At 38.0% G+C, this 72,089-nt stretch overlaps 1 protein-coding gene across 1 annotated transcript; it reads right to left on the reverse strand.

The window, feature by feature from the left end:
* Positions 1 to 5,184: 5,184 nt before the first annotated feature.
* Positions 5,185 to 27,991, reverse strand: LOC102552387 (uncharacterized). The gene is made up of 7 exons (XM_087600539.1): positions 27,927 to 27,991; positions 25,175 to 25,281; positions 25,002 to 25,070; positions 24,539 to 24,646; positions 23,109 to 23,196; positions 15,268 to 15,363; positions 5,185 to 7,390 (listed from the first exon to the last, which is right to left on the reverse strand). The coding sequence occupies exons 4-7, from the start codon at positions 24,640 to 24,642 to the stop codon at positions 7,280 to 7,282; spliced, it is 399 nt and encodes a 132-aa protein (XP_087456665.1). The 5' UTR covers positions 24,643 to 24,646; positions 25,002 to 25,070; positions 25,175 to 25,281; positions 27,927 to 27,991; the 3' UTR covers positions 5,185 to 7,279.
* Positions 27,992 to 72,089: the final 44,098 nt, after the last annotated feature.

Raw genomic sequence — 72,089 nt, forward strand, 5'->3', positions numbered from 1 at the left:
ACTGGCCATTTATTGTATGCTCTGTTCACATATACCGTGCTAAATTCTCATCCAATTATACCCCCAAGGAAATAAAAAAATCAAAATACTCATATTAAGACTATTTAGCTTCACAGATAGAAACCGAGAGTTTTCTTTGCTTGGTTCCCCAAAAGGGCACATTTCACAGACATAGTCAAAATATTTTCCCCACATTCTCAAGCCCCTGCTTTGCTAGGTTATCCATCAACACCCAAGCATATCTCCTGCATGTGGAATGAATATAAAATAAGGATGAGGCTGAAACAACTACATTTGCAAAATAGTGATTAATAAGACACTGCAAACCCTGAGAAGAGAGGAGAATTTAGAACAGATTTCATTCAATCTATACCATCAAATACAATCTAATAACTGCTGGACTTCATTATTCTTGAGACCTGACCAATATTCTATGAAACACTCTCTGAGGAACCTGATTACCCTGAATCTAAAATTCCTTAAATGCATTCATAACCATTATATGCATGTGTTATCAATATTCTCGGAAGCCAGGACAAAAATGACATGAAGTTTCACATAGTATTAAAACCAATTTAATGTCCCTGTACTATTTATAAAACCTGGATATATTTAAATACCATGGCACCAGTGTTTTTAGAAGCTCAAAGGATTAGTGATTTAGTGGATACTGACGTCCATAAAAGTGCAATTCCTAATAAGACTCTCTGAGCTTTTTAGAAATACTTATCAGATTCATTCTGCTAATATTTTCAATATCTTTGTACATATGAGTAATATACATAAAATGAAAAACTAAATAAATATATTACATTTAACTATATATCTATCATTAGACCTAAATATAATCTATCTACCATCTATGCATTTATTATCTAGATACCATACAATGCAATGAATGAAAAGGAAATTTGGCATGATGTAAAGGTAACCCTTTCCACTTCTTATGTGATTGAAAGACCTTATCTCACATTTGATTGTCTTCCTCAATTTTAAAATAAAACAAATTTATTTTACAAGCACAATGCTTGAAAGTAAGCCCATTTCCCAGGAAGCTAGCTTTTTCATATGTTGCTTAAATACCAGACAGTAAAGGCCTGTATTTCTTACCTATATATTGCAACATCTGAAATATTTTGAAAAATCTAATTGGAGAAAGTACTTGTCATCCATATATTAGATAAGAGTTGATATTCAAAGTGTGAAGAGTGCTTTGGTTTCCTTAGTCAGTGTTTTTAAAAAAAGGAAAATGAAAATGGATTGAATAGTATCTTCCCAAAGGTGCCATTCAATGGGTAATATTATCATGTTCAACAGGTCTAATTGCCAAGAAGATGCAAATCCAAACTGATATATCACCTCACAGTTATTGACATGATGTTACTGAAAAGAAAACTAACAATTTTTGTAGGTCTATAAAAGGAGACTCTGTTTTTTGGAAATGAAAATTGACACAAGTATAACCCAAACCGCAGAATGTTGTGCAAATTCCAAACACAAACAAATGACTGTGAATAATTGCCATAAATTTGGGACCTACTTCTGAGTCCTATCCCAAGCACTGAGAAAAGGATCTTTAGCAGTCAGTTGAACCTATGATCATTTCTATTCCATAAAATATCCATGAAGTTCATCAATATTCATAAAATTTAACACAATAGAATTCACACGCAAAGAGAAATATTACCAATAGAGTGAAAAGAAAAACAGGAAAAAGGGAAGAAAATGCAATGAAATCCAATCAAAATAAATGTGACCATGTATGTTGGAACTTTATATAGCTCTAAACAAAAGTGTAATCAGAAAAATTGCAGGAAAATGGATGAGATCAGAATATATAATATTAGATGAAACCACACAATCTCAGAAAAAAAGAAAAATAAAGCACACAGTTTCTCTCATATGCAGAACCTGGACAATAATATATGTATATATGTAAACAAAAGTATGTGTAAGTAATAATAACATGTAGACAGAGAATAAGAAAGCCTAAAATTTAGATAACAACGAAGAACTGAAATAATGGACACAGATTATAAAAGATTATGTAAAACTTAATTGTTTTTCTAGGAAAATCTGTAATGGAATTTTTACAGATGGAGTCTAATAAGTGAAAGAAAATATATTCAATAGTGAAAGTGTAAGATCAAGTGTGAAGCTCCATGTCTTCATTCTTAACGGAAGTTTATTGAACTGCATAGTCTTTAGGTACGGTTTATGTCAGTGAAGTGGCTTTTTGTTTGTTTGTGTTTTGTTTTTTATTTACAATGATTTTAAACAAAGTTTGAAATAAAACAGTTATGAAAAGGGAATAACAGCATATAACTGACTGATACCACTGGATTCAAATGTCTACAGAATGTTTTTCTGTTATTTGTTTGCTCTTGTATCACTGAGGTAGAAGCTTCATCCATATTACCAATGTTATACTCACGTGTGTCTGTGATTAGAAAGGACAGTTGGCCACAGTACTGTTCAGTCTGATTTGTAAAGGAGTGTTGAGGAATGTACTTTCAACTGGGATCCAAGGCTAAATCCCAGACCACTGCTCTGCTATTGTTCTTCATCCCAACCTGAGCCCTTGAAGTTGGGCACAATGCAGTCTCTCAATCTCTCCTTCCCTACTTTTTTCCTTCCCTCCCACTCTCTCTTCCTCCCTCCCACCCTTCCTCTCTCCATTCTTTCCAGGCTGTGTGCTATAACTTGGATTCTGCCCTTTGACTATCTCCAATCATGGGCTGGAGAATTGTCTCAGTAGTAAGCCACCTGATCAATTGCTGGGAACTGATCTTGAATCCTCTGAAAGAACAGCAAATCTCCTTAACCCCTCAGCCATTTCTTCAACTCTAGATAATATCTTTTGAGATGATTCTGGCTGTCATGCCTGTCTAACTCAGCACCATGACTATCTAAGGTCTTGTCGTGAAGACTGTTCAGAGCTCTTATTTCCTAGTGCCCCAAAAGGTAACTAGCATAACTTGGGAAATAAAGTAAAGATATAGCATGTTCCAGGTTAAGAATTTATGTTAAGAACATGCTTTGTGGATTTAAATTGGTTGTTATTTAATCTCAGTTCAACCATTTATTAAATTGATGACTTTGGGAATTTTTCTTACCTCCCTTCTCATTATGGGTTTCCATCTCTGAAAGGAGCTAACAATGACTACAAAACTATGTTTTAAAGTCCAGTATCTATTTGCCTTTACTTATATTCTGCTCTAGTTTGTACATGGTTTCATAAATACCTAAATATATCAAAACAATGACTCACCTAATATTGTATGATTATATGCTTTCTTTTTAATGATATGTGAATATATATGTTGCATGTTATATACAATAAATATATAATTGGTATTCAAAAAGTATAATGCTTAAATCTTTTTATCGAATAGAAATAGTAAAAAATAATAGAAAAACATGATTCGCTCTTTCATTAACTTTATATGAATATATATTTGATTCTTTTGCCTCAAACAGAGAAAATGTTCCCAGAGGCTGTATTGAAGTGATGACTTCAGGCACAGCATTGAAAGTGTGACTGGTAATAGGTTCAAAGATATCAGGGAAGATTTGAGGGACAGTGGGTATTGTCATGTTTACACTGCCCATGACTTCAAGAAAACAATTTTCTTTTCAAATTTAGCAGTGTTGAAAGAGTTTGAAGACAGATTACATCTTTGGAAAAGGAGCCCACTTTTGAATGTTAGAATACTGCCCACAGAGACAGAGGCACCCAGAAACAGGTAGTTTTGATTTCTTCTGTCATATGTTTAATTTGGTTTTAGCTACACACTTTTATAGGTGAAAAATTCATGTTATTATTTTTTAAACTATTTTTCTTATATTTATTTGTATGTATAAGTTTATTCATATCTGTGTGCATGCAAGCTAGCACATATGTGCAGGTACACACAGAGGTCAGAAGGGAGTATAGATATCTTAAAGCCAGAGGTATGGAAGGTTATGTGTTGCTCAACATGAATTTTGAGAACTGAACTTGGGTCCATTGAAAGCAGTAAGAGCTATAAGCTATTGGGTCATCTCCTTAGGACTTAAATAACATTGTAATATATTTTGAAAAGATTTAAGCAATAAAAAAAATCACCTGCTTCACACCTCCTCCTCCTGATGCTCTTTCTACTCTTCATTACAGCCATGGTTTATTTGGTGTTTTTATTTTTTGCTCTGCTCAGTTTGTTCGAGAAAGGTCTTGTGAAGATAACAATGCTAGACAAAGACAGCATTGTCCACTAGCACCCAGGCTTTCTCCGGTTGCGGTAAATTCCTCACATTTGTGAATAACTTGTGATGGAAGGGAAACTTTTCAGACACCAGAGTCAAAACATACACAAGTCTGGAACAGTCCTATTAGGAGATCAGATATATTCTGAATACCAGTGATCCAGACTGACTGAAAGTATTTGGAAATATGAGATTAAAAGTGTAGCCAACAGCTCTAACAAATCACCTGTTGACACATTTATGGGGACAGAATTCCCTTGTCACAACTATTCCAATATTAAAACATATAACTATTAAATAAGTAACTGCCTTATACATTGTATTTCCTTTGAGGGAAAATGATCTCACTGGGTTTTAGAAATCTTATTACAATTTCCAACATGAATGCTAAATTCTCGGTGAAGAAACCATTTCCACTCTTGTGTAAACAATACTATAAGAAGGTTTTGTCTTTGGTTGTAGTATTGAGGTAATCCCTCCAGCTGATTCTTCTCTGGAGTTTCTTGTTCAGGCAGACACACCTCACACCCTCACAATCATATCTCTGTGTCTTGTCAGAGACTTGTGATTCTCATCTCCTTGGTAGACTTTGGTGGTGGGTGTGTGGTTTGATCATGTAAAATAAAGTGTTGAATAGAGATATGTGCTCCAATGTCTACAGACGAATGTTTTTGCTATGTCAGAATACATTTCATGGTTTAACAAGCCATAAGGAGCCATTAAACCACATTGCCAAAATGGAAAGTGCCAGAACACAATAATGGATTCCTGATTAGGTACTCAATACATTCTACAAAAAGACAAAAAAACTGGTAATGATTCATTAAGAGAATATTTGCCTTGCAACACAAATACTTTGTTCATTATCCAATTCCTTCTACTCTTACTCATAGAACTAAAATATGTAACCATGATCAAATTATCTGCACAAAGGACAGATTAACTGTTATAATATTTTATTTTTATCTGAACATTCAGGTACAAGGCTTTGTCTGTTCCAAGACAACTGAACTTATGATCTTTTTAAATTCTTAGGTTTATTTGAAAAAATCCCATAAAATTATTGCATGTTTCCAATACAATATTTGGAAATTTTAGTCTGGTCACTATTTCTGATGATTCATATTGACTGTCAACTTGAAAGGATCTAGAATCAGCTAGGGGAAAAGCCAGTACACAGCCTATAAGGAAAATCATAGATTAGCTTAATTGACGTGAGAAAACCTACCCTAAATATAGATGATGTCATCTCATGGGCTAAGGTCCTGACTAAATAAACAATTGAAAGATATCTGAGCACAACAATTTCTCTTTCTCTCTCTGCTTCCTTACTGTGGGTACCATGTGACCAGCTGATTCACACTCCTGCCTGCCATGCTGACTTCTCTTGTCCATGCTAGACTATACCCTCAGATTATGAGGAAACAAACCTTCCATGCTTAAGTTGAGTTTATCATGCACTTTTCCATAGCAATGAGGAAAATAATGAACATTGTTAGGCAATATAACAGACATTCAATTAATGACTTTACTGTTCCTTTGAATATGGGGAAAATGAAATTTACTGCATTTGACTCTTAAATTGTATGTATATTTACTTGCTTTAAAGAATCAGCCTCTGAAAGCCTCTGTCCTTACACTCTTCTTGGGAAAAATACCTATGCTGACATTACCCTTAGCAAGGCAGACTTGTCAAAGACAGATTAATTTTCTGAGTAGCTGTACAGAACAGAATGCTTCTGGAAAGCATGTAGCTTCAGGCTGATTATGAACATGATGGCAATGGGGTAATGGTGTCAGGAATAACACCTACTCAGGTCACGGAAATGTCAACAAGCAATGAAGTACTCACGTGTCTTTGATTAAAAAGGCAGTTGGTCCAAAGTACTGTCTAATCTGTTTTGTGAATGACTGTTGAGAAATGTACTTCCTACTGAAATTCAAGACTAAATCTCAGATCATTGACATGTAATGTTTAAAGTGTTATGATGTGCCCTTTCAAAAGTCATTGTTTGAGCATATGGTGACAAATGAAAAAAGAAGACTGAGAATAAAATAAAAAATGAAGAATATATGAGAGAGAAACAAGCAACCATGGCTGTACATGGGCTAATCCTGAAGATGCAAAAATATCTGAAGATGAAGAAGCCACTGGATGCTGATAGGGAGCAGTTGGGGAAGGCATTTAGTATCAGTTTCTTATTGTGTTTCCCTTCCATAATGACATGGTGTCCATCTGCAAGGGAATGCAGCTTCTGAGGCCAGCATCTCAGACACCAAGACCTTTCCACAGACATGTAACTTCAACATTTAATCATGGCCTCTTCCCTTTAATTATTTCACTTGGCTTTGCTGTCATTAGCTTTGAGACACTGTCCCACTATCCTGCCAAGACAGTCTCAAACTTGGGTTGATCTACCTGCTTCACCTTCTGAGAGACAAATTAAAAATCAGGTCTCACCACGCAGGGTTTCTTCTCTTCATCTTCAATTTCATATATGATTAGGAATTCTAATTTCCAACAAAGTAAGCTATGCAAAGTAGAAAATTGATTTAACTAGTTCAAACTGTATATATTTTCCAATAATAGCTTGTCAAATATAGCAAATATGGAGTATACGACTAAGTGACTAATCTAGCCTGTCTCAAAATGGGTAGAAAAATTAAGAGGTAAGGTGATTTCCCTACAATTTAGATAGCAAAGTTGTTCATATAGCAGGCCATATGATTGTAGCATCTTTTCCTATGGTGTTAGAGACATCTAAAATAGAGTGTCATAGTACTAAAGAGGCATGCCTAAGGCTTTAGGAAACAAAATTTAAAGATGGGTTTTCAGCCCCCCAAATGGTTTATGGGACTAATTCAACTGATGCAGAGAGATAACTGGATATAGACACATGAGAACCGAAGGCCAAGATGCTTCTCTTCTGTTGACAGCCTCCACAGACTTTTCCGCAATAGTACTTCACAGTTGGGGTTATTCAAGAGTAATGTTGAGGTGAGGAGTTTCAATAAGACATCTGCCACTGCTCAATCAGCAGCTAAAATTGACTAGACTTTGCCAACTGGGTAGATGTACCTTTCTCCTCCATTGTTGCACATTTGTGTTCTCTGAAAGTATCTGATAGAAGAAGGTCTTCTTTCCCTGACAGAGGATAGTTTGTTATAGTCAAGGGCACAGGAACAATTGTGCTCTCCCTGGTGCTACACACTGGGTTAAAGATGGGTACCTTATTGATGGAGCAGGATGCCACACCAAGTTTTAGTAAATGGCTTACAGATAACCTCACATCCTTGACTGACATTACAAACAAACTCCAAATGTGATTAGCTAGGATATGGTGACATTCATCTGTAATGCCAGCCCTTGGAAACCAGAGCCGTGAAATCCAAGGAGAACAGAAGAGTTTCTGTTGGAAAGTAACTTTAGAGCCAGTCTGGGCGTATAAGACGATTACTGAGAAATAAAATGAAACCAATAAAATTTAAAATTAAATTTCGGGGTATCAGGAATCTTCTGTCTAAAGACCACTAAGATAGAAGGGTGGATTCACAGGACAGTAAAAAAACCTAATGTTCTTGAGAAGGCAAGCTAGGGGCCATTTATCAAAAGACCAGACCAACTGTGCCTGGAGATCCTGAAGAAAATTTAAAAATATGGTGCAGGGGTTGGGGAGGAGAGATTATAGAAGAATAGATGAAAGGAGAACATAGAACATGGAGGTGTTAAGCATGAAACACAGGAAGCTCAGTATAGAATCCCAAAGTCAGCCAAATGATATTAAAAAATAAATATAAAAAGGCACGAGGGATAGAAATTGCTTAGTATTTGGCAAATAGAGAAGGACTTAATGGACATATAAGTCAATAGACCAATAGACCAGGAAGGATCTGAGGCTGGGACAGGGCATGACTAGCAGGACCAGCTTATCAGGAAAACACCCTTGGTGTTTAAATTTGGTGTTCTTAGTCCCTGAACACTGGTGATGCTTGACAATTTTGAAAATGATCATTGGATGAATACACAGTAGTACCAATTCTTAGTGCAGTCTCTGGACTCAATGGTAAAACTCCAGTATCCAAGTGGCTGAGACAGAAGGACTGGCGCTGGTTCATTGAACCTTAAGATAAATTATGAATTACAGGCCAGTTCTGGCTGTGAAGTCAAAATTACTGAAAAAAATACAGTTCTTTCTGAGCACATGTTGGTGACATGTCCCAAAGGGCTGAGATTGTGCTGGGGCTTACTTTCCCTCTGACTTTCAGAAAGGACATGAACTAGGGAAATCATGGTGAACTAGTCTCTGTGGGATTGGACATCAAGCTAAAGCTGATTTCCAAGCTTCATAGTCATTTACTTCACAAGACACAGTTCAATAATCATAACCATAAGGAATTATGAGACTACAAAGCAAAGACAGGAATTCAGTAAGACTCAGTTGTACATCTCTAATTTATCTGAGTCCCCCCTACCCAGGAATTCTTGAGCTAGGGCAACCAGTACAGCTTTATGATATTAGTCTACCTCCTAGCCAGTGCACACCTGAATCATCGTGGGGTCCTTATGATGAGGACAAAACTAGTCCAACACATGTGGGGTTTTGTTCATGAAATCTGACAGTGTCCTTAACTATCTGATTCTTAAAACTGTTTTCATATTACACACCTCACAAAGTCTGACATTTAAACATTCTTTCCTTGAATTTTCCCATATATTTTGAGAAAGTCAGACAGGGTGTAAGCATGAGGAAAAGTACTGAACTAGAATCTGGTGGCCTAGCATCAGTTTTGGCCCTGAGATATCTGAGCTTATGATTCTGGACAGAGCATTTCCTCTTTCATAACTGGATCTTCACATTCCATAGTAACTAACAAGCTGCTGTCTGGTCTCATTTGGTGGCTGAGTGTTTAGGAGAGCACAGTGTAGAGAAAACACCCAGGTCATCCATGAGAGGTCGTCCAGAGTACCAGACAAGAGACTTGAGGTGAACACAGGAGCCCTTAGATCCAAGATTCCTTACTGAGGCACCCAGCTTACAGCCAGCTTCCACATTAGCATCTGAATTTTAACACTGTTCAAAGGCAGTGTTGGGAAGTAAGGAAAAGCTGCTGCCAAATCTGCCAAACTTCCATGAACAGGGTTGTCCTTGCTGACCTGCCTGGGCAGGCAGCTGTGTCCTACTCAGGAATGAGAGTATAACCCTCATGGACCTGGGGTTTATTGTTAGAATGGAACCTTCAGAACAGAGCAATGGGACTGGGTGTCATGTCTAGGACCTAGGGACAGTATTCCCTGCTATGGTCCCCCAGAAAAAATTTCTAAAAGTAGTATGACTGCCAGGAATGCTTGTTCAGACATGCTACCTGAGCACTTGGGGGGCCATGGAGGTCCAGGCTTTTATGCCTGCAGTTCAGTGAGTGAAGCAGGATGGTAGCCACAACCTGCATTGCCCAGTGACAAATTTAAAATTTGATTAAAAAATAGGCTTAAGCCATTGCTTTTTTTCTATAGGAATTTTTAATGGAGATTCAATTAGGCAAAATGGGCATTACTTTAGCAACACGTACATTAACATAAACTAACAATCATTCTTACAGAGGCAAAGGATCTCCTTTCCTAATTGCTTGTTTATCTTATCTTGTGACAGGAGGGAACCTTGTGATACCTAGGCACTCAGAACAACAGAGTCTATGTAATAAAGGACCTTTCTCTGCTGGAGCAACAAATGTGGTAAGTCTCAATACAGTTACAAATAAAGATGATATGCATGAAATTATATGAAGGACATTTAAAACCTCAGTGTCTTTTTTCTGTCTTTAGACTAATGTGTGTGTGTGTGTGTGTGTGTGTGTGTGTGTGTGTGTGTGTGTGTGTGCTAGAGAGCTGGAATGGCAGCATGGTAGAAGATGGGTTTTGACGTCTTCCTGTCTTATATGTCTTAGAATATATGTAGGCACCATGATGCCACTCTCCTTCCCCAAGACCATTTCCAAATCTTAAGTGCTCTTGGGCAGAACACTGAAATCAACAATTTTTCCTTGGCTACTTACATGAGGCTGAGGAAAAACCTCTTCAAAATGGCAGCCAACCAGGATAAATGTGGACAAGTTAAATCAGCCTTTGTGCTCTATCATAAATTTCTCACGTGAGAAACCTACAGTTTCTGTCTCATTTCCTGGGACACTTTCCTTGCTCATCCTGCTTTTCTATATAGATTCTCTACTTTGCTGATAGCTATGGAACTCAAGGGAGTCAACTTTTAATCAGATTTCTGGCAATGCACACACATGCTTTTCCTCGAAATCCAAACACATGAAGACCAAAGGTGGTAATATAAATAAGGAATTTCATTAATAGCACAATTACTTCTTTAGCCTTGTACACACATACTACAGCTCACAAGGGAAGAAAAGGTGCCAGGAAAGCAGGGTGTATCTGAACTGGTGAGTATCTAGACTTCCAAATCTATTCTCAGACAGATACAGGATTGTCTCTGATGGGTGACCAAATTTACTGAGTTATATGGGGGAGAGGTAGGCCTTCCTGTAGCTACACATTCACCAGAGGATGGTGGACCACCTGGTGTCAGTGTGATTAAGCATGGCTTGGGTCCCTGAAATTGTTCATTATATTGGGTAAGAAGAAGAAATAATAAATTGGAGAGCTGTCATCAGGAAATAACCCATATAGCCTCACTGACAAGGATCCTTAGCTTTTGAATAAAAGAATAAAAGAAAATGTCACACCAAGCATGAATGGCTCTGAGTTTGGTCAAATAGAACATATGGAGATGTACATGACCCTGAGGTTGTTCAACTCCTAGAACTGGGGTTCTCTTTGTTGTGCTCTGGTGGTTTTCAGTAAATTGCAGGCATTCTCTTAAGATCATAGTAATCTCCCTTCATTTCTTCCCTGTTCCAAAAACAAATCTCTCTTCCTAGGGACTCATATGTCCTCCAAAACATCAGCTTTCCATACTGAGTTTCTGGTCATAGGCTCTTCGTAAGTAGAGTTTTTGACAGGGATGAGAATCTTTTTTGAATCTTGGACAGATATGAGGGTTGAAGCAGTTTAACAACATCCTTAGGTGCAGCATCTGACTAGATGCCCACAGCACTAAGTACCCCCAGTGACTCCAGCACTAAGTACCTCAGTGTCTCCTCTCATTACATAATGATCTGTGAGGTGAGGTGGTGCACATCAGCTAAGCAATATCCAGAGGTGCTGTGTGTGCCAAAATTCAAATCATGATTGCGAATGGAAGACAGAGACCACAGTCTTTGATTTTTAGTTTGAAGTTAGGGAGTAGAACCTGTTTCCTCAAGGCTCTGTGGGTCTACATGGTCTCTTCTTAGTACTTAGATGTCAAACATGTACTATGTCAGTCTAGCTATGCTATGTTCGCTGAATGTGCCAGTTTAGTGGAAGACTAGGTATACGTCTCTCTCCAGGTACAGAAATGGTATTGGATGTGGGATTACAGGGTGTGCCTTTTCAAACTCCAGGAGCATCTAAAACCGTGCATACAGAGGCCAAATTTCCTCAAGGCCTCATTTAGACATTTGAATTTCTCTGCATAGCCTTGTCACTCTGCTCTATTCCTTTAGACTCTATGTGGAAAACCTATCCAAGGAACAGAACTATCGAAAGTATGCTGTCAGTGGTAGAAGAGCAAAGGTCATCAAGGTGGCTCTTTATTCTCTATGTGCCTGATCAAACATCTCCAGAGCAGTTCATGGCTGCATATAGAAAAGCCACAGATGCTGACAGTGTGTGGAAGGGGAGGAAATGCTGCCTCAGGAGTTCAGTACAGAGGAGGGACTGGGAGGGAATGAAGTTCAAGTCATGCGCGACATAATACTGCCTCTCCCAACTTGTATTCTTTGTCTCTTTTCTGGCATTAGAACTGTGCTGATTCTCCATTTTGGTATTGTATTGCAGACTATATAAAAAGTTTTTGAGAGGGCAGAGGAGCTGAAGAAGAACATTCTAAGGAATCAAGGGAAGAATATAAAAGTTAAGTGGCAAAAGGTCCGTGAGGAGGAGCAAGGCGACAAGATTGAGTGTAAACTACTTTGTCTGTTCCTAGGACTGTCTTGTGCTGCTTTAGTGAAGTGCATGATTCTATGAAAGAGCTCTACATGCACTTGAGTACCAAGGTGTGCACACGTGTGTGGACACACACACATGCACACACACACAATGGAATGTGGTACTAGGAAAACTGAGACCCAGCTTTACTGAAGACAGATATACAGATATGAGTAAGGAGGAAGTAGGGGTTTTCTGCCACACAAGGAATACAGTCCCTAGACTGAAATGTCAGACTTGAACAGAACTACACTTGGTTCATGTCTATACTAACAAGACTTCTCTTCCAAGAGTTGCAGTATTGACTCAAATCCTTTTGCCTTCCTGCAGAAAAATAAACAAAAGGAACTAGCCCAGAAGGCAGCCTTCTGGTAGGACATAATGGAAATCCTGCTTAGGGCATGGTTTTCTAAATGGTCTTATTTTATTTTTATACAAATCTATGTTGAAAGAAACAAATGTGGGGAAGTGGGCCCTGCACCACCATTACCATCACAGGAAGCTCAGCCATCTTCATTAACAAGAAATTTCAGCCTACCTGTAGTGTCTTCAGGAAAGGAAGCCTGTGATGAAGCACCCCCAACATCAGCATCAGCTAAGGAGGCTGCAGAAACTGGTATCAAGTTTGAGTCACCACAGATTTCTGACTTGGACAAGCCTTGTATAGAAGTGGTTCCACTACATCTGAGTTAGCCACACAGGAGTGAGACTGAAGCTCACCAGTAAGATAAGGTAGAGGTGCTGGCCAGGGGTCTGAAGTCTGGAGCACTGAGCCCCACAGAGAATATTGAATCTCTGCCATGTCCTCAGGTTTCTGCTTCCATGAATCCACTTATTTTCCTATGGTCAGAATCGCATGTGATGAATACTGTCTATTTTTGTCTTGCCAACTTGACTGTCTTGTTGTTGGCTTGTACAGACAGAGCAATATTTCTCAATGTATCTGCGAGCTAAGTGTAAAGAAATTTCTGAGATTGCCCTGAGTTTCTAAGGCCACAAACGGTCTCCCTTAGCCATACAATATTGCATGAGTGCTGACAGACTGTGGCTGTCTGACCTTGGCATAAGACTCTGTGTATATAGTTGTCTTATATGCAACCTCTTAATACATGGCAGGGTTTCATACAGCCTCTCAGCTCTTTGGAAAATGCTCCTTATGATTGAACATTCTTCCAGCAGGCTTTCTTCTAGGTGGGTGCTATCGAATAGCCCTAGTTTGGCTCAATCTATGTCTGGAAGTCACAGACCTTGAAAGTCACTTGGGTGAGTCTAGGTTTAAAGCAACACTCAGGAGTACATAGGACAACACAAGTCCAGACCTCAGAGTATAGAAGCTACAAATCTGGAGATATGAACTAAAAACAGAGAAGCCATGTCTGTGCCAGGAGAGACAAAGCAAAAGTTTTCCTTTTATCTGATTGTTTAGCTTCCAGGAGACTTATGGTGCTCACCAGAGTAAAGAGAGGACTTTGTCCAATGAGTCTGTGCACATACAGAGAAATTTTACAATCAGGTAACAGTTGTATCCAGAAATATTGCTCCATCTTCTCAAGCTGACAATAAAATACATGGCCACATGACCCAGACACAAGGATCCAGAGTTTGGAGAAAAAAACTACCTGCCCATTATGGGAAGGGGCTGAAGGAGAGAATCCCAATGACTTTGCATTTCCCACCCATGCTGCCAGGCTGAGTTCTGCTCAGAGACACCAGGCCATGTCACCTCAGCCTTTTTTCTCTTTTGGATTACAGTTAAGACAAGGAGTGGCCTGGACCTGGTGGTCCTCCCTCAGGATTATCCTCACCTCAGCAAGAAAGAATATCAAGAAAGGAATTGAGAAATGCAGGGTGTTGTGTGGATGCCTGGTTAAAAACATAAACACTTCTTATCGAGGCTCTTTCTTCCCCCTTGCCTTTCCATGACTCTCAGGGAAAATCTATCCATACTTATGAGACCCTAAAAGGAGCTATGAATGACAAAGCCTGTCCACCTTGAATTTGATGACTTTGTATTTGGTTGCTTCTCAGAATCCTTTAAATTCAATAATTTGGGTCAATGCTATAGTTAGAAATTTTCATTCTAGTTGGGGCTAGTGCAAGTAATTCCAGTCACTGGCATACTGAGGCTGGAGGCTTCCTAAAAGTTAAAATCAGATTCACAGTCAGAGTGCTATATTGCCTTAAAGAAAAGAATGCAGACTGAAAAGCAGAGAGACAGACAGCCAGGCATAAGGCAGGGGAAAGTCTTGTTATAAGTTGTAAAAAGAAATGGAGTATTCAATTGCTTTGGGGTCCTGGTCTGGGAACCTACCCTGGTAAGCTTTGGAATGTAATCATCTCACCACCTCAGGACTCCTAAGCAGACCTGCAGGCTGATAGAGGGAAGAGCATAGGTGCAGGAGGTGTCAAGACGGACATCTCAGGTTCTACTCAACATCTGTTCCTTTATACTGTACCTCAGCAAAGGACAAGAGCATCCAAGGTCTTAAAACACCAAAGGGAGAAAACAAACACTGAAATTAATACCCTGGTGTGGACTGGGGCTTCATGAGTGTTATGAGGGGGTCTGAGACCTCCAAGAATTGTCAGAATTTGTTATCTCTTGGCAGGTTGGAGAAGATTATCACGTGACTAACATAATTCCATTCCAGAAAAGAGGCTGAGATTACAGTTATTCTCAAAATGAGAAGAAGCTCTTCTTCATACAAGAAGAACTGTGGCTTCTTACATTAGGCTGGATTCCTGTAAGCAAATGGACCTCAATCACTGAGGCTTCCTCTTCTCTGTCTCTTAGAAACATCCTGCCTAAATCTTGCTCTGCACTGAGTCATTCCATTCCAGATCATCTCTGACCACAGTCAAGAGTGTGCAGTTGGAGTCAATGGAGCATTTCCTAGTACATTTACAGCTCTTCTTATTTTACATCTTACTTGAAGTAATTCTTCAAACTTCCAACTCCACGTGAGTCTGCGATGAGAATAGTAGATTGCCAAGATGTATGACAACAATATATACAGATCATAAACCTAAAAGATACAGAAATGAAACTTAAATAAGCAAGGAACTTTTTTCAGATAAGTGTGTTTTGTATTTGTGAAGAAGTACTTTGTGCATACCCAAAGAGCTTCTACATGCAAGGTATTCAAGTGTTTGCACCTACCCAGCACACTTCTGTTGATTTTCTAGGGAAAACAGTGACTCCTTTGAGAGTGCTTTGAAGGGTTTTCTCATTTTCACAGACTGGAGGTCACAAAACATGCAGCACTTTTTGCAATGTGACATGTATAAGCCCAAATCAGGTGGTTTATTTGTAGGCTTTGTGAGAACACATATACTTCTAGGCAGACCTTGGGAAGGCCATCTCCTACGACTTCACAATCTTTAACCTGATTGTGTAAATTCTTACTGCTATTCCTAACTCAATAACATATTATGCCCAATTGAAATTTGGTGTTTTGTGTCTGGGGCCAGAAAAGGTAGATTACACAAATAATGCATACCAAGTCACATGAAACAAATATTCTTCAGGCAAGAAATATAGATCAGTGTGGTTAGCAGAGGAAGAACTGTAACACTTACTGTGACTTATTATGACTTGGGTAGAGGGGAACAAAAAGTTCATGGGGAAGGACAAAGTGTTAGAAAGTGTTTGAGAGAGAAACACTGTGCTCCTGTATCAGTGAACATTTCTGTTGGCTGGGATTTGTGATTTATTTGAAAAGAATGCCTGACATGTGCTGAAATCACTCATGAGAACCATACCACCCATTGTCTGGTATGAGCAGGAAATAGTGACGATTTTGAATACAGGATAAATTTTTTGGGCTACTCCGAGAACTTAAAATGAAGGAGTTGCAAGGCTGTTTGGGAAGAGGTCAAGTAAGGTTTGGGAGTTGATACCATGGACTGATGATGAAGGGGTAATAAGCTGTATGGTGGGGAGGGTAGAGTTTAGGGTATTTCAGAGATCTAGGGTATTAGCATAGAGATTGAGGAGTCTGTGACAGGGAAGGCTTTCAATTAGGCTCATGGAATGATGTTCTCAGAAACATGAGTCAGGTTTTTAGTAGAGGACTCAGTTTGGACATAGGCTTCAGTCTTAGAGTGTGGAATTTAAAGCATCTGTGAGATGTTAGACATTGACATTGGGAGGATGTAGTGGGAAGCCAGGAGAGGAAACTGGGACACTTATATGTGATGGTGACTCAAGAACCTAGGTAAATGGGGAGAGCTGACATGTGCTCAAGAGAAACATTTCCCTGGCAGCTGAGGAGGAGGTCTAATAAGGGTAGAAGGGAACAGAGTGGGAATGGAAGAGCAAGAAGGCTGCAGTAGAACCGGATGAGGTTCACAGAAGCCACACTCCAGTGATATTGGAAGAAGGAGTTTAGGATGGGACCTAGGGACAGGCTCAAGCAGGAAGCGCATCCAAATCCCCTACAGGAGTTCTGAGGATATTGGATTCATGAGTTGTAAGCCATGGAGGGCAAAGACTGCAAACGTGAACAAAGTGTTAAAAAGCAGGGCTCCTCCTGGAACCCTAGCATTCAGTAGGGTGAGAATGCTGGGTGGAGACATTTATTGCCAACGAGAACTAACCTTAATAGTGTGCCTTGAATCAAAAGGTCACATGATGACGTGTATGTGGCATTGTGGAGTCTGCCATGAATGTCATACTAAGGCTTGTATCGAGGCCCTAGATTCTATGACAATTTGAAGTGCAGAGGATGCTCTTTGGGAATGGGTTAACAGACTGCAGACTGTGAAATGGTTTGGACATAATTTGTTCTTTTTTTTGTTTTATTTTTTCCGATTTTTCTTTGACTTCACTTTTGTTTTTCAAATGCTTGAGGTTTTCAACTATAGTTTACTTGTTAGTGTATATACATGAACAGGGTTGTTTAATGGCTCATGGAGGAAGCATTTATGTGCATAAAACTTAAGAGGAAGAAACAAGAACCTGCCAGGAGCGTGCTGCAAATTTCTCAAATTTTTCCTCTGAGATCAAACCCCTTCTTGCTCTCACTATCTCTTCCCTGATTTCTTTAGAGTTCACATTTTATATGTGCCCCTCTTCCACGCTAACAGTGCTTCAAGTGTAATGGGTACATACGTAACTTTCACAACTGGGTTGCATGGCTTACCATCTGCAAGATTCATCCTCACTCATGCAAGCAGTTGCCTGATGTGTTTTTACATCTGGTGACTCAGTGAAGAGGGGAAGGGAAAGATAGGAAAGAGGTATAGTGTGATTGTGTGACAGTAGTACAGTACCACATCAAAAGGACAGAAGTGTCCCCTATTCATATAGGGAGAAATCCCATGGGTCTCAGAGGCAGGAGTGAAGGTTGATAGCTGAAGACCCAGAGATATTGTTGAACCAATGTTTGAAGCAATTATCAGAAATATTGTTGAAGAAGAACTCAGTCTGCCATTCACAGAAGGTAAGCAGAGGTGGGATAAATTCTGAATGACATAACTTGAAATGATTACTGTCTAGATATCAGGTTTAACGAGGCATGGATGAATAAAAGCATCTTGTCCTCAGAAAGCAGCAACCTAAAAGTAACTATATTGGCTTGAACATTCCTGGCCCAGGCAGTGGCACTATTAGGGAGTATGGCCTTGTTGGAGGAAGTGTGTCATATTGGGTGTGAGCTTTGAGACCCTCCTTGATGCCTGTGTGCTTTTCAAATAAGAGGTAGAACTCTCCTTTCATCCAGTGTCACAGTTGCCTGGATGCTGTCATGTTTCAACTCTGATGGTATACAATGAACCTCAGGATAAAAAGCTAGCTCCAATTAAATCATGACCTTTATGAGTTGCCTTGGTCATGCTATTGCTTCAAAAGAATGAAAATGCTAACTAAGAGAGTAAGTGAGAAAAACTCAGTCAATATTGAAATTTGTGGTAGGAGGACAAAGCAGTTGGTTCCCTCTTCCTTCTCCACATGATATGTGTTTGCATGGAATGATTTTGGAAATTATAGGAGAAAACAGTTAATGTTCCTTGGGTTACCCTTATATGCTGGATTAAGCATAGCTGACTGGTCTTACTTAGAAATCCTGACTTCTTTTGTCTTCTCAGACCCATACGACCCAGCCAGCCTTTTTATCAAATGTAGGTCTACATGAACATTTTGGATACCAAAAGGTGCTCCCTGAATCCATAGCTGTTGTGTGTGCCCCCAAGTACAAACAGTAAGTATGTGGGATTCTGGTCTGGAAGGTACAAGAACCAAATCATCAATACCTTAAAACTGTTTTAAAAACCGTCTTTGTACATAATACCTTAACTGATTGCTATAAAAGCCTTCCTTTAAGGTGCCTATTCTAGTGATCACCAGCTGCTCTTGAAGGATACGATGACACCACTGCTGGTTTTCTAAGACCACCTCTCAAGAAGTGACCTCAAGAGGCAGATATTGAAGAAATTCCACAGGAAACACTCTGTCAGAGTTTCGTGTCTTTTCATTCCCAATGCCGTGTTATACTGAATTCCTCAGCAGAGGTAGTGTTGGGCAAGCAATAAATCACCCTTCATCCTTTTATAATAATTTTTTGTACATTTAATGTGCTACAGGATCAAGATGACCCTGGATTTAGAATTTTGTCCTTTATTCCTAACACTGATTGATTAAAACAGACCAAATTCATTGCTAGATTCTACTTGATAGTCATTTCTACTAGAGAGTTCCTCTGCCCACTTAGGTTAGTTAATGTGTAAGAAAGAGATCCAGGGAGTGTGAGACAGACAGAGCCCAATGTATACATAGCAGGGTGAGAGAGGGACATGTAGAAGAGAGAGGAGGAGATAGAAAAGGGGGAGGAGAAGGAGGAAGAGGAGGAGGAAGAGATAAGGAAAATAAATGAATGAATGAATGATTGAATGAATAAATAAATAAATAACAAAAGGAAGCTGAGACATCAAAGAAAAGAAAGGACAAAAAATAAGAGGAAGGAGATTAATACTAGGACAGGGATAACAATGTCTCAGTGGAGGACAATGATGACAATGATGAATAGCAATAGGAGGAGAAGGAAGTCCACAAGTTTTAAAAGAGGAGAGAAGCACTCTCTAGAGAACATGAGAGGAGATATGGCAAGAGGGGAGAGAGGAGAAGAGATGGTGAAAGAGAAAGAGCAGAGAGATCTAAGGAAACAATGGGGAGAAAAGGAAGGAGGAATGAAATAGTGAGAGAGGCAAGGAAAGAGGAGAGAAAGATAGAGGAGAGAAAGAGAGGAAACTTGGTCTTGGAGGCATAGCTGTGTGTCTTAAAAACCTGCTTTTTCTCATTTCAGAATTGGAATTTTCACACTGACACCTCTTGGATTAAAAGAAATATCCTATTGTCCAAGGAGGGAGCTCCATTCCCACAAACAGGACACAGGTCTCTTTTGTGTATGTGTCTATGTACAAGATATCAAAGCCATGTTCTCAGTCAGGACATAGTACTGATTGGGTTTATCATTTTTTTCTTACCCATCTGGCAGTTCACCCTCATCACTCACCTTCATAAAAATCCATAATAACCAAATATTTAGGAAACATGTCAGTGAACATAAATTTTCTCATATTTGAAATCTGGTCATTCACTGTCTCTGGGGGTGCTGATCCTTTCTCTCCCTTTAACCTGATATCTGGGTATACTAATACTCTCTGGAGATGATAAAGCAAGTAGGACTTGGGTGTTCCTCAGGGTCAGAGTGTGGGAGCAGCATGCTTGAGGCCCTGAATTCTATACCCAGTAACATGAGGAAAAAATGTAACAGACAAGGTATGGAATCCTGTAGCTGATTCAATATTACTGTGTTTTTCATTTTGTCAGTTACTAGGTTTCAATCAGCAATATGAATGCAATGGGTGTTTCGGCTGGGCTCCCAGAAGAACCCTTGAGGATCCTGTTTGAGGCTTATACCATTGAAGTGGTGAGCATTGAACTTGAATGGTCACTGCATATCAAATCTGCAGTACATCATATTTGTGAAATAATATTTGGAACAAAGTGACCACCTCTCAAGCCCTGGAACAACAGTGGAGATGACTACAGCCCTATGGAAGTTGTCACATTTATATCATATAAATAGGGTCACGAAGACTTCCTCCATTCTTCACATACTATGTCAGCAATTCCAGTTTGCCCAGTCCTGCTAACAAATTGTCCTGATGGCCATACTCCAGACTGACCAGTGTGGCCACAAAAAACATAATACAACAGTAATGTCTGTCTGGCCTAGAAAGAGTAATGTACCTACATGAACAAACTGTCCTGAACAAGGAATGACAGGAGAAATTCAATGTTGGTGACAGATTGAAGTGAGGACCTGTTGACAGTGAAGTCATGACCTGTTGATGGATAACCATTCCCTTCAATGCTTCTCTCTTTGACCCTGTGTACAAGTGAAGCTACTCAGAACACATTGAAAATTCCCATAAATTGCACTGAATCTCTCATTTATATAAGTATATTTTCAAACAGATTTATAATTTTTTAAGATGCTATTTTAATTGAACAGTACAGTTAACTGTTGTGCCAAGCTATTGAGTCTTGTCTCAGATCAGGTGTCCCCTAAGCATGTTAAAGGAGAGGTGTGATTGGAAGCAATTACGATTTGCAGTTGCTGGGCGACAACCTTGTCTAGGTTCTTATTTACTCCTGTTCTCTATCATTTCCCACTTTTCTGTCTCCCTTGTTTTTGATTGTGACTGGATCTCATGGTAAAGTAGTGTCTGTCCTGAGAGTCACTAGTCTAGGCTGACATAAAACTGAGAGAAAGACATCTTACTCCTACATCCCAGGTGCTAAGATTAAAGACTTTTTTATCACTATGTTTCTAAAACTTAAAATTTATCTTTTGACATTGACTCAACATTTGCTCTCAACACTTGAGGAGTAAATAAACCTATGGTAACCCATATCCATGTGAACAGAGTCTACAATGTATCCTGATCACATTTGCTCCTCCCTGTTTTCTTGGGTGCTCTGCCAAGCCCATCTGAAACTCCAATTCTAAAAAGAGAAAAATGTCACCTACTGTCATGTCTCGTTAAAATGTACATTTATTCTCTCTCTCTCTCTCTCTCTCTCTCTCTCTCTCTCTCTCTCTCTGTATGTGTGTGTGTTTTTGTGTGTGTGTTTTGTGTGTGTGTCTGTGTGTGTCTGTGTGTGTCTGTGTGTGTGTTTATGTGTGTTCATGTGTGTTCACTGTGTTTCTACTCTGCTTGTAAGGGTAGGTGGCAAAGGCCTTGTCCCTGGAAGCCAAGTGGCCTAAACCTGCTGTGTTTAATCAAGGTATCTTGCAAGTCTTGTTTTTCACATCCTATAGATCCTGAGCAAATTCCAAATCCCTATATCCCTTAAGAAAAAGGACTCCTTATACTCCCAAACAGTTGCTATCAATAATTCTTCTACTAAGGCTGGAGGAGGAGCTTCCATCCTATGCATGGTGGAATACTGAAATGACTTCACTTTGCGAAGATGTAATAGATGTAATCACAGTTGCCGGGCTTTTATGATTGTAATGGCCGTCTGAAACAGAGGTTCCATAGCACTCCTGCTAAACCCTTTACTGTTTTTGTTTCATGTTACACCATGCCCCCTGACTGGTGAAGTTCGTGTGTGTCTGTATGATATAAACCTCTCATTTGGGGCCGAAAACTCAACATTTTCCCTGAACAACTTGAGAAGTAAATAAGTCTATGAATTAACAAATCCCCATACAAAGGGATTTTCTCTGAGTGACAGGAAAAGCAGCATTAATCTAGGGACACAAACTTACTTAGAAGGCAGTTTGACATGACCAAAATGAGAGTAGTATGTTCTCTTGTGGTCTGTTTAGGACCAGTGCGAGTGCTTAAGACCGGATTTAGAGTCCCAGATCAGATATGCATTCCACTCTGTTAAATGGCCAAAAACTCAACCAGAATGTGTTGGTTACTATTATAGGAACAGTGCCATGATTGTATCTGTAGGCAAACCTCCCTAACAGGTGAGCATTACAGTATAGCAAATCCACTGCTGGTCAGAACTCTGACTGTTTCCTCCCAGAGCTCTGCATAACACCACCCTACACAGAGAAATCTAGGCAGCAGGGCTTAAGTTTGTCAGTAAGTTTCAACTATTTCTCTCTGTGCCAAGATCAAATGGTGGTGTCTTTAACAATAGGGTCTTGCCACCCACTTCCGATATGTAACCAAGAGAAACTGTACTAGCCTATATTATAGTCTATACTATTTAGGGAGCGTCAGGCTTTCCTGAATATAAATACATAGGTTTCTCATACATGGGACTGAATTTTTCATTCATGATAAATAGATGCTGAAAGTAGCTTGAAGTGTTCTCTCCTCATGGATCCTCCCTTTTACTTAAGACTCGTGGTGTTCAGCTTGGGCACTGAATCCTGTTAAGAGTGCCTGACTGCATGCAATTTACTGGTTCAGTTGCCTGGACATCCAGCCTCCTAAATTAACCCGTTGACTAGGACAAGGCCTAAGATGGTGCAAAGCAGGAGGCAATACTGAACTTTAGGTTATAAACTGAAATATTAGTCCAAGGCTGCCTAGAAGAAGTGAAATAAACAAGGCAGGAATGAGTATCTTGTGTAGCTAATGATTCCTACTGGATCCTCAAGTACAGTCAGAGGCTCATGAATCATTACTGCCTGAGAATAATGGGCTCTCACCTTTTCCTCAAGTCCACACTCAGCAAATGGATCATACATGGAAACCATACTGATGATCATTCCATCACTATAGGGCACAGTTTTCTTACCATGGCCCCTTGGATGTCTCTAGATTGATCAGTGCAGGATGTGAATCTGTAAGTGTCCTCTTTGCAATGCTCACATTCCAGTCCACACCTGTCCCAGAAACACAATTTTTTTTCAATTTTTCCCAATACATCCTTCCATATTGTGTTCTCCTCTGCAGCATACTTGTCTGGTCTAAGTGAACACAAAGGTTATTATCTTTTAATATCACAGCTGGCACTACATGTAGACAGAGACACAAGCCAAAACCCAGACTGACATGGTCCAGGTATGCAGAGTTTTAAGTGAGTTGACTCTATCAGTAAAAGGCAAGGCTGAGGGGCCAGGTCATCACTTGTACAAGTTCACAGATCTAAGGAAGAGGAAGAAACAAAGCATTCTGACTTCCCATGCTCCTCAGAGCACCACTTCCTTTAAAGACAGTGCATAAAGCTCCAGACAAGGCTCAGTGCCAAAGAGACTGTCACTCAATTTGGGGATCATATTAGTTCTCAGCACCCATATTTTGGCTGACAAACGTCTGTCCTCTAGTTCTAGGAGATCTAATCACCTCTGGTGACCTCAGGTGTCATCCGGAATACCTATATCTACATGTAGACCAAACACTCAAGTGTCTTATAAAAAAGCAAGAAAAATGGAAATCTATAAACATGGGATTCTATAACCTAGTATCTCTTCATGAGTCTCCATAGGTTTCCTCAGTTTTGAGGCAGATCCCTCAAGGAATGTGTGGTGGGGCCTTTGCCAGTGAAGCCATGGAGAAGTGTTGAGTTTGGAGTTCTAGTGGAAGTTTAATATGACTGTATCTAAGGTAGGAAGAGATGGAGAACATGGAATGTTTTACCCAAGTGTGTATGGACTTTCTCCTCAGCAACCAGTTCTCCCTGACTTGCATCACACAGAGAACAATTGCACTCACATTGTGAGTACTGAGTGAAGTTTCTAGGGAGACCTTAGAGCTGCAAGTTGCCAACCTGAAGGAGAAAATAGAAGATAGGAAACCTTGCCCATCTTGGTATTGTTTATTGTCCTGAGCACAGACTCCTCAGGATTTTCTCTGGGTGTTTAGTCTGACTGGGATAAACTTTATGTACATATGTTCTAGTCTGAGTTAAATATCAAATTTAAACAGTGTCTCAGGTACATGGCATGAGGAAATTCACCAGTGAGGAAGAAACATATGTCCTGGGGTCCCTGAAGTTTTAAGTAAAATGTTGCTAATATCTTTTGTTTCCTTTTCACTGAGGCTCAAGGTAATTAGGTAACTCATCCAGAAGACAAAAGCAAATGTTTTATGGGTATGCGGGCTTACATCAGAAGTCCTGCTACTTGGCATAGAGGCAGGAAAGTAGCATGACTTCTAGCCTGTCTGCATTACATAGTGAGACCTTGTTTCAAATAAAGCCATTCTAGAGAGAGGGGAGTCACCTACTGATATGTTGGTGCTATTCCATCAACACGTACAAAGAACCACTCAGGTGCTTTCCATAACACAGGTGACCATGGAGCTGTTTCTGTTCCTCCTGATGATGACATTTTCCTAGTAGCATAGGAAGTGATATTAGAAATCTAAGAGATGTGAGGCATAGAGACATTTCTTAATAGACATTTAGTCTTACAGAGTTTGAGGTAGAATATGTACATAAGGCAGACTAGTTACATGCTTTTCCTGCCTAACATTCACAGAGCTTTGAGTGACAGCAATATTGGTGCTCTGTTTAAGCCAGAGTTGGTGATCTAGGATGCTCAAATTCTGGAGTACCAAATCCACAAATCATCACTATAGAAGCCAGAAGCTAAGAGATACTACACAGGCAGGGAAAGGCACAAGTAGCTAAAGAAATTCTTATTGCTCATAGCCCAGGATTAATGGCTTACTCTCTCTGGCCCCTTACCTTTCAATCCTCAAGGGAGATTTAGAGGGAGCAGAGGAATGAAGTTCTTTACAGACTGACTGGAGCCACCTGATGATACAGAGATTCTAGGCTGATTGAGGGAAGTGGCATGCATGTCGCTTCTTGTTAAATGCTTCTCCCCTGCCTGCCCTGTGGGAGCCCCATGCATCCACCTCCATCTGCGACATGGGTTACTTGACAGTAGCCAGCTGTAACACTGGCCACCACATTGGTTGTGTAGTTGGTAATTCAGGCCCTTCGCTTCTTGATCCAGGAATATCTGAAAGAGAGAACATGATTGGACAGTTGTTTGGTTCCCTCACATTATGACAGAAGTCCAGGAAAAGTAGGAAGCCATAGATCCACAGTTATCATGAACTGACACCCAGGCCTAGTTCCATGGGGATAAGGAGCATTTTCTCTAACAAACGAGTGCACAGTAGAGGAAATGGTCACAGAGTTATAAAAGAGCCTGTTGAAACGTGTTTATAAATGCACCTTTATCCCACAGAAGGGGTCTCCACATGTGTGAGATATGAGTATGTATACAGGTGAGGGCCTTGAGTGTGAACATACACTTGTAGGTGAGAGCATTCATACATGTGTGCTTAGCTATGTATGTGCCTCCCCTGCTTCTATGCTTACAGAAAACCAGAATAAAGCAAAGAGGTTTTTTTTTTGTCAGGGGATCTACTGTTGCCCTGGAAACTTTTTACCACAGCTCAAAGACATTCTAGCAAGAGAGAGACGTGAGGAAGCTGGGCTGCACTTGGGAAGTAGGACAGTCCATGGTCTTTACAAGAGGGATGGATGCTTCTCTGGATTCTCTCTGGAGGAAAAGGCTGAAAGTGTCTGCTTCTCAGCTCATTCCTCCCTTTACCCAGAGAAGCTGCATCACATCCCCTTTTGGAGTTGGGCATTGTTGTGAGCATGGGTGCAAGCAGGGCTTTTCACAGATCAGCTTACAGTATTAATGAATCAGAGACTTCTGTGTAGGCCAAAGCTGTATACATTTTGCTAGGACAGACTCTCAACTAGTTCATTTAAACTTACCTCAACTTGTGCAACAACCTGTCTCTCCATGGGTTCTCACTAACTGCTTATAGCTCTGTTCCCTATCTTCTGCCTCCTATCATGCTCCTGTATCTGCTTTTGTCCCTTCGGTCCCTCTCCTGCCCAGGTAAACCCCAGTGATTTCTGCCCGAGCTATTGGCTATCTGATATTTACTATTATCTGTCAGCAGTAAGACTGTGCCAAAATATCCCTTCCTTCATTTACTTTCAGGGAATGACATTCATGTTTGAGCTAGTGGGTAAGGATGAAATTTACAAATCTGAAACCCAGTGATGTGTCAAAGAAATGACAATATCAAAATCCTGCCATCACTTAGCTCTTTGCCAGTACATGATTAACAATTGAAAATACAAAGACACACCTTCATACAAAGTAAGAAATGTCACCCAAACAATGGGTAGATGTGTGCACAGAATGTAGATGTGGAGCTCAGAAGACAAACTCAGATGTTGCTTTTCGGGAACCTTCCACTTTCACAATTGTGAGGCAGCTGTTGTTCACCTAGAAACTGAAGTCACCTCTTCTGCAAGAGCAATCTATGCTTTTAGTCACTGAAGTCTCCAGCCCTCATAGAAGATACACGATGTTGAGATGTTGGTTTGTCTGTTTGTTATGGGGCAATAAATGCACGAAGTTTGCAAGTCAGAGGACAATTTAGTGAAGAGGGTTCTCTTCATTAATCTTTATATTGAATTTGATAATGAAACTTAGGCTGCCAAACAGAAAGTCATTACAATAAATTAGGACTTGGCAAACCAACAGAAGAAAAAGATCTTAAGACACAAGAATGTCAGACACATTTTTTACACATTCTGGAGACCTCTAAAAACATTAAATTAAAACCTATGTTTGTGGAGGACCTCTTTACAGACCCCTGTAGGCCATATGGTTGCTGTTTCAATGTCCATGTGTACATATAAACTCTAATCAGTGAACTTAGAGGGCTTTGTTCTCCTTATGCCTAATCTCTCCACTGGTAATACTATCTCTGCTTCATTTTCTACTTCTGAGCTCTGAAAAGGACTATTTAATGTATATCCCATTTAGAGTTGTGCTGTCTCTCTGTCTCTCTCTGTCTTTCTGTCTCTGTCTCTGTCTCTTTTCTCTCTGTATGTGTTTTTCCATATTGCTCTGTGTGTGTGTGTGTGTGTATCTGTCTGTCTGTCTGTCTGTCTGTCTGTCTCTCTGCCTGCATAATGATTGGCTGTGTGTCTCTGCATTTGTTACCCTCAGCTGCAGGAGAAGCCTTTTCTGATGGTTGAATAAGGCACTGAACTATGAGTATAACAGAATATCATAAGAAGCAATAATAGCTACTTGTTTCTATTAATTTATTTTTATATCTGTAGGATTGCTATTAGCAAGTATTTGGGGTTTCTAGTTCCTGGTTTTTGGCCACCCAAGGAGTGTCAGATATGCTTGTAAATTCCATGAGACACAGGAGTGGCTAAGCCCCTCCCCTGAGCATTTCCAACTGCCAGATTCCACACACAGAACCCTCTAACTGCCCACTGGTCATCCTCAGCCCTCCCCATTTCCACTCCATCCTACAGAGCAGCCCAAGTCAAATCTCCCAAATCTCCACCCTGAAAAGCTTTGTCCCCACCCCAAGAACAGGTATACATCCCTCTCTTCTACTCAGTTGTCTGCTGTTTCTCATCTAAGCAGAGGCAGTTACCCCTGTAGAAGTTAATTGTGGTTTTCCTCCCAGCCCCATGTTTCCAGGAGTGAGATTCAAACTCAAAACATATTTACAAATATCTTGCCATATAGCTAGACTCATCTTCGACTATATCATTACAAAATTAAGCCATTTATTCAAATCTACATTCTGCCATGTGGCTGCTTACATGTGCTCCAGTACCATGTGTGCATGTTGTCACATCTTCCCAAGAGAATCTTCCAACTGGCACTCTCCCAGAATCCTTTCTGCCTCCTGGAAGCCCCACCTCCTATTTTCTGCCTAAGCTATAGGCCATCAGATTTTTATTGACAGGTGTCTCATCCATACAGACACAAGATATTCTTTCCATACTTCCCTCTGGGTTTTTCCCTCCCAATAAATCCCCTTGTGTGAGGTTTATTTTAATGTGTTACTCTGTGGTATTCCTTGCCTTCTGACTGCCAGGATACCTTTGTAACCTTGCTGCAACACATACAGTGGATTCCCTCTCATATGGCTTTCCCTCAACTCAGATTGTTATTTACTCCCACATGCTTTGTGCTATCATAGCAGTAGCATATTTTGAAGTCAGGATATTAAATTTATTGTTAATATTTTTCTTTTTTCTATCAGAAATATTTTGTCTGAGTGTGTGTGTGTGTGTGTGTGTGTGTGTGTGTGTGTGTGTGTGTGTGTGTGTGTCTAGGGGCTACAGAGGTCAGAAGGTCATTTACAAGTGCCTTGGAAATACATGAATTTAGAGGCAATTATGAGCCATTTTATGAGTGCTGGAAACAAAATCTAGATCTCCTAGAACAATGTCCAATGCTCTTAATCACTAAGTCAATACTCCTAACCTGATTCTATTGTTTTTCTGAGTCCACAGAAAGATACTTGAGGCATCAGAAAAAATATTTTCATTTAAACGGGATATTTGTGCTTTTTTTTTGTGCTGGGACACGCAGAAAAACAGAAGTATACGGGTTGTCTAAAATTGGGAGTCATGAGAAAATCTATAGAAGGAAATGATATTCAGCTATACTGTGGATGCTGTTTTTACTCTGTGTTCTTTATCAGTGACTAATCATAGTGAATATTTCACTCCATGGAGAAATTTGCTAAATCTTACTTTTCAGAAGAAACAGAAATAATAGGAAATTCAAATACTTTTGAAAGACACTTCCTATAACTGGAAAATGTTTCAAGATGCCATTATCATCAAATTATTCTAGGCTTTAAAATATTGAATGCATCAGAGTCCTTCCCTTGATTTCACAATTCATAGCTTTCCTAATGTAATACAATGTATCTATTTTAACTAAGTGTAGGATCCAGAATATCAGCTGCCAATCATGAAACAACTACTTCATAAGCACATATCTTGCTTATGATGGAGAGTAATAGATTTCAGGGCAGAGACTGCTTGGAGCATATTTACATAGCACACCCTCCTTTGTTATGCTGCTAAATGGCTGATATCTATGTTCACAAAGAGGGAAATCTCACTTTGAGAACAGACTCACACTCACAGAATTGAAATATAGGCTTCTTCCTATATTCCCTCTTTTACACTGTTTTATAGCCTGGAAGACACGACTTCCAGGCTATAAAACAAGGACAAAGGGAGAAAGAGAGAGGAGGGGGTGGAAAGCGTATGTTCTAGAATAGGCAGTAGATAGGGAAACATACTCTATTAATTGACATGAATAGTTATTTGGAATCCATTTGAACTTGACTGGTGGAGTCATGTCAACTCTCTGAGGTTTGCATGAAGTTTTTAAGGGAATAACGTTCAAGTTTATATTTAGAAGATCACCAAAGAAAATTTAAAGTTAGAACTTATTGGTGTTAATAATAACTAATTCTTTAGCAGGGCTACATTAATAGCCTATTAGAACTACATTGATTTAAATATTCAAATTGTGAATTTTAGAAGTTTTAATCTGATAATAGCATAGATGGGAGAGAAAATCTGAAACAGTATTATCTTAAACCAGTTGCTTAGACCTTTGTAACTTCCATTTACACACCTTTCGATTTTTCTAGGATGTAGTTTCCCTCCTTGTATTGGAGTTTCTTGCATATTATTCTTTGTAGAGATGGATTTGTGTGAAAATATTGTGTAAAATTGGTTTTGCCATGGAATATCTTGGGATCTCCAATCTATGTTAATTGAGAATTATGCTGTATGCAGTAGCCTAGGCTGGTATTTATGTTCTCTTGGGGTCTGTATGATATCTTCCCAGGATTTTCTGGCTTTCATAGTCTCTGGTTAGAAGTCTGATGTAATTCTGATATTTCTGACATTCTATGTTATTTAACATTTTCCCCTAATTGCTTTTAATATTCTTTCTTTGTTTTGTGCATTTTGCGTTTTGATTATTTTGTGGTTGTAGGAGTTTCCTTTTTGGTCCATTTTATTTGGAGTTCTGTAAGCTTCTTGTATATTCATGAGCATCTCTTTCTTTTTTTATTTTTTAAAGCTTTCTTTCTTTTTCCCATCTTATTAAATTGGTTATTTCTTATTTACATTTCATATGTTATTTCCTTTCCGAGTTTCCAGGCCAACATCCCACTAGCCCCACCGCCTTCCCCTTCTATATGGGTGTTTCCCCCCCCCATCTCCCCCATTACCACCCACCCCCAACAATCCTGTTCACTGTTGGTCCAGCCTTGGAAGTACCAAGAGCTTCGCCTTCCACTGATGCCCCTACTAGGCTATTCATTGCTACCTATGCAGTTGGAGCCCAGGATCAGTCCATGTATAGTCTTTGGGTAGTGGCTTAGTCCCTGGAAGCTCTGGTTGGTTGGCATTGTTGTTCATATGTGATCTCAAGCCCCTTCAGCTCTTTCAGTTCTTTCTCTGATCCCATCAACAGTGGTCCCATTCTCAGTTAAGTAGTTTGTTGCTGGCATTAGCCTATGTATTTGCCATATTCTGGCTGTGTCTCTCAGGAGAGATCTACATCCAGTTCCTGTCAGCCTGCTTCACCCATCTTATCTAGTTTGGTGGCTGAAAATGTGGTGCAGGCTCTGAATGGTCATTCCTGCAGTCTCTATTCTAAACTTTGCCGCCCTATCCCCTCCTAAGGGTACTGATGTTCTTTTAAAGAATGAGTGAAGTATCCGCACTTGGGCATCCATCTTGAGTTTCATGTGTCTGTGCATCTTGGGTAATTAAAGCATTTGGGCTAATATCCACTTATCAATGAGTGCATAACATTTATGTTTCTCTGTAATTGGGTTACCTCACACAGGATGATATATTCCAGTTCCATCCATTTGCCTATGAATTTAACAAAGTCTTTGTTTTTGATAGCTGAGTAGTATTCCACTGTGTACATGTACCACATTTTCTGTATCCATTCCTCTCCAGAAGGGCATCTTGGTTCTTTCCAGCTTCTGGCTATTGTACATAAGGCTGCAGTGAATATACTGGAACATGTGTCATTATTCTATGTTGAGCATCTTTTGGGTATATGCCTAAGAGAGGTATAGCTGGGTTCTCAGGTAGTACAATGTCCAATTTTTGAAGAACCTCCAGACTGATTTCCAGAAAGGTCGTAACAGTCCACAAATACCACCAACAATGGAGGAGTGTTCCTCTTTCTCCACATCCTCGCCAACATCTGTTGATGCCAGAGAATTTGAACTTAGCCATTCTGACTGGTGTGAGGTGGAAACTCAGGGTTGTTTTGATTGCGTTTCCCTTATGACTAAAGATGTTGAACATTTCTTTAGGTGCTACTCAGGCATTCTATATACCTCAGCTGTGAATTCATTGTTTAGCTCGGAACCCCATTTTTTAATAGTGTTATTTGTCTCCTTGCAGTCTATCGTCATGAGTTCTTTGTATATTTTTGATATAGGGCCTTTATCAGTTATAGGATTGGTAAAGATCTTTTCCCAATCTGTTGGTTGCTGTTTTGTCCTAACAACAGTGTCCTTTGCCTTACAGAAGCTTTGTAGCTTTATGAGAACACATTTGTCCATTGTGATCTTAGAGCATAAGCCATTGGTGTTTAGTTCAGGAAATTTTCTCCAGTGCCCATGTGTTCGAGATTCTTCCCTACTTTTTCTTCTATTAGTTTGAGTGTATCTGGTTTGATGTGGAGGTCCTTGATACACTTGGACTTAAGCTTTATACAGGGTGATAAGAATGGATCGATCTGCATTATTCTACATGATGACCTCCAGTTGAACCAGCACCATTTGCTGAAAATGCTATCTTTTTTCCATTGGATGGTTTTGGCTCCTTTGTCAAAAATCAAGTGACCATAGGTGTGTGGGTTCATTTCTGGGTCTTCAATTCTATTCCACTTGTCTATATGCCTGTCTCTGTACCAATATCATACAGTTTTTAATCACTATTGCTCTGTAATACTGCTTGAGTTCAGGGAAAGTGATATCCCCAGAAGTCCTCTTATTGTTGAGAATAGTTTCGGCTATCCTGTGTTTTTTGTTATTCCAGATGAATTTGCAAATTCTTCTGTCTGGCTCTATGAAGAATTGAATTGGAATATTGATCAGGGTTGCATTGAATCTGTAGATAGCTTTTGGGAAAATGGTTATTTTTGCTATATTAATCTTGCCAAGCCATGAGCGTGGGAGATCTTTCCAACTTTTGAGATCTTTAATTTCATTCTTCAGGGATTCTCTCACTTGCTTGGTTAAAGTCACATGGAGGTATTTTATATTATTTGCGACTTTTATGAAGGGTGTTGTTTCCCTAATTTCTATCTCAGCTTGTTTCTCTTTTGTGTAGAGGAAGGCTACTGATTTATTTGAGATAACTTTATACCCAGCCACTTTGCTGAAGGTGTTTATCAGGTTTAGTAGTTCTCTGGTGGAACTTTTGGGGTCACTTAAATATACTATTATATCATCTGCAAATAGTGATATTTTGACTTCTTTTCCAATCAGTAACCCTTTGATCTCCTTTTGTTGTCTGATTGCTCTGGCTAGAACTTCAAGAACTATATTGAATAAGTAGGGAGAGAGCGGGCAGCCTTATGTAGTCCCTGATTTTAGTGGGATTGCTTCAAGTTTCTCTCCATTTAGTTTAATATTAGCTACTGGTTTGCTGTATATGGCTTTTACTATGTTTAGGTATGGGCCTTAAATTCCTGTTTTTTCCAGGACTTTTATCATGAACGGGTGTTGAATTTTGTCAAATGCTTTCTAACCATCAAATTAAATGATCATGTGGTTTTTATCTTTCAGTTTGTTTATATAGTGGATTATGTTGGTGGTTTTCAGTATATTAAACATTCCTGCATCCCTGGGATGAGGCCTACTTGATCATGATGGATGGTTGTTTTGATGTATTCTTAGACTCAGTTTGCAAGAATTTTTTTGAGTATTTTTGTGTCAATATTCATGAGGAAAATTGGTCTGAAGTTCTCTTTCTTTGTTGGGTCTTTGTGTGATTTTGTTGCTTCATAGAAGGAACTCCGTAGCTATCCACCTGTTTCAATTTTGTGCAATAGTTTGGATAGCATTTGTATGAGGTCTTCTATGAAGGTCTGATAGAATTCTGCTCTGAACCCATCTGAACCTGGGCTTTTTTTGGTTGGGAGAATTTTAATGACTGGTTCTATTTCTTTAAGAGTTATGGGGTTGTTTAAATGATTTATCTGTTCCTAATTTAACTTGGTTACCTGGTGTTTGTCTAGGAAATTGTCCATTTCCTCCAGATTTTCAAATTTTGTACAATATAGACTTTTGATGAATTTATGAATTTCCTCTGATTCTGTTGTTATGTCTCCCTTTTTATTTCTGATTTTGTTATTTTGGATACACTTTCTGTGTCCTCTGGTTAGTCTGGCTAAGTGTTTATCTATCTTGTTGATTTTCTCAAAGAACCAGCTTTTCATTCTGTTTATTCTTTGTATAGTCCTTTTTTTATTTTTTTGTCTTGGTTGATTTCACCTCTGCGTTTGATTATTTCCTGCTTTTTACTCCTCCTGGGTGTATTTGCTTCTTTTTTTTCTAGAGCTTTTAGGTATGCTGTCAAGCTGCTGATATATGGTCTCTCCTTTTTTTTTTTCTGCAGGCACTCAGAACTATGAGTTTTCCTCTTAGCACAACTTTCATTGTGTCACATAAGTTTGGGTATGCTGTACGTTCATTTTCATTAATTTCTAAGAAGTCTTTAATTTCTTCTTCATTTCTGCCTTGACCATGCTATCATTGAATAGAGCCTTGTTCAACTTCCATGTATATGTGGACATTCTTTACTTGTTATTGAAGACGAGCTTTATCCCATGGTGGTCTGATAGAATGCATGGGATTATTTCTATCTTTTGCTATTTCTTGTGGCCTTTTTTGTGACTGATTATATGGTCAATTTTGGAGAAAGTAACATGGTGTTGTAAGAAGAAGTTATATCCTTTGCTTTAGGATAGCATGTTCTATAAATATCTGTTAAGTCAACTTGGTTCATAACTTCTTTTAGTCTGTCTATGTCTCTGTTTTATTTCTGTTTCTCTGATGAGATTAGGGTGTTGAAATCTCCTACTACTGTTGTGTGGTCCAGTGTGTGCTTTGAGATTTAGTAAGGTTTCTTTTATGTGTGTAAGTGCCCTTGTATTTGGAACATAGATATTTAGGATTGAGAGTTCATCTTGGTGGATTTTTCCTTTGATGAATATGATGTATCCTTCCTTATCTTTTTTTAATGACTTTTGGTTGAAAGTCGATTTTATTCTACATTTGTATGGATACTCCTGCTTGCATCTTCAGACCATTTGCTTATAAAGTTGTTTTCCAGCCTTTTACTCTGAGGTAGTGTCTGTCTTTGTCTCTGAGGTGTGTTTCTTGTAGGCAGCAAAATGCTGGGTCCTCATTACGTATCCAGTTTGTTAATCTGTGTCTTTTCATTGGAGAATTGAGTCCATTGCTGTTGAGGGATATTAAGGAATAGTGATTGTTGCTTACTGTTAACTTTGTATTTGGAGTTGAAATTATGCTTGTGTGCTTCTCTTCTCTTTGTTTTGTTTCAAAAATATTAGTTTATTGCTTTTTCTAGGGTGTAACTTGCTTCCTTGAGTTGGTCTTTACCATTTGTTATCCTTTGTAGGGCTAGATTTGTAGAAAGATACTGTATAAATTTGGTTTTGTCATGGAATATCTTGGTTTCTCCATCTATGTTAATTGAGAGTTGTGCTGGATACACCAACCTGGGCTGGCATTTGTATCACTCCCTTAAGAAATATTCATAACTACATATTGCTGCTTAAGACCACCTGGATCTGGGTGGTCCTTCTCTGTCTCCATCTTGATTCTTCTTTAGTCACTTGATCTTTGACAAGGAACTAAAACCATCCAGTGGAAAAATAAGATAGCATTTTTAACAAGTGGTGTGGGTTCAACTGGAGATCGACCTGTAGAACAATGAAAATTGATCCATTCTTATCACCCTGTACAATTCTTAAGTACAAGTGGATCAAGGACCTCCACATAAAACCAGATACACTGAAACTAATAGAAGAGAAAGTGTGGAAGAGTCCCAAACACACGGGCAAATTAATTTAAAATTGTAGGGAAATCACCTTGCCTCATAATTTTGCTAGCCATTTTGAGACCGGCTAGTCATATAATCCATGTTTGCTTTTTTTGATAAGCTATTACTTTTATTGGAAAATATCTATATAAAGTTTGATCTAGTTAAATAAAACACTTTTCAACTTCACGTAGCTTAGACATTTGTTAGAAATTAGAATTCATAATCAAATATGAAATAGAAGACTAAGAAAAGAAACCCTGCATGGTGGAACCTGATTTTTAATTTGACTCTCAGAAGGCTGAAGCAGGTAGATCAGTCCAAGTTTGAGACTATCTTGGCAGAATAGTGGGTCTGTGTCTCAAATCTAGTGACAGTAGTGCCAATTGAAGTAATTAAAGGGAGGAGGCCATAGTTAAATGTTGAAGTTACATGTCTGTAGAAAGGTCTTGATGTCTGAGATGCTGACCGCCATATTTCCTGCTGTGAGTATTTTGTTCCCCATTCTAAGAAGTACTAAAATATTCACACTTTTTCTTCTTCTTGAGCTTCATGTGGTTTGTAAATTATATCTTGGGTATTTTAGCTTTTGGGCTAATATCAAGTTATCAATGAGTACATATCATGTGTGTTCTTTTGTGATTGCTTTACCTCATTCAGTATGATATTATTTAGTTCCATTCATTTGCCTAAGAATTTCATCAAGTCATAGTTTTTTAATAATTGGGTAGAACTCCATTGTGTAAATGTATCACATTTTAAAAGTATTCCTATGTTGAAGGACATCTAGGTCCTTTACTGCTTCTATTATAAACAAGGCAGCTATGAACATAGTGGAGCATGTGTCATGTTACATGTTGGAGGATACTTTGGGTATATACCCAGGAAAGTTATGCTGGATACTCAGGCAGTACTATGCCCAGTTTTCTGAGCAAATGCCAGATAGATTTCCATAGTGGCTATACCAGCTTGTAATCCCATCAACAATGGAGGAGTGTTCTTCTTTGTCCACATCCTTGGCATCATCTGCTGTCACCAGAATTTTTGTTCTTAGTTCTTAATAGTTTGAGGTGGAATCTCAGGGTTGTTTTGATTTGCATTTCCATGATGACTAAGGATGTTGAAAAGTTCTTTAGATGCTTATTGGCCATTCAGTGTTCCTCAGTTGAGAATTCTTTGTTTATTTCTGTACCCCATTTTTAATAGGGTCATTGGATTCTCTGGAGTCTAACTTCTTGAGTGCTTTGTATACATTAGATATTAGACCTTTATCAGATGTAGGATTGGTAAAGAGCTTTTCCCAGAGTGTTGGTTGCCCTTTTGTCCTAATGACAGTGTCCTTTGCCTTACAGAAGATTTGCAGTTTTATGAGGTCGCATTTCTTGGTTCTTAGCACATAAGTCATTGAGGTTCTGTTCAGAAAAAAATTAAAGAGATAGACTTTGGCTAGTAACTGAAAGAATAAGACATATAGTGAATAAAACAGGGTCAAAGAAAGTGGAGTCTGCCCTAAGTCTAACACTGCAGGAACAGAACCACTGGGGCAGAAGACAGAGGCCCGGCTCAATAGGACCTTGGCCTACAAGCTTTATTTCAAATCTAGAATTCTTATGATACCAAGAAATTCTGACAAAAGTGAACACCCCTGGAAATGTCAAGGGATACATAAGGACAAATGTTTCCAGGAGAGCTGGAGATCTTGATGTATTGTCTCTAGCAGCAACTCTTCCTAAGTTAGCAGTGTTCTACAAATGAGCCCTATACCTGCTTTTATGTTTGCATCAACTCCCTGCTAGAATCCTTGTGTTCTTTGCCTACAATTCTGATACTTCTTATTACCAAATAAAATTAAATTTTTTTCAGCTTCAAAGATAAATTTTGAATTAATTAGTAGCGGTAGGTATGATGGTACCCAACTATAAGCATTTGGAAGAGAAGGCAGGAGGATTAAAATTGAAGGCCAGACTCTAGATAGGGAATACAGAGTCCTTCTGTCTTGTAAGAGACCCTATCTCAAAAACACAAAACAGAGAGAAAAACTAATAACAACTACAAAACTTTGCTATTTTAAACCTTTCCAGTAACTCAGCATGTATAGTATATTTATCCACAATTGCATGATTCTTAGTCCTGGAACTCCAGCAAAATCACATTAATCATGGGGAAAGACATGTGGAGCTGAGACAACAAAAACTGACAAGCATCTATGTAAAGAAATAGTTGAATAAATTATTTGAATGTTGTCTATTATCTTCTACCTAGGACTTTGGAGTCTCATGTTGTAAAAAAGAAAAGTAAGAAAATGACTGAACTAGAAATGAAGACTTTTAGTCTAAATGCTACTGTAAAACAAACTAAGTACTTATTGATAGGAATCACTCTGACACAAAAGTGTGTAAAAACAATTCTGAAGGGTACTCTGTGATGGAAAGGGTATAAGAAGATAGAAATAATTACCCTTTTCTGTAAATAGTGAACAACATATGAAGAGGGTGTTAGGCATGGCAGCTGTCCTGTAATCCTCTGACAGAGGCAAAACCAGAATTGTAAGAGCAACCAGCTAGCTATCCTGGTCAAGGCAGCTAGTTCAGTTTATAAAACAGAGAGCAATCAAGGAAGAGAGCAATGTCAGTCTTAGGCCTCCCTACATTTTCACAAGTGTGTGCCAGCACATGGGACATACACACAGACTTGCATACTATTGCACCCATGTGTATCCAAACAATGTTAACTCAAATCATGCTAAGTATAGTAACACCAGAAGTCAGATTGCCTCATTATTTGAACATGGTCTTTAATAACAAGGAAAGAATTATGGACAACTCCATACACTTCCTCTTACTGATTTTCATTAACACGTAGGTGGATTTACAGAGGAAGTTTGTAATTCTGTTTCCTGTAAGGATGGGTTTCCCATACCCGGTGCCTATTTCTTTCTATCTGAACAAAGAGGTCGATTTGTGATCTATGTGGGCAGATTTGCTGGACAGCAAATTCACCAATGTTCCCCCTTCCTTACGTGCAACCTTACTGATTACCTCAGAATCAGCTCTGACTCAGGTACAGCTCATCTCTATGCTGCAGGGCAAAGCTCTCTAGATCAATACCCCAGCCTCTTGCCTTTTACCATATTCCAGAGCTCAGGAAAATAGTTCCATGTAGGAAAAGAAGCCTCAGGTCAATGAAAGATAGTTCAATCTGAAACTCAAAGACTTCTGTGTAATACATTTACTTTTCATTGTTAAAGAAGATGATTGTTTTCATATGTGAGGCCATATTATACCATCTGAGAATGTGTTTACACAAATCCATCTGAGGCAATTATTGTGCTGCTTTACCACAATTTCTCACTTCACCTTAGAGATTGGATATAACTGTCCCTGCAACAGCAAGGGACATGTGTTTGGGGTCATGATTTTATTATGAGAGATTAAAATGTATGTCAATGTCACCCTGCTTGACTGTATTAGATAGTACATTAACTAGCATAATTGCAGACCCACTTACTGTACAGATTCATTTTAATTTTGACATAGAATTGTACTGATTCTATCTTTCTTGGTGTCTTCATCTCTCTGGTTCTCTCTTTTTTCTTAGTCATGAGCACTGGCCCTTTCTAGAAGACTCAGCATAAACTTTGCATCTATAGTGTTTCAGTTTTCTCAGTTCTACTCTGACATATATTTTTAAACAATAGGAAGCACTTTGCTCTTATTAAATGAAGTAAAGAGACTTGGTACTATAACTCAGTTGTCAAATTACTTGCATAACAAGCACAAACTCTTGACCTTCATCCTCAGCATGGCATAAAACTTGCTTGGTGGTGCATGCTTACAACCTCAGTATGCAGATCCAGGGAAAAGAAGAGCAGAAATCCTGTGTCTTCTTATATTATTCATTAGGTTACTCCATACTCCAGGGATTCTGTCTAAGCAAACAAACCAATTGGCTATTCTTATATTAATGAGATTATCTTAATCATACAGCCAAGTAACTATGCCTCTTTTTGAAGGTTAAAATCCACCATGATAGCTTTCTAGATATGTAACCTAAAGTAACAGAAAAGTGAAGAAAATTTGCACCTGAAACACTGCACTCACGTTTTGTTCTGATTTCAAATGTATTCCCTCATCTTTATTCCTTGAAGTTGCTAGCCTTTTACTGAAACACCCAAATTCCACTTGTTTACCTGTATCATATATTATACACTTCATTGTTGGTGAAAGACTAGATTTATTTCACTTTTTTTCTATAATTACTACAGCATAGGAAACAACAGAAAGAATAGAACAGGTTCCCTACTTCTTAATTAGTCCATTGTAAACACACATTTTATTTCTTTGTCCCTAATGTTGATACACCCTCTTGTTACTTCTTTTTATTCCAGAGAACATGTTCATGAAGTGGTGTCACATATTGCCTAAATGACCTAACTGCAGAAACAAAGCCACTGTGTCAGGTGTTCATTATATCGCTTCAAAATCAATTTGTCTTCTAGGGCAATGAAGAGAACAGAAGAATATTAAGTTGTTTTTAATAAAGGTTCATTTTTCAGCTAGATAAATAAGACTGATTTTCACTTGGTTATACATTACATTTATTTATACTTGTGGACATTTTAGCTTGTAATTAATATTTTGAAATAGAAATCATAAATTCTCAATGAAAAATTATAAAAGTATCTATTCGTGAGTCTTTATGATGAACTAGAATAAATTTTTTTCTAGATTTATTTAGTGTTTTTAATTTAAATGCCTTTGATAAAATTAGTTGAAATTAGTAAAATCATTTTTCCAATCTTCATTTCTTAAACTCATAATTTCTAGTAGTGTCTTGGGGTAGTATAATAGAATCTCATTAATTGGACAGTATTACAATTAGACAGTTAGATTGGTGGATAATAACACTGGTAGAAGTAACATAATTTGGCACTGTAACATCATGCTGTTTTTTTCCTATACCATATCATTCAGTTTTTATTCTTTAAGAGCTATTTGATTCACGGTGCATTTCTGTACAAGTGACATTTTATAAACTTTTATGTGTCACAGTTTGTAACAAAAGAAATATATTAAGCTGTGCTTGCTATATACTTGAGTCTCCTTGCTTCCGTCATGAAATCTTAGGTTAAACTGTAAAAATTCAAATGCCATAAACCGAAGTCAAGTACCTACCATAGGCATAATGAAGGCAGCCTTGTCCTGGGAGGATGAAATGGGCATGAATTCAACTTCAGACATGAGTTTGACTTTTCCTTCTCTTTAATTAGTATTTCAATTCTGGGAAGTTTCTTAATTCTCTGAACTTCACATTCGCATTCCAGCAAGACGGAACTCTTCTGTAGTTGACTTTGTAAACATTGATAAATAGTTCAGTAAGAGTGAGTGCTGTGAGGGACACCTGGGTTGTTTCCATCTTCTGGCTATCACAAACAAGGCCTGTATGAACATAATGTATCCTATGACATGGTGTGGCATCTTTTGGAACAAGAGTGTTATAGCTGGGTCTTCTGGTAGATCTATTTCCAATTATCTGAAGAACCTTCAGGTTGATTTTCAGAGTGGCTGTACCAGTTTTCAATTCCACCAACAATGGAAGAATATTCTTCTTTCTCCGCATCATGTGATGTCCCGGAATTTTTGAACTTAGCCATTCTGACTAGTGTAAGGTGGAATCTCAGGGTTGTTTCAATTTTCTGTTTCCCTGATCACTAAGGACTTTGAACATTTCTTCAAGGGCTTATCAGCCATTCAAGAATCTTCTGTTGTGAATTCTCTGTTTATTTCTATACTCCATTTTTTGATTGAGTTGTTTGGATTTTTGGAGGTTACCTTCTTTAGTTCTTTATGTATTTTGGATATTAGCCCTCTCTTAGATGTCAGGTTAGTGGAGATATTTTCCCAATCTGTTGGTTGCCGATTTGTCCTATTAACTATGTCCTTTGCCTTACAGAAGTTTTACAGTTTCATGAGGTCCCATTTATCAATTCTTGATTGGTAGCCATTGGGAGTTTGGTTTCAGAATATTCCCATGTGTCACTAAGTTTGAGGCTCTTTCCCACGTTTTCTTCTATTACATCCAGTTTATGTGCATTTATGTTAAAGTCCTTGGTTCATCTGGACTTGAGTTTTGTGCAAGGTGACAAAAAATGGTTCTATTTTCATTTTTCTACACTCAGACTGGCAGCTAGACCAGTACCATTTATTGAAGTCGCTTCATTTTTTCCATTGTATATTTTTGGCTCCTTTGTCAATATCAAGTGTGCTTAAGTATATGATTTTTAATTCTGGGTCTTCAATTCTATTCCATTCATCAACTTGTCTGTCTCTGTTCCAATACCTTGCAGTTTTTATCTCTATTTCTCTGTAATATAGCTTGAGATCAGGGATGGGGATTCCCTCAGTGATTGCATCAAGGAAAGAATGGATGCAGAAAATATGGTTCATTTGTACAATGGAATACTATTCAGCTAATAAAACAAGAACATTGTGAATTTTGCAGGCAAATGGATGGAAATAGAAAATATCATCCTGAGTTAGGTAACCAAGGCCCCAAAAGACATACATGGTATTCACTCACTTATCCCTTATTAGTGGATAATAGCTGTAAAGTATAAGATAACCACACTATAATCCAGAACCCCAGAACTTAAATAACAAGGGCTCAAGTGAGAATGTCTTTGACCAAAGGGAAATAAATTAGATGTGTGAAGTGTATAGTGGAAAGAAACTAGGTGGGAGAAAGGATGAGGAGGGTACCAAGGTAGTGTGGGATTAATCAGATATAGGGAGAACAGGAGGGAGAGAGAGAGAGAGAGAGAGAGAGAGAGAGAGAGAGAGAGGAAGTCTGGGGTAGCAGTGGCAATTTCTAGGATGTATACACCACCTGGAATGGGAGGAAACCACAGGGAATCTACAGGGAAGGGTAGCTGAGACTCTTAGCAATGGGGAATATGGATTATGAAGTAGCTTCCCACTGTAGCCAGGAAAGACTCCCAGTGTAAGGATAAGGATAGCAACCTACCCACAAAACCTTCAGGCAAAATGTGTTCTGCCTACAGGTTGTACTGGACAAAGATAGAGCAAAGACAGAGAATGGCCAAGCAATGTCTGCCCCAAATTCAGACCCATCTCATCTGCAAGAACCAACTATTAATAATGTTCTATTATGTTTGCAGACAGAAGTCTAACTGTCCTGAGATACTGCACAAAACAACCAATAGAAACAGATGCAGAGATCCACAGTCAAATATTAGATGGAACTCTGGGAGTCTTCTAAAAGAGTTGTGGGAAGGATTGAGGAACTCAAAGAGAAGAGGGACTCCACAGGAAGACCAACAGAGGTAAATATCCTGGACTCTTGGGGGCTCCCAGAGACTGAATCACCAAAAAAGTGCAAGCATGAGCTCTACCTAGACTCCATGCATATATATAATATATATGGACTTGACTGGCTCGTTTTGTAGGTGAGGGTGATTCTAGTGGCAGAGGATGGGGATGATACCTAAAGAGGATATACCCATGCACAAAACAGAAGTGGAGGAAGGAAGGAGAATTATCTGGGTAAAGAAAGAGTGATGGAAGGAAAAATGGAGTTGATATTGGGATGTAAAAGGAAAGAATAAATAAATTAATTAATTAATTTATAAAAATAAAAGAAAATACAAGGGCCACAAGTAAACATCAAATTACATAATGGGCCCTCTGGTAATGCTGTAGGTGAAAAATGGACTAAGGAAATGACAAGCTACATATGCATCCTTTTAAAAATGGCTTTCAGACACATACATTTTATGAGTAAGAGTACAGTAAGTAAAATTGAGGTTTGAATTATATTGAGTTATATGCAAATAATGTATTTATATATTACATACACATTGTAGACTCTACATATATCATATAATATAATGTATTTATATATTTAATAGATATGTATACCATATATTATATCAAACATATATTATGTATGTGAATTATATATGAAGAACACAATACATGTGTAATATATATATATATAAATATGTTCATGTTCATGTATATATGTATATACACATGTATATCACACACAAAAATATAACATATGTCATATATACATCTGTGATGAATATTATACAATATTTTATAATTAATTTATATACCTTGATATGAATATAAAATTAAAATGTTTAATTTAACATTATATACTATATATGACATATATGAAATGTTACATATAAGATATATACTATGTACTATATACTATTATGCTTATAAATATTATATATTACATGATAATCTATATGTTTTATCTATATCTATATATACATACAATTATATAAATAATCTATATAAAATTTTATGTATAGTATGTTATATACACTCTAACATATGTAATTATATATTATATATTACATTATTGGTATTGTGTAATAAATTATATATTATATACTATAAATATAAGTGTATGATTACATTTCATTTATATTAAATACTTCATATATTATGTAGAGTTTATATAAAATATTTATACTAATATTTAAATTACTTATATCACATATAAAACAATATACTGTATATTTGATACATATATATTTTATATATATATAATTGTGTATGTTAGTTAAGAGGAAAGTAGACATCCAGATATCTGTATGGATATAATTATTGATACTGTTATTCATGTAATGAATATGTCATATTCAGTGAATATGTTCTCTAGGACTGACTCTTGATTCACACACATTCCTTCTGAATATGAGTAACTTCTAATACTTCTCCATTAAGGAGGAAATGCTTAAATAAGTAAGGACATAGCTACAGAGCAAGCCAAAAAGATTGTGTATAAACTAGATGATGATAAATGTGAATAAAAATCTCAGCAGTATTTTGAAAAATATGACATATGAAAGGTAAATATATGAATACACACCTCAAACAAGATGAAAAATTTTGATGGAGTTGAGGACATTACAGAAGGCTATTGCTCACTGTGCACCACAGCAGAAATACACATTGAAGTTATAAACATGATGCTAAGAAATGTAAGTCCCAAAGATATATTTAAAATTATTATACTTTTACCTTAAAAATATTATTAAGGATGTGTGATTTGTTAATAGAGAAGAATATATAAAAATAAAATAAGAACAGAAGAGATATAAATATTTTAACTCATATAATGTGAATGACACGTGATGCTTAAGTTTGGTAGAGGTACTGAAGTCAGGTTCAAATGAGGCCATATAGCTGAGATCTCAACTCATGTATCTGAGCTTCATGGTGTGTCTAAGATATAAATGTATCTTTTATTTGCCAGATTTAATTGTTGTTTCAGAGGCTTTTAGTTGAATGAACCCTGCTCTTTCTGAACTTTTGTTGTTGGGTTCAACTCATCTGTTCTGGCCCAATCTCTGCTCCAAGCAGACTGATTCAAGCTGGAATCTCTTGGCTTCTTAGGGAACTGCTCTGCTTTTCTTCTAACTCTGGCAAGTCTGTTCTATTCTTATGGCTCCTTCTCATTCTCTGTCTTCCTGTGTCTTCCTGTTTTTATCTTTTTCTCTCTGCCACTTGTCTATATAACGCTGTCTTACTAAAACACACACACACACACACACACACACACACACACATATATACACATACACACAAACACACAAACAAACACATACACACACTCCCAATGCTGCTCTCATGTATTTACTCTTTCATGTCTGTTCTTAGGATAGTTGGGTGTATCCTATATCTGGCTCAATCTGTCAACTGGTTCTCTGATTCATTATCACTTTCCCTGCCCCACAATTAGAAGTCACTTTCCAACATGCATGCTTCCTTCTAAAAACTAACCTTACCTTTATTGTTAGGAATTAAAAGTGTGTATTTGGTATTCCAGTCAGACTATATAGATCTTAAAGTTCTTTGGCTAGGATCCTTTGTCACAGTAGCCACATTGCTGGAATAAAATACCTCTATACTAAAAACAATTTCACAGGGGTAACCCCAGACAATTATACCATAGAGATATTTACACTACAATTCATAACAATTGCAAAACTACAGTTATAAAGTAGCAACAAAAATAATTTTATGGTGGGGAAGTCACCTCATCATTATGAATTGCATTAAATGTTCACAGCATTAGTGAAGTTGTGAACCACTGAAATATAAGATTGATAGACTAACATTTCACATCACCAGTTCTTAATTAATTTAATTTTTGACAGTGTTTATCTGTATTAATGTGTATCTGTGTATAGTATGTGAAAAGTAAGGTATGAACAAATAACATTATTAAAATGTATTCATAATTGATTTAACAGACTAAAGGCATAAAAACGTCCAACTCTAGTATTGCCATTTGCTCTTAGACACAAATTATGTTAAACCAGTTTTTAAAGTTTGCTTATTTTTATTGTGAAAATGCTGATATTATCATCTGAATTTATTTTTTGTTTGCTTGCTTATCTCTCAATTAAAATATTAATAAAGTATGATAACAGAAGTTCTGCCTACACTGTCTGTGCAGTGTCTACACTGCATAGGTACCTAACAATATAGTATATCCATTTGAACCACACTTGAGTGTATGCTAATAGAATAAGAATTTTGAGCCTTGTGTCTTTTTTTGAAGTTAACCACTCTGCTCATTTTATCAAGTTATTATATAAGCTTGATTTATTTATGACATGAAGGTGGTCAGTAATCCTTAGCAAAAAAATTAGTTTTTCTAGTATAATATATTAATTAATGTTTTGTGAACAAATACTTATAGGATTGTGAATGATAATGTTTCAGAACCTATACTTTTATTTAATGATGTGATATCATTAGAATTTAAATGAATTTACATAATTCCATAGCTTTAATTAGAAGTAGTAAAATCATGGTCTTTGGTATCTCCCAGCACTTTCATCAGATTTCCCTACATGCATAAAGGAGAGGCATGCATCACTGGAGTGTCTGTTAAATTAGCAGGAACAGGGGGTCAATATGCTTGAGAAGGTAGTATAAGTACATTTCCACAATGAAGTAGAGAAATGAGAGGACTAGATCCTGAGGATTTCACCATGTGGGATTCACACCCGTGAGCTCCATCCAATTATGAGTAACCTCAAGAGCCAATCTTGTTTGTGCACTTAACAGTGAAGTAACCTGTCATGGCTGTCTGCAAAGTCGGTCCTTCTCTAAGAAAAAGGGTAAAGCCCTTGATAAACTAAAGCATCAGCTGTAAACATATCCAACCACAAATACTGATATCCAGAGAGATGCATAACAGCGTGAGAGTTAGTGAAGCCGAGTCTGAAGGCATCTCCCAGACCTAACGCTCAGGCCTCAGATGGGCCATGGGCAGGTGGAGCCATGAAGAGCCTGTGAGGGGAACAACATCTAGGCCATCTTTCCTCAGGAATAAAGGGTTCTTCATATTAGTGATCAAAGAAACCAGCAGATATTACATTACAATCTGTGGGTACTAGCTGTACCAGGAATTAAAAAAAATTAAATAAATAAAAAAATTAAAATTAAAAATAAAAAATGCAAAAATGCAAAAATGCGCCATCTCTTGCTAACTCTGGCTATTCCCTGCCCCCAAGCGATCTAGCCACCTCCACAGCCTCAAGGCACCCACACAGTCACTTCAAGGCACCAGGGAGCCTTGGCCTGTTCTTATCTTTGCAGCCTATCTGACCCCTTGCTCTGAAATCTGACTCAATAAGTTCCCATGTCTGGTTGCTGCCACTCCACCCCCACACATCTAAATTCCTTGGCTGACTGGAGTGCCTGCCACCATACCTTTCTCTGTAACTCAATTGAGTCATGGCAGTGAAGTAAAACATCACACAATCTTGGTTTAAAATCAACAGGTAACACAATCTCTGGGCACAACAGCTAACATCTTAATTTTGTAAGCCATAGAAATATAAATCTTCCTGTGGCGAATCCTAGTGGATCCTAGTGGCTACTAGAATTCGCCATCTAAATCGAGGGCCACTTGTTTCTTATATCTTCTCCTCTAGCTCTCCCTGTCCCAAAGTAAAAACCCTTCCCTCTAGTCTTCCCCTCTCAGACCCCAAAGTCCTGCCTACTCCTCACCCAATGATTGGTTCCTAGACATCTTTATTCATTAGGGAAAGGTTCACAGAAAGTCATCTGAGTAGGTGATTCATACCGTGTCCCAGGCAGCCCCTCTTGGGGAAGCAGAATTAGCATCAAAATACAAACAACACCAGGTCTATCTGCAACACTAGCTACTTTGATATTTAGTATTATACTTTTTAAGTTTCCTTTTTAGTACTGACTTGCAGGTAATGATCTGTTTCTGACTCAACAGTACTTCATGTCTCTTGAGAGTGAATTTTCTTTCAGGAGAAACTAGCTAAGCCTGTGTGTGGTAGGGTACCTGCAAGTTTCATTGTCAACAAACCTTGAAGAATTTAACCAAGTATTTTACTTTTCTTACACAGTTCAACACAATAATGCTTTAGGAAAAGATTTCCATGTGATAATTATCACAACATCATGCTTTAGGCATTGTTAGAAAGGAACTCTGTTACAAAGTGCATTTCCTTAGCAAAGACATTTACTGTAAGATTGGGCTCTTGTTTTATTGGATATTTCTTTATTTACATTTCAAATGTTATTCCCTTTCCCAGTTTCCTGTCCATAAGCCCCCATCCCCTTCTTATCTCCTCCCTCTCCTCTTCTTCTGTAAAGATGTCCCCCTCTCCGTCCACTCCTCCTTACTCCCCCACCCAGACATTCCTTTACACTGGGGGTCCAACCTTGGCAGGACCAAGGGGTTCTCCTTCCATTGGTGCCCAACAAGGTCATCCTCTGCTACAAATGCAGTTGGAGCCACCGGTCAGACCATGGGTAATGGTTTAGTCCCTGGAAGGTCTGGTTGGTTGGTACTGTTTCCCCTTCAGCTCTTTCAATCCTTTCTCTAATTTGTCCAATTAGAAGTCCTTTTCTCAATTCAGTGGTTTTTTCTTAGCACTCCCCTCTGTACTTGACATGCCCTGGCTGTGTATCTCAGGAGACATCTATATCCGGTTCCTGTCAGCATGTACTTCTTAGCTTCATCCATCTTATCTAGTTTTGGTGGATATATAGATATAGATATAGATATAGATAGTTATTTTTATATACACACACATATATAGGCCACATGTGGGGCAGGCTGAGACTGAAAGAATGGGTTTATTCACAAGAAAATGTCTTCACTGCAGGGAGTGAGGAGGAAGGATTTATAGTAAGCATAAGGTTGGGTTCTATCTATTGAGAAGGCAAAGTACCTGAAGCCTCTTTCATAAAGATGGGTTCTATTCACTGAGATACAAAGTTAAGGATTAGGGCGTAAACAATGCTGGGACCCTGGGGGATTCAAGTGAAGACTGGCTCCATGGAAAAGGAAAAGTTGACCAGGTTGTTAGGTAACAACTACTTCTAAATTCCTGGTGAAGAGAGAGAGGCCAATCATTTCCTTTTCGGGAAGTGGGGAAAATCTGTGTTTAAGAGTTCTAGATTTTCTAAGGCTTTCTGTGAGCCTCTCCTTCTATCTTCTTCTTGATTGTATATCTATATCATATATATGTATAACTATACATGTACACATATACAGATGTGTATGTGTATACTTACTGTGAAGTACCATATTTTCACATTAAATTTATCAGTTAGAAAACATGCTGAACTTTAATAATTTTCTAAAGAAGGTTATTTACTTGAAAGAGAAGGTGATAAATTAATATCCACCTTTTAAAGTTTTTATTATCAACAAATTCCTTATCAAGTTATTAATGACTAGAAATATCAATTGCTACAATTCTTTTATTTATGACTGTATGGTTTGACAGGATGAGGATAGAAGATTGACTGAGTTCCATAAACACATATTGTATAACAAGAAAATGCTGGAACTAAGTTGTATAAATCACCTATTTAATCTCAAGGGTCCATTAAATAAATCAGTAGTGCATTCTTACTCTTCATTCTCTTTTCTCTTTTTGATACTAAGCTATGACCTAGCTAATGAGACTTGGCTAATGCCTTCAATGTGGCAAGTGGATTTTGGTCTGCTTTGATGCAAAACTATGTGTGTTATAATTGGTGCTGTATTGACTGTGTTCAGGAGAAGCTTATCGTGGGCTCTTCATTGCTGTCTACAATTAGTGGCTGTAGAGGTAACCATGACTTTATAAGAAGAGTCAAAATAAAGAAGGGAAAACTAGACGTGCTCAGGTGAATGTGCTTGTAACCATGAACTTATTGGTGGGAGATATGCACGTACTTTCATTTAAAGGTTCAGGACTTGATTAATGTTCCTTCTAAGCTGTATTAGCATCCACTTTCTTCTGTTGTGTCTGGCTCATTTTCAGGACGGTAGCCTATCCTAGTCTGAAGCTTCCGGCAATGAAGGATTCTGTGCTCTTCATTCTTTGCTCTGATTGTTTGTTCTACAGTTATTCTCTCTTTCGTTTCTTCTGTATTTCTCAGTGTGGCAATGGAGAAGCGTTTGTTTCTGATTTTTAATGCTCTTTTCTTGATGACCCCATTCTATTGTTATTGTTAAATATTCCTGACTTCAGTGAAGCTGCATCCTTAAGTACTCACTGGCTTTCCCTCCCTTTGTCACTGTAGAGGGCCGCAATAACATTCGCCACCACTAGATGGCGCTAGCTTCCACTGCGCCCCACGTGGAAGACCAGAATAGCCTCTGCCATTACAGGATGGCGCTAGCCTTTGCTGCGCCAGCCAACTCCCTTTTGGGAAGTTATCTGTGTGCGCATGTGCAAGAGTGCCTGCGTGCCAGGTCTTTGCCCACCCCGGGGCGTGCCTTATGAAATCATGGGTAAACAACCAATCAGGTGTGGATGTGCTGTGCTAGGGTGTATAAAAGCGTACCATGTTGGCGCGCTGAAGCTTCTCCTTAAGATTAAAATAAAGTTTGGGCACAGCAAGGATTACTATGTACCCGCGTGTTTCTTGCCGGCGAGAAGTCGCGCGTGGGACATGTCACCCTCTCTTTCATTTATCTTTTCTATCTATAGCCATTTTCCTATCCAATTACATCATTTTGCTGAGTTTCCTTTTGTGTTTATTATTAATGCTGGAGAATTTTCATGTTCTTTTTCTCTCCCTCTCTGTGTATGTGCATGTGTGTGTGTGTGAGTGTGTGAGTGTTTACAGTACAATGTCTTTAACTTGATTAATAGTGAAGGACTGACCAAGTTTTTTTTTCTGTTTGTTTCTCTGAGGTGGCTTATTTTTGAAAAGAGGGCCTAGAAGGCAATGAAATATTAATAACTTCATGAGGAAATATTTGAGTCCTCATTGCTAATTCTTTGGAACATGGCTTTGAGAAAGCAGAATAAAAGTTAAACCATCCATAAATATTCTTTATTCCAACTTCTTCCCATACATATTTTATACTCTTTTAAAATGTTCAAGCTACTCTCCTGTAAGTACCTACACCATTTTTCCCTTTTGCATATTAAATCTAATATATGATGTAAAGTCAGACCATTAGATTTTATGAATTTTCTCATATTTTACAGCATTTTTGTGTTTCCTTTAGAGACCTTTGCATTATTATGATGCATATCTGATAGAAACACTTATTCTGACTCATGACCACAAATAAAGTGAGAATAAAGTCCATCATGGAAGACAGAATGTGGCAGAGAAGACAGGAACCAGACAGAGGCATGTTTGAGGGTTTACAGGAAGGAAGGTCCCAAGGATACATTTAGTGATTTATTTACTCCATAGAGACCTCCCTCTCACCTGTCTTCATCATGACATCATGCTGTGACCCCATGAAAGGATTCACTATACCCTGGCCTTTTTCTAACTGTCCCCAATGACATCAGAGTAGACACACTGAGAGGCTTGAGTTCCTGACATTTATCATTTCTTAATTGGATCAAGTTGACAGTCAAATTAACCTCCTTCATGATACTCTCCATAAATTACATTTCAACTGACTCTTAAGATTATGCACTCATTGATACGTGGCTATTAGTCCAAATGCTTGAATTACCCTAGATGCCTAGAACACATGAAACTCAAGACGGATGATCAAAATGTGAATGCTTCACTCCTTCTTTAAAAGGGGAACAAGAATACCCTTGGCAGGGAATAGAGAGGCAAAGATTAAAACAGAGACAGAAGGAACACCCATTCAGAGCCTGCCCCACATGTGGCCCATACATATACATCCACCCAATTAGACAAGATGGATGAAGCAAAGAAGTGCAGGCTGACAGGAGCCGGATGTAGATCTCTCCTGAGAGACACAGCCAGAATACAGCAAATACAGAGGCGAGTGCCAGCAGCAAACCACTGAACTGAGAACGGGACCCCCGTTGAAGGAATCAGAGAAAGAACTGGAAGAGCTTGAAGGGGCTCGAGACCCCATATGTACAACAATGCTAACCAACCAGAGCTTCCAGAGACTAAGCCACTACCTAAAGACTATACATGGACTGACCCTGGACTCTGACCTCATAGGTAGCAATGAATATTCTAGTAAGAGCACCAGTGGAAGGGGAAGCCCTTGGTCCTGCTAAGACTGAACCTCCAGTGAACGTTATTGTTTGGGGTAGGGCGGCAATGGGGGGAGGATGGGGATGGGAACACCCAGAACGAAGGGGAGGGGGAGGGACTAGGGGAATGTTTGCCTGGAAACCGGGAAAGGGAATAACACTCGAAATGTATATAAGAAATACTCGAGTTAATAAAAAAAAGGGGGGGGGCTCAAGTCGGGGAGGGGAGAGGAGCGATGAAAACAAGACATGAAACCGACTAAAATTCATTATATAAATGTACGGACCTGTCAAAGAATAACAATAAAAATAATAACTTAAGGAAAAAATATACACAGGAAGGCTGTAAATCTTAGACGTACAAATAGACAGGTATCTGATCATATAGAGAGCTTTCTGCTCAGTGTAAGTTAATGAGAATTGAATGTGTTGTTTAGTTTCAGTAGTATTACTGCTTCCTCTCAGTTTAGAATGAAAATTAGAGGCACTGAAAGCGATAGCCGGGAGAGATATTGCAGTTCACCTAGATTAAAAAAACAAAAAAACAAAAACAAAAACAAAAATAAACCAAAAACAAACAAACAAAAAGAAAGATTAGTTTTCTTTAGTACCTTCCACAGTACTAGCAAAGCATAGGAACTGGTTTTCTGTTCCCCATTTTATAATTCATATCTGAGTGGAGTGCAAACCTTTGAGTACCCAAAGCATGGTTTATCTTCTCTTCCTGGGTAGCTTCTAGATGCCTCTGTGGTTTGAAATTCCTATTTCCTGAAATGCACATTGTATACCACATGTGATCTCACAATGCAGCTGTCTTTCAGATATACTTCTACTGTTTGACACTAAGATTAAACAATTCCAATGATTAAAGGTGCCCCCCTCTGCCCAGCAGGTCTGTAAATTAACCATTGAAATCCTGTCTGGAAATCACTTCCTTAGCTGTGTCTGCCAGAAGACACAGGAGGAGAAAGATTAGACCAGTCTCTCAGACGTGGACATGAGGGTGATTAGTTGAAGGATATGAGGAAGAAAGAACAAACAATCATAAAATCAGTTTGAACTTTTCTTCTGGAAGGTACCAGCTTCCTTCAGATGAGAGTGATAACTCCCCAGATTCCCCGGGTACACCAGGAGAAATCACAACAACCTCTAAGAAGATGATTTTGCATTTACTTTATATGGTACTCAGAAGTATGTGAAAAGAATTCTTTAAATTACTTTTTTTAAATTTTTTAACACCATGCTTCAATATAAACTATTAAATGTAAAATAAATAGTGGCAAAAAGTGGCCCCACTCATTCTGAGTCCTCCCTTAATAAATTGCCCATATCATCTTGAATCATCTATGACCATTGTGTCTGGAAAAGTTCAAAGATCTGCACTCTCACAGATAGTGGCGATTCTTTCATCTGGGCTATGATATTTCTAAATGGTCATGAACAAGAAAAACAGAAATCATGAGGTTGTAGAGATGCCTCAGCAGTCAAGAGCATCACAGCAAGAGCTCTTCCCGAGGACTAGGATTCAACTCCTAGCACTCAGAGAGGTGGTCATAATCCTCCTTAACTCCAGTTGTTCCAAAGTTCCTGTCAGAATTTTTATCTCCGAATAACAAGAGGACATGTGGTACATAGATATACATGCATGCAAAACACTCATACAAATTAACAAAATAACAATCTCAAAATCATATACATTTTGAAATGATAAAAATATTGAAATTTTTATTTTTTTAGAAATACATGAATCTTTTATTTTTAACAATATGTTAAATTTTAGTCCATTTTTTGTAGTTTAAGGCTTAAAATTATTTGTACATGATAAATTTTTTTATAAAATATTTGGAGAATTTTTAAGTCAGTATAATTTTTCATAATGTCATAAAAAGTAAATGTAGTAAATTTACCAATTTCTTCTTTGTCTTGGATCTGAGTTCACTGTTTTATAGTTATTTTTCTTACTTTTGAATTATGATATATTTATGTCCTCTCTCCCCTTCTTTTTGCACCTTCCAAAACCCTTATGTAATCTTCTTTTCTGTTTCAAAATCATGGCCTCTTTTTTTTATTAATTATTAATACATGCATTTATGTAACCTGTCCATTTTCAACAGAATACCATACCCAATCAAAATGCAGAGCTCTGGAGTTGAAAGCAATTCCCCTACCTAAGGCTCAAGGGTGGAAAGATTGTTTGAGGCAGAGGAATAAGGACTTTGGTGTGAAATTGTGTCTCTTAGTACTTTTAGAAGCTACATCCATAAAGTCTCACTAACATGACAGCTTAAATATGAGATGTACAGAATTAACAGTAATACACATCCCAAAGTAGACAGAAGAGAGCACAGGAGGTTCCAATCTTATACCTATGCAATGTACTGTAGGCAAATAAGAAACCTAGGTGGTGGATGACTCATCTTCTCATGGACGAACACATCAATTGATTATCCAGGGTCAAATGGTCAGTCCGTGAAAGATTCAGAAGAATAGAATAAAGCAGCCTTAGTTTGTTAATCTCCGTGCCACAGATGTGCTATTTTCTCCATGGCTTAGATTGTCTAGTTTAGAGAAGATGACTCTTAATTACTGTTTTATAAATGTTTGGCCAGTCATACCAACATTGCCAGAAAATGTCCATTTTTCATTATTGATTTCATTTCCTTTTTTGATAGTATTTTTTATAATATACTTTAGAACGCTAAATAATGTGAATAAAACTGTACATTATAGATATGGTGTAAATAAGTTGAGAAATAAACTAGGATGGGCAGGTATTGTTTAAGGCAAAACTTTCTTCTCAATTTCATTTTCAGAAAAGTCAAAGCCAATGTTCATTCATTTTGATAATTTTTAATACAGTCACTGTTTCCTTAGAGATATGCAAATTACTCCACATATTATACTAGGAAATAACTTTGGCTAAATTGACTCATATTGGTTTTCTTTGTTTAACGAGCTAATGTTAACATGTCAATATAAAAGCAAAGTAGCATTTTTCCTTTTGTTTTATTGGTTATTTTATTTATTTACATTTCAAATTTCCCAGTTTCCCCTCTCTCTGTAAACCTCCTACCCCATCTGCTTCTCCTACCCCATCTCCTACTCCCCCTGCTTCTATGAAAATGCTCCCCCACTCAAACACCCACTCCCTCTTGCCTTCCTGCCCTGGAATTCCCCTACACTGAGACATCTAGACTTCATAGGACCAAGGTCCTCTCTTTCCACTGACATGCCTGACAAGGCCGTCCTCTGCTACATATCCGGCTAGAGCCATGAGTCTGTCCATGTGTACTCTTGGGATGGTGGTTTAGTCCCTAGGACCTCAGAGGTGTCTGGTTGGTTGATTTTATTGTTCTTCTTGTGGGATTGCAAACCCCTCGGCTCCTTTAATTGTTTTCTTTAACTGCCACATTGTGGACCCTTTTCTAAGTTCAATGGTTGGTTGAAAGCCCTGCCTCTGTATTTGCCAGGCTCTGGTAGAGCCTCCTAGGCAACAGCTTTATCCAGCACCTGTGAGCACGCACTTCTTGGCATCAGCAGTAGCGTATAGGTGGCTGTATCTGCCATAGATCCCCAGGTGGGGAAGATTCTGGGTGGCCTTCCTTCAGGCTATGTTCCAAACCTTGTCTCCATATTTCCTTCTGTGAGCATTTTCTTCCCCTTTTTTACATTGCTCATTACTCATAAAACAGTCAGAAGACAATTAGTTACCTCAATATATAAACCACCATTAGTGTTGGGATTATGAGAGGTATCTGAGCCAGCCTGTCTAAGATATTCTTCAGCTTTGCTTAGAGATCAGAATCAAAGATGAGTAGGGTGGAGACAGGTTGGAATTTCATTTCTAGAAATATCATCTTCTTATGATAAAGGCCACAAGTACCACAAGAGTTTTCAAGAGTATCTGTAGCTATGCCCACCATGCCCTTGTCTCTACTTCTATGTGCCTGAATGAGTGGATTTCCCACAATTGCAGAGACTGCTCCTAATGTGCCATGTAGTTGAAGGCTGTCTGTTGAGGGTAGTGTGCCAGTAGTCACTGTACTGGGGCCATACTCTGATTTAAGGAGAGAATATGCTCCATCAAATGGTAACATGATACTTTTTTCTTTATGATTTTCAAGGTGACATAGGAAAAGACAAAATTCCCTTTTCTTATGCAGTTTTTACCATTTCTTATGTAATAGTCCAGAATTGGTCTAAAATCAACATAAGGACAAGGGTAGTCATGTCCATTCGATGCTTAGAGAACAAGGATAAGTATGGTCATGGGGAATGAAGTCAATTAGAGATATGTCACCCCTACTAAAAACCTACTTTTGAATTTGTAGAGAAGATAGAAACAGAAAGCAGATTTCCTTTTTGGTTGTAGAAGTCATATGTGGGGTTTATGAGATGGTCCACTAAAGGAAACCAAAGAGTAAAAGTATGTAGAAAGAAAAAAAAAAGATATATTCTACTAGTATATCCCTAAAACTAAAGTGTTAATAATTGTTCTATTTGTCAATATAAATCTAGAGAATAAAGGCATAAGTATGAAATATATTAACTGTCCAGTCACAGGTCTTGAATTGGCTCATGAATGATAAGTGGATTGTACTGACATGTGACTATCCTGAAAACTGTCTATGAGCTTTCACTGAACGCAATTCTTGGCCTTGATTTTCAATTGGGTGCTTATCTACTAAGGCAAACAACAAAGAGCCTTTTCATTTTGGCCCTGCTGCTTCTCTGTCAGATAATCTGTAAAGCCATTTAGCTAGGACAATGCAAATTTAGCTTCAAAATCATAACTAGTAATGAACAAAACAACATGTGGATCAAAGATTGAAATGAGTATGTTAAACATTTGTATGTTTACACAGTGATTGGATAGCTCTTATGAGTCAGAGCATGAATTCATTTGCCATTCAGATTGGGAGATGAGCATTAATATGATTTTTACATTAAGACTTCTTTTTTGAGTGTAGTGAATTAGAAGGCTTGTACTTATTATTATAGATAACACCCAAAGGGTACCTCTAAATAAAACACTTGATTTTCTTCGGGATGTTTATGTTGCTTTCAACTGCTCTATAACAATGAAGTCAAGAGTGTAGGCATTTTCCTCAGCAATAAATGGAAACATCCGATGATTCTATAGCTATTTAACTTGGTTCTGTTTTCAAAGAGACGAAAGTGTGAAAAACCACTGAAGATAAATTGTTGCTACTTTGTGGGCCAGACATTCAAAAGACAGAAGAGTAGATAATTTGCAGGAGAGTCAGGAAGTAGGGCAAAGGAGGAAGACAGCTGGTAGAAAACAAAGAAATTAAAACTGTATGGGAAAAATAAATATAAAATTGTCCATTGAAAGGAAAGTTAAAGATTGTGTCACTATCTATCTATGCTTATAGATGGCCATGTAATTTTAGGAACTTTCATTTCTGTCTAGACATGATGGTCCAGTATGGAGTCACCTCTGCATGTGTCTTGGTCACACTGAAATGTTTTCTGAACAACATATGGAGTAACTCCAGTGCAGCATTCCATTTTGTCCCACCTCTCCAAGCTTTTTCTGCTGCAAACACCCTATTTTACAGGGAACAAGTGGAGACTCCAGCCTTCCATATGGATCCAAATGTTCAACAGTCACATTTTACTGTCATCTCTTCATCTAGCTGTCTGTATCATATTTTTTTCCAAAATGATTGCATTAGAAAACCCAATATAGAGAAAAAGCCTTATTTGTGTGGATGGAGGGCCATAGTTTAAGAAAAACAACTTATTTTGCTATGAAAGTTAATGTATGAATTGTGCTCACATACCTGTATTTACAGAGCACCCAGGGAATTCCTATTGTTTAATTACAGTGTAGGCTGGGGATTTAGCTCAGTGGTAGAGCGCTTACCTAGGAAGCACAAGGCCCTGGGTTCGGTCCCCAGCTCCGAAAAAAAGAACCAAAAAAAAAAAATTACAGTGTAAGCATTTAGGTATTATCCACTTGTTACTTCAAAGGAAACTCAACACTAAGGTTTCAAAATACAGTTAATACATAAGCCTCTAAAGAAGAAAATGGTCCTTTCTCTGATTCCTTCATCGGGGGTCATGTTTTCAGTTCAGTGGTTTGCTGCTGGCATTCGCCTGTGTATTTGCTGTATTCTGGCTGTGTCTTTCAGGAGAGATCTACATCCGGTTCCTGTCAGCGTGCACTTCTTTGCTTCATCCATCTTGTCTAGTTTGGTGGCTGTATATGTATGGGCCACATGTGGGGCAGGTTCTGAATGGGTTTTCCTTCTGCCAAGACTGAACCCCCAGTGAACGTGATTGTTGCAGGGAGGGCGGAAATAGGGGGGGATGGGGAGGGGAACACCCATATAGAAGGGGGAGGGGGAAGGGTTAGAGGGATGTTGACCTGGAAATGGGAAAGGGATTAACAATTGAAATGTAAATAAGAAATACCCAAGTTAATAAAGATGGAGAAAAAAATGGAGAAAAAGGGTTTAATAGATAAGTCGACTTTGAGAAAAGCCAGAAAGAAGACACTTTTTGGAACCACAGCAGAGGCTGAAACTGTGTTTTAAAATACTTTACTGTGAAGAAGTCACTGGCTCTCATGGCTTGGTTAGAAGAAATAGTATATTTTTAGAAAAAGAAAAAAATCAACTGTGTGAAAGAGACAATAAGAGTTGGCAATAAATTAATTAAACAAATAAGGAAACAGTGTGAAAGAGAACCATGTAGAAAGTGCACTCAGAAGACTCAGTTATATACTGTCTACAGGTAAAGAAGAGAGAAAAAAGCAATAGACAAGACCAGGGTTGAGTTAATACATATATAACAGTGAGTATATAGGGGGAGGAGGATCTCCTGGTCTACAGTAACATGCCAGTGGAGAATATAACTTAATCTGATGCTGTGTAATCACCAATGTGTCCGATCAAAATAAAAAGTAGAAATTTCTGAGTGTGCAATTAAACTAAACTAGAGACTGCAAAAGTGTCTGAAATCCAACTAACTTCATAAATCTTCCCTTTCCTGTTTTCCAGTGCTGCACATTTCTACATATCTTATCACTGTATTTCTGTGATTTTTTCCATGATTTCTTTAGCTCTTCTGTTATTTTGGGTTTCAATATGAATTTTAGGAATTTTTTCCCTGGATTTGTGAAAAATATTAGTAGAGTGTTGATGAACAGTGAAGATATAGACTTTTGATCTATATGGCGATTACTGAAGAAACTATCCAAAAATGATAAAAATCTCATCAAGTCATCCAACTTCTTCATGTGTACTGGAAGGACTTTAAGTCAACACTCCATGCAGATCTTGCAAATATGCTGGGAATGACACTTTGAAGACTTAAAACATTTAACTCTTCAACACTCTGGACTGTGCTTCTCAACTTCTAGGAGAATAACTAAAGAACTGTAGGCACGTCCAGCTCACACCCCTACTCTACATGTATACATCATACTCTTCTAATGGAAAATCAATTTTAAAAGACAAAAGTTTAAAAGATATAATGAAAATAGTTTCCTAGCATTTTCAGAATTATTTTCTTTCAAGAAAGCACACAATTCTCTAGGCAAGATTTGACACTTGGGTTCACATTCATGTAACTACATTTTGCAAAATGCACATTCAATGTGAATAATATTAAGTTTAAATGGAAAAGTTATTATGGTTAGTTGATTGTTTAAAATTCACCAAGACCATTCAGCCTTTTATCCTGACCATCTCTCCTTCATGTTTTTTCTGTACACTTTTGCTTTGATTTTTATTTTACCTAATCCTTGTTAAGAAGAGAGGTAATGAAATACTGATTTTTGTAATTGGATTTTATTAAAAGCTGAAAATATTTTTAAACTAGCAGTTTATCAAAACTGTAAGTAAAAGAAAGGTCCAAACAAACAGGATGCATAAGTTACATGTTAGAAAACATAGAAAAATAGCTCATGTGACCATCTAGGTACAAAATTTACAGGGCATGATGCCAGATCTCACAAATTAAGTTAAAGAGGAGAGAGCAATTGAAATTATTGATTTTTTATCAGGACAACATGTAATTGTAGAATATAATATATATTCTTAAAACATTCTGAGATGCAATCTACCTTAGGATATCATCAAAGCATCAGAGAAGACTTCACCCAAGGGTCCCCCGCTGCTTCTTTACATTCTCCCTGAATTCTCTCCTCACCTGTTACCACCACTTCCCACCTGTGAGTTGCACCCAAAGTGTTCACAGGTGCCTCTGTGTAAATCATATGGTGTGTATTACTGTAGTCAGTTCATTTTTCTCCACCATGTGGGTCCTGGAGATATAAGTCAAGTTATGAGGCTTAGTAGCAGCCTTTGCCTGATGGCCAAAGCATTCCTGACATTCATATTGAATCTTAGAATTATCAAACCCCTTAGAGTATGCTCCAGTAGCAGTCACAAGAGGAAGTCTTGCTTGCCTTCTTCTTCATGCTCTAAATTGTAAAAAACACTCTGGGTTGGCGAATAATCACTGCATCTTTTCTGTCCAGGTGCTATACAATGACTCCTGTGACAGCTGTCACCAAACACCAGAGATGAAGATATCCTGCCACTGAGTCAGAGAGTGCTAAGTACTCAGGAAAATGGAAATGACTCTACTTCAAAATACAGCTATACTGCTCTTGGGGGTATACCCAAAGGATGCTTTTTCCTACTTTGGATACACTTGTTCAGCCATGTTCACTGCTGCTCTATTCATAATAGCCAGAAATGGAAAACAACCTTGATGACCCTCAACAGAAAAACGGAAAAGAATTGAGTGTTACTCAGCAATGAAAACAAAGTGAAATCATGACATTCACAAAGAAATGGATAGTTCTAGAAAACGACATCACCCTTAGTTTGTTAGAACCTGACCCAGAATGACAAATTTGGTATGTATTATAGCTTTATGTGAATATTAGCTATCTAGCAGAACCTAACCAAGCTACAATCCACATAACTACAGAAGTTATGTGTAGAATAAGAGACAAGTGTTGCAACATACATGGAGCAGACCAACTGACACCTTCACAGAGCCCTCAGTCCTATATTCTAGCATCTTTTATTCAGGAAGGTATTCTGTATGATACCAAAGGAGAAACATATACTCTGACACAGCCAAAAAAGTCATTAATATCATGTCTGGAATATATGCTTAGAGCAATGGTGATACAACACTTGTAAGAGTAACCAACCACTGTCTGAGTGGACTTAAGGACTACTCCAGAAGATGGAACTCATACTGTATCCTGGTTGGTGAACAAGACCCTGAGACACGATATCCCTGGGATCTAAGGTAACCAAATACTGGTGTTCAAAACAACCAAAACATGTAGCAATAAAGACTCCTAAGGACATTCTGCTGTAGTCAGAGATGAGTGCTTAGTCATCATCAGAGAGACTTCCTCAGCAGAAAATAGGATTAAGTGCACAGGCCTACTTTCAGATAGTATGCAGAGAGTGAGAGAACTTGAAATACCCAGCCCTAGATCAGATGAGTCCATCAAATCTCACTCATATCTAAGGGAACCTTGCAGAAGAAGAGGAAGATAGAGTACGAGAGACAGAAGGAATAGAGTTGTCCCAGCATCAAATACTGCAAACTGCACACACACACACATACACACACACACACACACACACACACACACACACAGAGAGAGAGAGAGAGAGAGAGAGAGAGAGAGAGAGAGAGAGAGAGAGGAGAGCACAACAAACTTATCAGTTTAATTGTTATGAAATAAGTAACATACAAATGAAAGTTATTCAAACATATAAAATACTACAATCTAGATCTTTTGGAGTCATAGTGGCAATCTGCTCAATACTTGTATGTTACGCGAACACATTATATTTTAACGTGACTTCAGGATAATATTAGATTGCTAGAAGGTATGTTAATATCAAGATAAAATATTGAGTGTGAAATATTTGGCCTCTGAATCCCAATTTATTAAATTGTGCATATTGCAAAATTTGAGTGTGTCGTGTGTATGTGTGTGCCTGTATACCATGTGGAGGTACAAATGCGAAGATGTGGGGAGGGCATTAAGGGAATTGATCCTCTTCTTCCACCATGGGACCTGGAACTCTTTCTTAAGGTCTTCAGGTTTGTGTGACAAAGATTTTTCCCACTAAGCCATCTCCCAGATCCTGGTTTATTAAGTAAATTACTCAACTCCTTTCTTTGTTTTCTGAGAAAATAAAGACAGTCATAAAAATGGTAAACATTATCATCTGTGAATACTTGATCTTCTTTTTTCCTTAACAGAATTTTACCTCATTAGAGCTAAGACATCATGTGATTTTAAGTACAGTGTAAATGTCTAGAATACCTCAGAATAAATTGATTAACTCATTGGGTAGGTGTTTTTCCACAGTAACTTTGTCTATTTATATAAGTGCAATTTAACAAGAGTGATCGTTTTATAAAATGTTCACTCAAAATAGTCCAAACTCCTTAATTAAGAAAAAGAGAACCTACATAAACCAAATAAATTAACATTATATAGCTTTAGCCCCACTTAGTAGACAGTAAATTTAACTTAAATTAAAAACTCTAATTGCTGCAGTTAGAGGGCTCCAGAAAGAGAACATCTGCCAGCGAAAGTACAGGTTCTTAGCATTGAGGAATGAGTAGACCGAACTGAACTGCTGAAATGCCAGTGCTTAATTGTAATTGAAAGGAGTCGTCCATCTACTCAGTCTAGTTTAATGTTGCTTAAGTAAACACAGAGTTGCTAGAAGTAAAAGTAAGGACAGCATCTGAAGTAACAAAATTAAACCATTTTAAAATGATAAATGAAGATTGGGATGTGCATGCTCCTTGGAAATTTACTTTTTCCACATTGCCGAATAAATCTTCAAATCATTCCTTCTCACATCCCAGTGATCTTCCAGGTTATCTCATCTCCCACAGCTCATTGCTCACTAGATTTCTGCCAACTATACTTTGTAACCTTTATTTCAGAAGGTATTTATTAATTTGCCTATTATAATTAAAATTCTGATTTTCAGTAGAATATCATGTTACATATTGTCCACCTTCTTTCTGATCCCTTGAGTTGGTTCTACTTAAAACCTTTCATAAGGGAATGGGTCTGCCTGGAAAACCCTGCAGAGTTGAATGGCATGAGTGATTTTCTGACTCCTATCTCTGGCTCTGAGTTTGCTCTTTGTTCCAGAGGAGTTTTATAGGACACCAAGAGCATCCTGACTCCTTTTGGAAACCTTTAGGGGCCCAAAAACTAATCAGGTTGGAACCATGCCTGACCACCCACTTTAATCATATCTTCTTGCCATCACAGTTGTTCCCCCAGAAGTCGCAGATCCACCTGCCATCCCAGATGTGTCTGACATGGACACAGCCTGCAGAGTAGGGTCTTCCCTGGACACTGCCTGCAGCACACAGAATCTGTGGGGTACCCATTATCAGGTCCACAGCTCACCCTACTTCTTGAGAAGTTACCATCAGGATTATCTAGCCAACATCAGGGAAAACAAAATGGTCATGATACAAAACAATCCAAGAAATTTGCAACATTATTAAAAGACCAAACCTAAAACGAATAGAAACAAATGAAGGAGATTTACAGCTCAAAAGCCGAAAAAACATCTTCAACAAAATTGTAGAAGAAAATTTCCCCAACCAAAGAAAGACATGTCTGTAAAGGTACAAGAAGCCTACAGAAGACCGAACAGGTTGGATTAGAAATAAAAACAGCCTTTTCGCATAATAATTAAAACACTAATAGGTAGAACATAGAAAGAATTTTAAAAACAGCAAGGATAAAAGACCCAGTAACATATAAAGATGGACCTATCAACCACCACCATCATTAAAATAACAAAAAGTTGCAATCATTGCTCATAAATATCTTGCATCTGTAATCTACTCAATTCCCCAGTAAAAAGTGACAGGCTAACAGAATAGATACATAAACAGAATCCACCATTCTGCTGTACATGAAAAACACATTCAGCAACAACGATAATCACTATCTCAGTATAAAGGTCTAGAAAAAGTTTTTCTAAGCAGATAGATCCAGGAAACAACCTTGATTAGCGATGCTAATATCTAACAAAATAGACTTTTAACTGAGAGTAATCAAAAGAGACATGGGATGATATTTCATATTCATCAAAAGGAATATCCACCAAGAGGACATCACAGTTCTGAACATCTATGCCCCAAATGGAAGGGCAGCACACATTCATAAAAGAATCATTACTGAAGCTTCAGTTGCACATTGATCCTCACATTTTAATAATGAGAAACCACGACACCCCATTCTCACCAATAGACAGGGCATTGAGAAAGAAACTAAACAGAGAAATAACAAAGTAACAGAGGCTATAATTCAAATCGACCTAACAGGTATCTATAGAACATTTCATCCAAACAGAAAAGAATATACCTTTTTCTCAGAATCTTACAGAATCTTCTCCAAAATTGACCATATGATCAGTCTTGAAGTAAGTCTCAGCACATACAAGAAAATTGAAATAATCTCATGCATCTTATCAGATGTATTATTCAATCATATTGTCAAGGTCTCAAGATTATAATGATTAAACATTTTGGTACACATTAGTCAATTTTCATCTGCATGACTTCATAATATTTCATTCAGTTCAATTATAAATGATGATAAGAATGTTACTGACATGTCTCTACAGTTCTGAACTGTTGATCATTACAAACATTCCTTTGACAGCAAATCATGTTCTTAAAGCACCTAAACTGAAAGTCAATTGTTATCAGTTATAGGACTCAGGTGTCTAAGGGTCAGTTTATCTGAAATCTAAGGAACTAGGAAACCTCACGTCATACCCAATGAACAAGGGCTGATTAATGGTTAATGGTCCAGCCAGAAATTAGCACACCCATAGAGGGCACATGTCAAGCTCTCAAGGGGTCTTCTCAGTCCCCAAGGCACGCAGGGCTGCCATTGACATGATGACAGGTTACAGACGAGGATCATGTCTTCCAGGATGCTGTCACAGAAATACCTGTGATTTTTGCTTCTCAGAACTAGAAAAGAAAGATATGGTTGTTTACATTCAGTGGTTTATGATAGCACTCATTTTTGAAATAGAAAAGAACTGCAATACACCAACATGACACACTAGTTTTCAATATTATCACAAGCATAAATAATCACATATTGCTCACCTCAGTGATATTTGTGAGCATATGTATGTCTATGTCTATCATACACACACACACACACACACACACACACACACACACACACACACTCACACCATGTATATACAACACAATATGTCTTTATTCATTCATATACTGATATATCTTTGGACAGCTTCCTTATGAGGGGTCTTGTCCCTGTGACAATATTGTGCAACGCATTCTGGGAAGACATGAAGAGATGTCTGCTAACCCAGGATATGGGAACAATGGAAGACCAAATTCAAAATTCATGAGAGTCTGATCTGGGGAACTGTTTAAGTTCTTAGGTTTACTTACAGGGCTAAGAACTCACTGAGTTATAGGAAGATGGATGAATTAAAGACACTTGGGTAGGTGAAAAGTACCCAGCATCTTAGGTGACAACTGGGGACCACTGCATTCCTAGGACTCTCTGCAGGACTTTCTTTCTTTCTTTTTTTTTTTTTTTGTATCTCAAATAACTTTTAGGTGTATAAATATTAAAATATCACTTACAAAAATATTTCTGATTCCTATATTGCATTTTCATGTTCTGCACACTTATGTCTATTTAGTTCCCAGATGCTTTTTTTTTAAATTTTTTTTTTTCAGAGCTGGGGACCGAACCCACCCAGATGCTTTTTTTTTTTTAATCTTTATTAACTTGACTATTTCTTATTTACATTTTGATTGCTATTCCCCTTCCTGGTTTCCATACCAACATCCCCCTAACCCTCCCCTCCCCTTCTATATGGATGTTCCCCTCCCCATCCTCCCCGCATTACCCCCCCCCATCAATCACATTCACTAGGTATTCTCTGCAAGACTTTCTGACAGCTCCCCAGGTTGTCTATTGCTTGTACAGCTTTGGGAAGGAGACATGTACATCCCTGTAGCTTCCATATTCCTGAATTATGTTTTTGTTTGTTTGTTTTTAAGGCACATGAGCCTTCCTCCTCCTTCAATATGGAATGTTTTTTTTTAATCTTGAGGAGTTTGTAGCACAATGAACAAGCATCATAGAACAACAATTTACAAGCAGAATGGCTTCACTTGAACAGTTTTCCAGTTATACATATATATATATATATACAAAATATACATATACATATATATATATATGAGAGAGAGAGAGAGATTAATTGAGGGAGGGGGAGGTTGAGAAGAAGAGGGGCCAGGAGAGGGAGAGGTTGAGGGAGAGGATGAGGAGGAGGTTGAGAGGGAGAGGGACAAGAAGAGAGGGAGAAGGAAATGGAGAGGAAGAGGGAGACTGACTCATCCAGTGGTTCTCCAGTAGCACATAACTCCTTAGTCAAACCCCTCTTTACTTTTCTTTCCTCATGTAAGTCTCTTCAAATAGAGTAAAAGTTTACTACTATAACTGCACTTTCAAATTTTAAAACAAACTATTCTAAAGTTTACAGTAGCTTGAAATCTGTTACCAAGTTAATTATACTTTTTTTTTAAAAGCCAGAGTTGTCCTAATAAATGAAATAGAGATGTGCCATGGCTTATTTGAAATGTGTGCTTTCAAATAATTTCAAAATGTTATATAGTATCATTTGATTACAAATTCATAATACTTTCTGCAATGTAAACATTTTATAGACTTTCATATATATTAATATACCTACTTTCCATATTATTTTAAAGTATAATATATATGTATATATCACCATAAATGATTTTAATAAAATCCTTAAACCTTAGCTAGTAAAAAATAAGTTATATGTAAAATCGAGCAAGAAAATGATTATAAATTCTTCAACTGAAAAAGAGCAGAAGTACTGTGTTAACTAATAACTTCTGAAACTCTAAATATTTAACTTGCTCTATATGAACATAACAATCATAATATGATAATTAATATATTCATAACTGGGGAGTGTATTTTCCATTGGCAAGATTCATAAATAGAATCTTAATTCTGTGAAGCAGTGAACACACAATACAGCCTGTATCTTAAAATTTTAGAGTTAAATATTGTTTTTCATATATGTGTTCTTTCCACCTAAGCTCAAACCTATTCAGGTACATTTATGTACTGCAGTTTGCAAAATGTATAATGGCGATGGATGACAACTAAATATAGAATTATTTATCTTTCAAAGCTATGGTAATGATATTTTAGATTTTGAAATAACTTCAGTAAGAAATATTCCCTGCTCATGAGCCTTCCAAAAGTACCAGCTTGTTTCAAAACCATTTATGAGAGTGTCACAATCCTGGATTTCACACTGAGAAATATAGAAATCAAGCAGCACAATACTGGCATCCTCCCTGGCACACTAATGGAGTTTTGTGACCTTGTTACAGAGTGGCTTTAATTAGAATGGCTCCATATAAGGCTTAATCAAAGCCTATTCGGAAGAACTCAATGGAAAGTCTGGAATGGGTGCTTAGACATGTGAACATAGAGTTTGGTCAGATGTATAGTAAGCAGAAGCCAGCAGAGAACCTTTGGCAAGTACCAAAGGCACCAGAGTATGCAGGCTTAAGGATATGAATATTCACTACCAGACAAGATAACATGCATTCTTCTGAGGACTGGAGAGTAGGACATGTGATGGCTGAGTAAGGGGAAGCATAGGAGGTAACACATTGGGATCTTTTCTTGGAGGATGATGTGCATAGTGGAGAAAGGCACAGCAAGATACAAGGGATTATATTGTAGTCATTTTTGTTACAAAAGTTTATTTCCTGAGACATCACAGAAAACATGTAAGTTTCAGCATAGATTTAAAAATGTTTATACCTCCTAGGAAAGATGTTCTACTCTAATAATACTTAGTATAAAATTATTATACATTAATATTTATTGAAGGAGAAGCTAATTAAACATAGAGTGTAAATTACTATTGAATGCTTTATTATAATTTAGCAAAATAATAAATGCTATAAAGTAAAAACACTAAATTCAGAGTAAAGTGCTGACAGGATTATCTGCATGTCAGAATTATTCTACATTACTCTTTTTTCTTATAAATAGTGCTGAGTATAATGCAAAAACTGAACTCAAGCTCCTAAATCTATGTAGAAGAGCCATAATGTAAGACAAGAATATCTGTGAGTAAAGTAAAGGAAACAGTGTTGTGTCAGAAGCCAGTATTTCAACTCTGAGTGTGACTCTGTGCACAGGCTGAGGTTTCTCTCTTTGTGAACATGGATAATGTCAGTCATTTAACAGCATGACAGTGAGGTGCATGCTATGTCAATGTTGTCAAAGCAGTCTTAGCCCTGACATCAGTCACTCTCAATTATAATCCAAGAGATGTGCTTTTGAGAGAGAGATTGGCAGAGTGTAGTTCCTTGGGTTGTGGTGTCTGATAATGTCCATGAGGTGAAAGAGAAGTTGCCATGTGGTACGCGAGTCATGAAAACATGGCCATGAGGGGTGGGGCAATTGTAATAAGAGAAACTCAGATAGAACATGACAAGTTATAACTCATGGTTGTAGATAGGGAAGAAGAAACTAATAGCTTAGAGGGTAGATATCTGCCCAGCTCTAGAATATAAGGCTTATTATAAATATAAAAGTTTCCTGTTTTTATCTGGGAACTGAGTGATTAAAGGCAGGGTAGAATCCCCTGATTGAGTTTAAATGTTTATTGTATCATATTGGGTAAACAACATCTGACAAGAAATCACTTTTGCTTCCAGACAGGAGTCTAGAATGGCTGTCCTTTGAGAGGTTCCATGCAGCAGCTAATTCAGATGGATGCAGACTCCCACAGCCAAACAGCAGATAGGGCTTGGTGACTCATCTGGATGAGTTGGGAGATGGATTGCAGGTCACCAAGGAGAAAGGAACTTCAATGGAAGACCAACAGAGTCATGCAGAGGCTGGACCTAGCTTCCCCCTCTCATACACATGTAGGAGAAAGCTGGTTCTTTGTGTGGGTTTGAGCAACTGGAGCAGGGGCTGTGCCAAAAGGTGTTGCCTGTCTGTGAGATGTGTTCTTCTATCTGGGCTGCCTTCTCTGGTAACAGTGGGAAAGGATGCACCTAACCCTTCAGAGACTTGAATAACCAGGATGTGGGAATATGCAGGAAGGTTCCAACCCTCTCTGAGAAATTGAGGGGGAGATGGGGATAGAATTCTGGGAGGGATGATCAAAATGCAAAGTGAACGAAATTTTAACAATGTGTCAAATTATTCCATTTTATCATATGAAGAAAACAAATTAACATGTTTTAATACATTAAAATAAATACTATCTTTTTTATTGTAAGCTGAGCCTTTAATAGGTGTGTCATCTCTCCAGGAAAATGGAAGAAGTTGAAGTTTCTCTATTTGCAGATAATATGATAATATACATCAATAACCCCAAAAATTCTATCAGAGAACTCCTAAAGCTGAAAAACACCTTAAGCTAAGTGGCTGGATACAAAAATAACTCAAGAAATTAATAGATCCCCTTTATACAAATGATAAATGGGCCAAGAAAGAAATTATGCAAACAACATCCTTTTCAATAGCTACAAACAAGATAAAGTATCTTGGTATAACTCTAACCAAGCAACTAAAATATCTGTATAACAGGAACATGAATTCCTTGAAGAAAGAAACTGAAGATATGAGAAGAGGAGGGACATCTCATACAAATAGATACATAGGAGTAACATCGAGAAAATTGTCATCCCACCAAAATCACTCAACAGATTCAACGTAATTCCTTTCAAAATTCTAACACAATATTTTTTATCGATTTTAAAAGAACAATTCTCAACTTCCTATGGAAAAACAAATAACATAGGATACCCAAAACAATCCTGAACAGTAAAAGAAATCCAAGATGGATCACCATCCCTGACCTCAAGTTGTACTACATAGCAATAGTGATAAAAACTGCAAGGTATTGGTACAGAACAAGACAAGTTGACCAATGGAATCAAATCAAAGACACAGAAATAAACCTACAAACCTATGAACACTTGATTTTTGAGAGGAAGCCAAATCCTACAATGGACAAAAAGAAAGCACCTTCAACAAATATTGCTGGTCTAACTGGATGCCTACACGTAGAAGAATGGAAACATATTCATATTTATCACTCTGTAGAAACTCAGGTCTAAGTGGAGCAAAGACCTCAACATAAAATTGGATTCACTAAATCTCACAGAAGTGAAATTAGGAAACACCCTTGAACTCATTGGTACAGGAGGCAAGTTCTCAAACAGGACACCAATGGCTCAGGCTCTAAGATGACAATTGAAAAATGGAACTTCATGAAACTGCAAGCCTTCTGTAAGGCAAAGATAACTCTCAATACCATAAAACAGCAGCCTACTGATTGGAAAAAGATCTTCACCAACCCTACATCTGACAGGGGGCTAATATCCAAATGTAGAAAGAACTCAAGAAGTTAGACACCACCAAAACAAACCAACCAAACAAATGAACAAACAATTAAAAACTGGTTTACAGATAACCCTTGAACTCCACATGCACTAGTATCAGATCTGCATGCCTGCCACCAGGACTCCACAACCTGCCTTACTCCCAGGAGATCTGTCCTAACTATAGTCACAGGTGAGAATCCCATTCTACCCAAGCCAGCTGGGATTCCTATTTTATTCTGCTTGAGCCCCATTGTCATTCTGGGGTCTACACTCAAGGCATATCAGTGTGTCTGTCCACCCACCACCACATTGCCTGTCTCCCAGGAGGTCTGCCCTAACTAGAGACACAGGAGGCCAGCTTTAAACAAAAAACCCAGATGGACTGCTTTAACCAAGGATATAGGAGGATTGACCTAACCAGGGACAGCACTGCCTGTCTCCAAGAAGGCCTGCTCTATTATAGGTCAAACAGCTCTACCTGCCTCAGAGGTAGACTGTTCCAATCACAGACACCTGGGCCAGTTAAGACCTGTGATTGTTTGCATGTGCTCAGCCCATAGGTGGCACTATTAGGAGATGTGATCTTGTTGGAGTAGGTGAGTCTTTGTGGGCATTGGCTCAAATACACTAGTCCTAGCTGCCTGGAAGTCAGTATTCTGCTAGCAGCCTTCAGGTAAAGATGTAGAACTTTGCCTGCACTACGCTTCCCTACATGCTGCCATGCTTCTGCCTTGATGATAATAAACTGAACCCCTGAACCTTTAAGCCAGTCCCAGTTAAATGTTGTCCTTTATAAGACTTACATTGGTCACTATATCTTTTCATCACAGTAAAACCCTAACAAAGACAACACCAGAGAAAACCAGATGGCAAATGCAAGCACAAGAACATAACTAATAGAAGCCAATGTAACTTGGCATAGAATCTAGTTTTCCTACCAGAACAAGTCCTGGTTACACTAACACACACAAAGAGCAAGATCCTGATGTAAAATATCATTTCATGAAGGTGATAGAGGCTTTTAAGGACGATATAAATAATTCCCTTAAAGAAATATAGGAATACATGCAAACCAGGCAAAAATCCTTAAAGAGGAAACAAATAAATCCCTTAAAGAAATACAAGAACATATAATCAAATAAGCAAAGAAACTGAACAAAATCGTCCAAAACATAAAAGGGAAATAGAAACAATAAAGAAATCAGAAATGGAGGCAACCCTGGAAATGGAAAACCTAGAAAAGAGAACAAGAGTTATGGATACAAGCATCACTAACAGAATATAAGAGATGGAAGACAGCATCTCAGGCATAGAAGATACCACAGAAGATATTGATACATTTTCAAAGAAAGTGCAAAGTATAAAATGTTTCTAACCTAAACATCTAGGGAATTTGGGAAACAGTGAAAAGACCTACCCTATGAATTATAGGAATAGAAGTGGGTCAAGATTCATAGTTCAGATGGCCAGAAATACTGTCAACAAAATCATAGAAGAAAATGTTTCTAACCTAAAGAAAGAGAGGCCCATAAATGTACAAGAAGCCTAAAGAACACTGAAAAGATTGGACATGAAAAAACTAAATAAAACACTAAATGTACAGAATAAAGAAAGAATATTAAAAGTGGTAGGGGGAAAGTCCAAGTAACGTATGAAAGCAGACCTATCAAAATTATTCCAGACTTCTCACTTTAAAAGCTAGAAGATCCTGGACAGATGACAAAAAGTTCCTAAGGTACTATGTGCTATCTCAGGCTACTATAATCACTATAGTTGGAGAAACCAAAATATTCCATGACAAAACCTAG

This window comes from Rattus norvegicus, chromosome 1 (genome assembly GCF_021556685.1).
Source record: "Rattus norvegicus strain SHRSP/BbbUtx chromosome 1, alternate assembly SHRSP_T2T, whole genome shotgun sequence".
Classification (NCBI taxonomy): domain Eukaryota; kingdom Metazoa; phylum Chordata; class Mammalia; order Rodentia; family Muridae; genus Rattus; species Rattus norvegicus.

Bases quoted from the DNA above. Each gene is read 5' to 3' on its own strand.
- LOC102552387 (XM_087600539.1), bottom strand. From the start codon at position 24,642: ATGTCATCATCAGGAGGAACAGAAACAGCTCCATGGTCACCTGTGTTA. The intron at 15,364-23,108 runs GTAAGAAAACTG...TGTATCTTTTAG, and splicing joins GAGACATCCAAGGGGCCATG to GTTTATGATCTGTATATATT. The intron at 7,391-15,267 runs GTAAGATGTAAA...ATCCTCTGTCAG, and splicing joins AGTTTGAAGAATTACTTCAA to GGAAAGAAGACCTTCTTCTA.